At 42.6% G+C, this 55,111-nt stretch overlaps 3 protein-coding genes and 1 non-coding gene across 7 annotated transcripts; 2 read left to right on the top strand and 2 right to left on the bottom strand.

Annotated features, from left to right (window-relative positions):
* Positions 1 to 10,325: 10,325 nt before the first annotated feature.
* On the top strand, positions 10,326 to 13,681 carry ELL3 (elongation factor for RNA polymerase II 3). The gene is given in 11 exon segments (NM_001046126.2): positions 10,326 to 10,530; positions 10,764 to 10,799; positions 11,148 to 11,263; positions 11,389 to 11,590; positions 11,680 to 11,759; positions 11,891 to 11,966; positions 12,145 to 12,319; positions 12,408 to 12,450; positions 12,557 to 12,728; positions 12,949 to 12,993; positions 13,070 to 13,681. Coding segments are annotated over 11 exon segments (1,188 nt in total). The 5' UTR covers positions 10,326 to 10,398; the 3' UTR covers positions 13,181 to 13,681.
* Positions 13,682 to 14,725: 1,044 nt separating this feature from the next.
* PDIA3 (protein disulfide isomerase family A member 3) lies at positions 14,726 to 36,934 on the bottom strand. The gene is given in 13 exon segments (NM_174333.3): positions 14,726 to 15,169; positions 15,382 to 15,439; positions 15,788 to 15,867; positions 16,398 to 16,526; positions 17,052 to 17,160; positions 17,997 to 18,179; positions 18,670 to 18,795; positions 18,948 to 19,064; positions 22,049 to 22,178; positions 23,673 to 23,780; positions 28,951 to 29,068; positions 30,882 to 30,960; positions 36,680 to 36,934. Coding segments are annotated over 13 exon segments (1,518 nt in total). The 5' UTR covers positions 36,847 to 36,934; the 3' UTR covers positions 14,726 to 15,055.
* On the bottom strand, positions 30,050 to 30,156 carry LOC112443359 (U6 spliceosomal RNA). Its single transcript, XR_003031692.1, has one exon. It is a non-coding gene; the product is annotated as a U6 spliceosomal RNA (small nuclear RNA).
* CATSPER2 (cation channel sperm associated 2) lies at positions 36,396 to 54,602 on the top strand. 4 transcript variants are annotated; one of them, NM_001192477.1, is made up of 13 exons: positions 36,396 to 36,855; positions 37,842 to 37,988; positions 38,769 to 38,942; positions 39,533 to 39,601; positions 46,106 to 46,278; positions 46,814 to 46,969; positions 47,245 to 47,369; positions 48,703 to 48,881; positions 49,095 to 49,194; positions 49,518 to 49,574; positions 52,349 to 52,560; positions 52,930 to 53,097; positions 54,474 to 54,505. In NM_001192477.1, exons 2-13 carry the CDS (start codon positions 37,844 to 37,846, stop codon positions 54,503 to 54,505), a joined length of 1,590 nt encoding a protein of 529 aa, NP_001179406.1. In that variant the 5' UTR covers positions 36,396 to 36,855; positions 37,842 to 37,843. The 4 variants fall into 4 exon arrangements, with proteins under 4 accessions (NP_001179406.1, XP_015314813.1, XP_059735042.1 ...); XM_015459327.3 differs by lacking the exon at positions 36,396 to 36,855 and adding an exon at positions 37,093 to 37,164 and having other exon boundaries at positions 54,474 to 54,602; XM_059879059.1 differs by lacking the exon at positions 36,396 to 36,855 and adding an exon at positions 37,093 to 37,447 and having other exon boundaries at positions 54,474 to 54,602.
* Positions 54,603 to 55,111: the final 509 nt, after the last annotated feature.

Below are 55,111 nucleotides of genomic sequence, written 5' to 3'. Positions count from 1 at the left end.
CCCGATGGAGCCAAATGAATAAATAAAAGGAAATATTAATATATATATATATACTTGGAGATTCAGTTATAGAGGAAGATACTATTGATTCCTGGGTTCATTCATATTCTTCATGGAATTCTCCAAGCAAGAATACTGGAGTGGGTAGCCATTTCCCTTCTCCAGATCTTCCCGACTCAGGGATCAAACACAGGTCTCCTGCATTGCAGGCAGATTCTTTACCATCTGAGCTAGCAAGGTAGCTCAACACTTTAGTGGAGGAGACTTAACAATTTACAAGTAGCCAAACCAAATATGAAATTATAGCTTACTTTAAGTGTTAAAAGAGAAACAAAAGTGTAAGGACAAAGAATAATGGGAAAAACTCACTTCCGTGTTGACGGTTTTTTTGTTTATTTTTTTGGCTGTGCCACACAGCTTATGAGATCTTAGTTTCCCAACAAGGGATCAAACCTGGGGCCTCTGCAGTTAGAGCATGGAATCCTAACCACTGAACCACCAAAGAATTCCCTGTGGTCACTTTTAAACTGAGGCCTGGAGCCAGTTGTAGGGAAAGTAGAAGAGGGTTCCAGCCATGCAGCTGAATCCCTAACATTTCTAACATATCACCTTTAACAAGGAAGAGCAATAGTTTTAGGAACTTCTTACCTTCCTCCCTAAGTTCCAAGGGTGGAACTGAATCACTAAGTCAATCAAAGTAAATTCATCACTCTTAGCTTTGATTAGCTCAGGAATCCCTCCCTAAACCGTGCATGGTATTCATCTGGTGACAGTTATTGGTTCAGGAGTTAGCATGTTACCTAAATAGGTCTGATCAGAGTGAAACCTAGCAGAGCCCTCTGGGGCTCCCAAAGATGGAAGCTTTTCTGTTCCCCATTTCTTGTAGGCAAGACTCCAGCCTCCGTGTTTGGAACACTTGAGAATTGAGGGAGGAAAAGCCAAGAAACCAGCTGAGGCAAGATTAAAGGGACCGGAGAAGCTCATAAGATTGAGGGGCTTCCCTGGTGACTCAGTTGTAAAAGAATCCACATGCTGATTCAGGAGACACAGGTTCAATCCCTGATCCAGGAAGATCCCACGTGCCTCGGAGCAACTAGTTCACCACAACTATTGAGCCTGTGCTCCAGAGCCTGGGAGTTGCAACTATTGAATCCACCTGCTGAAACTAGCCCCTAGAGCCCTGCCTCACTAGAGAAAAGCCCACCCAGTAATGAAGACCCAGCACAGTCAACAATAAATAGATTTTTTTTAAAAAAGATTAGGAGATCTACCACCTGAGAGGATATTAAAGGAGTGCAAGCCCTGCTCTCACCCTAATCTTGTCAGACCCCACCTTTGACCCACTGTTTTAACAACCCTCATCAACTTCTCCGGGGTGGAGACACAGTTTTTCAAGAGAGAAGCCCAGTGCATCAATAAGGCTATCCTTTTCTGCTTCATCCAAAACTCTATGTCCTGTTAAAGGGAATTATATAGTCAAGAAATACAAGAGAAGAAAAAAAGATCTACAAAATCGACCCCAAAACTCTGTCTCCAAGATTTGTTGTTGTTGTTGTTACTGTTTTTTAAGTTGCTTAGTCATGTGTGACTCTTTTGCAACCCCTTGTAGCCTGCCAGGCTCCTCTTCCCGTAGGATTTCCCAGGCAAGATTACTGGAGTGGGTTGCCATTTCTTTCTCTAAAGGATCTTCCTGACCTAGCATCTCCTGCATTGCAGAGGAATTTTTTACCACTGAACCATGAGGGAAACCCTGTCTCAAGGATTTGATTTGCCACCAGTGTACAGAGAAGCCTAGCTTTTGGTAACAAGACCAAAGGGAGGGACTTTTTTTCCACCGTGGAGCTCTTTCTCATTAACTTGAATAAGGATTCATTCACATAGCCCTTAACTGCTTTTGGCTTCTTTGACTTTGAAGCACAATCCTTAAGTTGAAGCAAAGTGAGTGGCAGAAGGAAATTGGGTCCTTGATGATGCTCTTGGGCCACTGAATAAATCAACTGTAACATTTGTTCTCTCTCTGAGCTTCCTGCTATGAAAACCACCATATTTGTTTTTTGAGTAAAGTGTCTTGAATCAGATTTCTGTTACTTCCTCCAAATACTTTTAAAGCAATATACAAACAATAGAAATAGCATATGCCAAGGCCCTGAGATGGGGAAAAGCTTGAATAAATATATTAACTGGAGGGATCACATAATGAAATGATCCAGTAAATTTATTGTAAAGTGCAATCAGTCCTCTCCATGCATACTAAACGTCTAGTTAGATTTTAGTGCCTTGTAGAGATGAGTAGAAAGCCAAGGATCAGCAAGCACTGAAGAAAACACTCAACATAAAAATAGGTCAAAGCAAAACAGAAACAGAAAGTAAGCTCTCAGAGGATTAGAAACAATTCCAGGAACAAAAAAAAAGTTGTGGGGGAGAGGGCAGGGAGAGGGGACTATAATTAGTATACTTAGAAATGAAGAGGATATTGAACAAAAACAGGGGAGCTAGGAAAAAAATAAAACATTCAGAGAATAAACAGCTCTTGGAAATTAAAAATATGATAGAAGAGTTGGAAGATAAAAGTTGAAGAAATAGTCCAGACAATTAGGCCAAAAAACAGTTTGGTAAAGCTTAAGGATCCCTTCTAAAAAAAGGTTTAAAATACACCAGTGGGGGACTTCCATGGTGGTCCAGTGGTTAAGAATCCACCTGCCAATGGTGGGGACCTGGGTTCAATACCTGCTCCGAGAAGATTCCACATGTGTGGAGCAAATAAGCTGTGCCCCACAAGTACTGAGCACCCTAGAGCCTGTGCTCTACAGCAAGAAAAGCCATCCCAGCAGAGGCCCATGCGCCACAACTCAAGAGAAGCCCCCACTCTTCGCAGTTAGAGAAAGCCCAAGGGCAGCAATGAAGATGCAGCACAGCCACAAATAAATAAAATATTTTTTAAAGGTATCTGTACATCCATATTCATAGCAGCATTATTCACAATAGCCAAACAATAAGAAGCAACCCAGACGTCTATTGACAGATTAATGGTCATAGAAAATGTGGGATAGACATACAATGGAATCGTATTCAGCCTTAAAAAGGAAGGAAATTCTGACAGATGCTACACCATGGATGAACCTTGAAGACAGTACGCAAAGTGAGATAAGCCAGTCACAAAAAGACAAATACTATATGACTGCAGTACGAGGTATCTAGAGTAGTCACATTCAGTGAAACAGGAAGGAGAGGGGACTTTCTGTTGGTGGGAACTGGGAGGAGGGGGAAATGAAGAGTTCTTGTTTAACGAGTACAGAGTTTCAGTTTTACAAGGTGAAAAGTGTTCTGAAGATTGGTTGCACAGCAACGGCAAGCTCTGTACAACTAACACTGTGTGTGCGCTCAGTTGCTAAGTCATGTCCGACTCTTTGCGACCCCGTGGACTGTACCTTTCCAGGCTCCTCTGTCCATAGGATATTCCAGTCAAAAATACTGGAGTGGGTTGCCATTTCCTCCTCTAGGGGATCTTCCTGACCCAGGGATCAAACCTGTGTCTCCAGGGTCTCCTGTATTAACATGTAGTTTCTTTACCATTGAGCCACTTAGGAAGCCCTACTAACACTACTGTACTATTAAAACTACTGAGCTGTACATTTAAAAATGGTGACGATGGTAAATTTTGCTATGTGTATTTTGCCACAATTAAAATAAAAAATTAAGACTACATGGGATCATAAATGGTATAATTGATTATATTCATATATAGTTATCAAAATATTAAAATGCTTCTGGTATATAGTAACTGCATTTTTATCAAAGCATAATATAAAAGATCGAGGCAATAAGAATTGTAATGGTAATAACAACTGTAATTATAAAGTGGTGAAATTCCAGTACTTGGGCCACCTCACGCGAAGAGTTGACTCATTGGAAAAGACTCTGATGCTGGGAGGGATTGGCGGCAGGAGGAGAAGGGGACAACAGAGGATGAGATGTCTGGATGGCATCACTGACTTGATGGACGTGAGTCTGAGTGAACTCCAGGAGTTGGTGATGGACAGGGAGGCCTGGTGTGCTGCGATTCATGGGGTCACAAAGAGTCGGACACGACTGAGCGACTGAACTGAACTGATGAGTGCAAATTGGGTTTAGATATCGCTCCAACAAATGTGATATGAAATGAAAATACTTCTCATTTCTCTTTGTGAGAACATCATTACTGCCAGTACAAGTGGTTTGTGCCTACATTTATAACTGAAAGAAATGTTACATTTTATTAGGGTTAGTGAAAATAAAGGGTATAATTTTCCCCTTTCCAAGCTCACAGAATTCCTGAGTTCTATGGTCTGCAGACACAGTTTTAGAACCTCTGCCCCGTGACCCTGGATAAGCTTCTCTATACTTCAGTTTTCTCTTCAGTCCTTAGTATTGGGCACATTCCTAACTCACTCACCCTTCTAGGCAATAACTTCACACCATTTTTATCCGTCAACTCCTGTTGCTCCTCCGTCATCCTCATACTCTTCCTCAGTTGCTTCCTGCTTCACCGGGAAGACGGAAGCAATCAGAAGAGCACTCCCCTAGACTTTCTCCACACCTGCCAGTCTTTGTTGTTTATAACTTTATTTATTATTTCTATATTTGCCTGCACTGGGTCTTTGTTGCTTTGCACAGGCTTTCTCTAATTGCAGTGAGCGGAGGCTACTCTTCGTGGCGGTGCTTGGGCCTCTCATTGCAGTGGCTTCTCTTGTTGCAAGAGCACAGGCTCTAGGAACTTGAGCTTCAGTAGTTGTAGCACACAGGCTCAGTAGTTGCCCCATGGGACATGAAATTTTCCCAGACCAGGGATTGAACCCATGTCCCCTGCATTGGCAGGCAGATTTTTATCCACTGTGCCACCAGGGAACTCCAGACCTCTACCAATCTTTTTCACCTGCACCTACCTTCTCTGTCCATGTGGCCTTCTCCTGTAGATGAGCCATCAATACTCCTTTGGAAAGCCAGTCCTGAATAGATCCCACTGCCTCTATTCTACTCAAGAACCCCACTTCAGCAACCCTCTTCTCTTTCCTCCATCATCAAAGTTTGGGGGATATTCCCCAAATAATTCCCACCGGCATACAAATATGAACTTTCTCCCACCGTAAACCTTTCTCTTGATCCTATTTCCCCTAACAATTGACTCCCTATTTCTTTGCTCTATATTTAGCAAAGCTTAAGTTCCTTACATCCTCTGTAGATGCCTTATCTACCATTTTCTTTAAACCTTCTCCAATCAGCTTTCACCTTATCATTTCACCAGAACTGCTCTTATGAAGGTTACCAGTGAATCCACATTGCTAAACCCAGTGATTGATTCTTTTTTCCTTCTGAAATAGTTGAAATGTAATTCACATATCATACAACTAACCCGTTTGAAGTGTACGTACAATTTTATGGTTTTTAGTATAATCCATAGATGTGTGCGACCACCACTGCTGTCAGTTTTAAAATATTTTCATCACAATGGTCAGTTCTTAATCTTCATTTTACTTGGCCTGTCTGTGGCATTCTAAAAAAATGTATATCTTATTTATTTGGCCACATCCGGTCTTAGTTGTAGCACTTGGGATCTTTAGTTGTGGCATGTAGGATCTAGTTCCCTGGCCAGGGCCCCTTGCACTGGGAGTTTGGAGTCTTAGCCACTGGACCACTGTGTCGCTGTGGCATTTGACACAGTTCTCTTTTCTTTGAAACGTGGTTTTCACTTGGCTTTCAGAACATCGCACTCTCTTTTCCCTCCTTTCTCCCTGCCTTTCGATCGCCTTTACTTTTCTTCCCCCTGACTTATTTCTAGAGATTGGAGTGCCCTAGGGTGTTGTCCTTTAGTCTCGTCTCTCTCTTCTTGGATGAGTCATCCTGTCCTATGGTTTTAAATACCAGGTCGGTGGAAACGTAATTGTGGTTTTCAATTGTGAATTTTAAATCATTATACTGAGGCTCCAAACACATCTTTATTAATCAAAATAGGAACCATTACAGTCAACACATTTTTGCCAATGAGAAATAAGTTGGTTTATTCCTGTAGCATAAAGATACGTGCTTCAGGATTTGAGGAACTTTAGGAAAGCACTTTCTGCCTCCTTGCTGGTTGTGGAAACATTTTCCCTGCAAAAAAGTTGTGGTAGTTGGTTGGCAAGAGGTCAGTTGAATATGGCGGATGAGGCAAAACTTTGTACCCCAATTTGTTCAACTTTTGAAGCATGTGACACGTGTGGTCAGGCATTGTTGTGGAGGAGAATTGGGCCCTTTCTGTTGACCAATGCCAACTGTAGGTGTTGCAGTTTTTGGTGCATCTCATTGACTTGCTGAACATACTTTACAGATGTAACAGTTTCGCTGGGATTCAGAAAGCTCTAGTGGATCAGACTGGTGGCAGACCACTAAACAATGACCATGACCTTTTTTTGGTGCAGGTGGGGCTTTGGAAAGTGCTTTGGAGCTTCTTCTGGGTCCAACCACTGAGTTGGTCATTGCCAGTTGTTGTTTGTCGTATACAATCCACTTTTTGTTGCACATCACAATCTGATCAAGAAATGGTTCGTTGTTGATGACAGAATAAGACGACACTTCAAAATGATGATTTTTTAATTTTCTGTCAGCTCATGAGGCACACACTTATCGAGCTTTTTCACCTCTCCAGTTTGTTTCAAATGCCAAATGACTGTAGAATGGTCGACGTTGAGTTCTTGAGTGACTTCTCATGTAGTTGTAAGAGGATCAGCTTCAGTGAGTCTCTCAATTGGTGGTTCCAATATCAAATGGTGAAGTTCAACAATGCAAAACTGCAATTACTTTTGCACCAACCTAATACCATTTATCTGTTTAATGCTACCAAGTTTACATCTCTAGCCCAGTCATCCCTCACCATCTCCAAACTTATCTATACAACTTCATGCTCCACACCCCCATGTGGATTCTAACAGACAACTCAACATATTCAGAACTAACCCTATTCCACCAGCAGTGTTTCCTACCTCAGTTGATGACAATTTCATCCTTCTAGTTGTTCTGGCCAAAAATCCCAGTTATTCGTGATGCCATTTCTCTATCACATATCACATTCAATCCATCAGGGAATCCTGTCAGCTCTACCCTCAATATGTTCGGAACCCTATCCCTTCTCCCACGTCTGGTCCTGGTGCAAGTTGCCACCATCTCTAGCTTGCTGCTAGGTCACTTCAGTCGTGTCCGACTCTGTGTGACCCCATAGACAGCAGCCCACCAGGCTCCCATCCCTGGGATTCTCCAGGCAAGAACACTGGAGTGGGTTGCCATTTCCTTCTCCAATCTCTAGCTTGGCTTACTGCAATAGTCTCCTAACAGGTCATACTGCTTTTATCCTTGTCCCCTACAGTCTATTCTTAACAGCAACCACAGTGAGCCTTTAAAAATAGAAGTGACTTCATGTGATTCCTCTGCTCAAAACCCTACTTTGACTCCTCATTTCACTCCAAGTAAAAGCCAAAGTCCTTACAGTGGCCCACAAGGACCCACCCCTGCTTCTTACTTTCCTGACTTCATCTCTCACTACTCTCTTCCTCAGTTACCTTGTTCCTGTTACACTGGCCTTGGCTATTCCTCACACTATCCACATATACTCCTGACTTACAGAGTTTGCACTGGCTAGTTAGTTCCTGGGAGAAGGCAATGGCACCCCACTCCAGTACTGTTGCCCAGAAAATCCCATGGATGGAGGAGCCTGGTGGGCTGCAGTCCATGAGGTCGCTAAGAGTCAGACACAACTGAGCAACTTCACTTTCACTTTCCACTTTCATGCATTGGAGAATGAAATGGCAACCCACTCCAGTGTTCTTGCCTGGAGAACCCCATGGACGGAGAAGCCTGGTAGGCTGCAGTCCATGGGGTCGCTAAGAGTCAGACACGACTGAAGCAACTTAGCAGCAGCAGCACTTAGTTCCTGTGCCTAGAAAACAGTTCCTCCAACTGTGTATCTTGGCCAGTCCCCTCACTTCCCTTAAGACATTGCTCCCACTAAAAAAAAGTGCCTGTGTGTGGGGCGAATTCCTTGGTGATCCAGTGGTTAGGACTCAGTGGTTTCACTGCTGAGGGCCTGGGTTCAAAACCTGGTTGCAGAACTAAGATTCTGCAAGCCACGCAGCATGGCCATTAAAAAAAAAAAAAGACATTGCTCAAATTTCCTTTTCTCCAGAAGGCCTTCTTGGATCATCTTACTTAATATACAGTCAGCCCTCTCCACCTTCTTCTTCCTCCTCCATTTCCAAACCTTCTACCTTCTACCTTGCTCTCTCTCTCTCTCTTTTAACTATAGCTCTTATTACCTTTTAACATATACTATATTTTTTGTTTTGTTTTTACTTAAAAATTTTTAAAAAATTTTTCTTTATCTTTTTTTCTAATATTCACCTTATTTCTTATGTTTATTTCTTTGATGCATATCTAGTGTCTCCTTCAGAGAAGGCAATGGCACCCCACTCCAGTACTTTTGCCTAGAAAATCCCATGGACGGAGGAGCCTGGTAGGCTGCAGTCCATGGGGTCACTAGAGTCGGACACGACTAAGCAACTTTACTTTCACTTTTCACTTTCATGCATTGGAGAAGGAAATGGCAACCCACTCCAGTGTTCTTGCCTGGAGAATCCCAGGGACGGGGAAGCCTGGTGGGCTGCCGTCTATGGGGTCGCACAGAGTCGGACACAACTGAAGTGACTTAGCAGCAGTAGCAGCATCAGTGTCTCCTTCCCCTCTAGGATATAAGCTGTCCCCAAACAAGAATCTGTTCATTGATGTATCCCAAGGATCTAGTACAGTGTCAGGGACAGAGTAAGTGCTCAGTAAATATTTGTTGAATGAATAAATGAAAAATGTGGATAATGATACTCACTCTAAAAAGTTACTGTAGAGATTAAGTAACATACAGAGATCCTGACACACTGTTAGATACCCACCTTCCTTCTCTCTTCCTCAAATGTCTTCCCTAGTTGCCTCTTACAGCATTGCTTCTTCCCACCTCTTTGGACATTTTAACCAACTTAAAGTTTAAATCCAGGAAAATCCAACAGAAGGCCACAGATATCATCTGAGAATCAAAAGGACCCTGGGAGACCAGCTCTACCCACTGCCACAACTGTTTATCAAATTAGGAAATTGTTACCCAGAGAAGCAGACAGCCTGAGGAGAGGGCTAGGTCAATGTTTTGTTGTTGAAGTTAGATTTAAAAATCAACGTTAGGGAGTTCCCTGGTAGCCACGACTCTGAGCTTTCACTTTAAAAAAAAGAAAGAAACCAAGCAACTTTATCGAGGTATATTTACTGACATTAAAATAGATACATTTTAAGTGTACAATTTGATGAGTTTTCACAAATGTAAGGGCATTAAGGTCATCAGGGATTTAGCAGAGGTATACTGGCCAGGAAAGAGAACACCACCAGGGCTTTTGGGAAACAGGACCAAGTGGAGACATCAAGGGCCGACAGGAGATTATTGGTCCTGGGGTTTCACTGCAGCAGGATCTGAACCTCTGCGATGTCTGGCAACTTGGCGGCACCTCTTGGTCTTCACGAGGGAGTGAGCCAGCTCTCTTTCACACCAGTCTCCACCAATCTCCCGTGTACAGGCCAGGAGGGGAGACCTGGGACTGAGTTCTCTTGCCTGTCCTGCAACAGGCAAGGAACCTGGAGGAACCCCCTGCCATCAACCACTGCTCGCATCTCTGTCGATCGATGGGGGGCGCTCCAGCTTGAGAAGTCAAGCTTCTCTCCTGCCGCCACACCCACTGGGCTCGATTTCCTCTTCATTCTTAGTTAGAAGCCGGTTTCGGGTCAGCAGCGGTACTGTTGGCTGGGAAAAGCCAAAGGGCTACGCCAGATGCTGGCCTCGGGAATCGCCCCTCGGGTCTGCCCTCCTCTGGTTCCTTGGGGCTCTTGGCGTGATGAGCCGGCCCTGCCCAGCAACCAGTCGCTGTCTCCCGCCCTTCTGCACCTAAAACCCTCTAGGGGGTTGCAGGTTCAGCTTCACTTAGAGACCGCAGCTCTTGAGTTCAAGTTAGTTAGAAAAACAGGCAGGAATGGGGACTCGGGTGAGGTGTCTGAAGCTGGCCGCAGACTTTCTCTCCGGAACTGGGAGAGCCTCTTCGGAAAGCCCAAAGAGCTGCCCGCTCATCCATGAAAAAACTGCTGGGGTTGGTGCTGCTAACATCTGGGGGAGAGCGAGGTGCCACCCCCGGCTACTGGGAAATCCCTGGGGTGGCGCCGGCTGTGGGTGGGGCCGGGGTGGGGTCCCGGCGGAGGGCGGGGCCTACCTGGGCGCCAGGGTGTGCCAGCCTAGTCCCGCACAGCCGAGGTGGTAGTGGCTCGGGTCTGTGGCTCGCGCTCTACCTGCCCCTGAACCTCGCAGCCATGGAGGGACCCCAGGAGCTTCTGAGTGGGAAGCTCCGGCTCTGCTTCACCCCGGCTGCCCGGACCAGCCTCCTACTGCTCAAGCTCAACGACGCAGCGCTGCGAGCGCTGCAAGAGTGTCATCGGCAACAGGTACGGCTAGCACGGGCCCCATCCTCTCTATCCCCTGCCTCTCCGGAGGTCGGGTCTCAGCCGGCGACCTTGGCGAAGGGACCTGGGGGTGGAGAGCAGCATCCTCGGCTCTGGCCTTCCCAACTCTCCAAGTGAAGCCCGCTAGGCAAGTCCCCCCACCCTGGGCTCCCGACGCCGGATCCTGGGGACGCCTTTTCAGCTGCTCTTGGCTCAAGTCTGTGCTCTGCCCGCAGGTTCGGCCAGTGATTGCTTTCCAAGGCAACCGAGGGGTAAGCGCGGGTCTGGGGTGTGTGGAGGTGAAGTGCAGGGAGAACAGACATGGGCTTCACGAAGGGATCGTCAGGGCGGGAGGCTGAGAGCAGTCACGGTCTGATGAAGTTTCGAGAACTGAACCCAAAATGGGGGAAATCGGGGCTGCTGGAGTTGGTCCCAAGAGGCTGCAGTTGAGGAGACTGCGGAGACTTAACCTCCTGAGGAACTTAGGCCCAGCTGCACTTCGTGTGCTAACGAGCCCCATGGGACCCATCTTCAGTCTTCCGCTGGGTCAGGGAGGAACAGCATTGGTTGGGGAGGAGGAACTGACTTTCATGGGGTTTACTGTCTCCTTTCACCCACAGTACCTGAGGCTCCCAGGTCCCCACTGGTCCTGCCTCTTTTCCTTCATAGTGTCTCAGTGTGGCCAGGAGGGCCCTGGTGGTCCAGGCTTGGACCTTGTGTGCCAGTGCCCAGGCAGGTAAGGAAAATGGGTAGCAGGTAAGAATTTGTGGTAGGTCAGGGAAGGGGATGTCCACAGTTGCTTAAAAGTTCTCCACCCTCCTGTTTTATGTGTGTTTTTTTTTTTTAACCACCTTTTCCCAGGTCTGGGCCTAACCGCCTCCACTGCCTGGGTCCACTCAGGGAGCGCCTCACGATTTGGGCAGCTATGGATTCTATCCCAGCTCCATCTTCACTTCAGAGACACAACCGGACTGAAGATGCCAGGGACCGTGAGAGCTGGCAGAATGTGGGAGACTATCCTGAAGCAGACACAATTTCACAGTCACAGATGGGACTAGAAGAGGTGAGGCCAGAAAGTGCAGGGAGTTAGGATAAGGTGGGGCAAAGCCTGAAGCCTAGGGAGCCATGTGCCCCTGCCACTTTCCCTGCCAGGTGCCAGACCCACTGGCAAGCAGCCAAGGACAGTCACTCCCAGGATCCTCGAGGGAACACATGGCACAGTGGGAAGTGAGGTACTTGGGGCAGGGTGGGACTAACCCAGGACGCTCTGGTATTCTTCTCTAATCACCACTCTAAATGCTGTGATAAGAGATGGAGCCCTACTTTCTACCCTGGGCTTGATCTCTCCTATTCCCTCTCCTAGGAACCAGACCCTTCTTCCAAACAGAGATCCTGATCAGGCACTGCCTCCCTCTGCTAGCCAGAAACATGTGGACAAGGTAAGTTGTAATAGCAAGGGTTTTTCTAAGAGTTGTGTCCAATGAGGCTAACATTTTAGAACTGAGAGCTTACCATTTTCATACTCCCAGAGATCATTATATGGAAGTAATTTTTGAGAGAAGGGCAGAACAGGAGGCTTCTGGATTACTGTTTATGTTCCGGATATGTTCCCAACAGAAACGTCCAGCGCCTGCAGCTATGGTAGAATTAAAACAAAAGAGGCTCAGAACTCTAGCTCCAAGTCCCCTACAAGGACTGCCCAGTCAGGACTTACAAGAGGAAGACTGGGAGCAAGAAGATAAAGATGAAGACATGGGTCCCAGGCTGGAGCACAGTCCCTCAGTTCAAGCAGGTGAGTTAAAGAGAGGGTGAAACTGCCATAATGGGGAGGGGGAAAAAAAAAAAAGTGTTATCACCTTCATGTCTTGTTTCCTTTCTAGATTCTGAATCTCTAAGCCCTGAAGAAGTACCAGATTACCTCCTGTGAGTCCCTTGCCATTTCTAATTTTTTCAAGCCTTGTGCATTCCTGGGAGCTGGAAGCTTTGGGGGTCAATGATACTGATGGTGACAACACTCTGCTCCTGGCAGGCAATACAGGGCCATCCACAGTGCAGAACAGCAACATGCCTATGAGCAGGACTTTGAGACAGATTATGCCGAATACCGCATCCTGCATGCTCGCGTTGCGGCTGCAAGCCAGAGGTTTATAGAGCTGGCAGCTGAGATGAACAATGTTCAGCGTGGAACTCCAGAACACAAGGTAAGGACTGGATGAACCCAGGCTGGTTTTCAAGTTCTACTGGCCATAAACTCCCTGCTAATTGCCCATAAGTGTGTTTGTTCAATGACCAAAGAGACAAGCAAGTCTGTTTTGAGAGAAAAATTAGTCTGCCTAATTTATGAGAAGTTACTTTAGTCGCTAAGAAAGCTGGAGATTTTTTTCTCAAGGTTAAACTTGGTGCTAACATTTTCTGTTTCAGGCGCTGGAAGAAAAGATAGTCCAGGAATATAAAAAGTTCAGGAAGGTAAGACCGGGCCTGGGAATGGCAGCAAGAAGGCAGAAGTGACTTTTTTTTTGACATGGGCGCTTTTTCTCTGCAGCGGTACCCAGGTTACAGGGAAGAGAAGCGCCGCTGTGAGTACTTGCATCAGAAACTGTCCCACATCAAAGGTCTCATCTTGGAGTTTGAGGAAAAGAACAGGGGCAGCTGAAGCTGACACATGGCTCTTTACTCTTGTATGATATGAAAGAAAAAAGCAGCTATTAACTAAGAGGACAGTTGTCTGCTGTTCATATTGCTGAGTCCATAATGGCAAGTAGGAGAGCTGCTCTAGGTTCTTGAGGTTTGGTTTTCATTATTACCATATTTAAATTTTTAGGGCATGGGCACAGAGCCAAGACTCCACAGCTGTGCCCAGGAGTTATCCAGTAATGAAAACTAGGCAAAGTAGCAGACGCTTGGCTTCTCCACCGTTAGTTCAGCCAAGTCATTTTCAAATCCTGAGAAATGACACCGTTTCCAAGACAAGATACCTTGAGAACATTAGAATTTACCTGGTAGCCTCCCTGAAAAAACCTTTGGTAACAAAGCTAAAGGAACTTGTAATACAACAGGACATAATGGGAAAGGGCTTGGGCGTTACCCATGTATTAGAAGTGAATTCTTTTACAAACATGGCTAAAAAAATTAAAACGGATTGCTTCTGTGTCAAGTTTTGTTTTCCTTAAATCCTCCAAGGTAGCGGTTCTCACCCTTGCTTGTGTATATGAACCACTTCTGGGGCTCTCTAAAAAATTAGATCCTTAGATCCCAGCCCAGGTCTTTTTTAAAAAATATGTATTTTATTATTTTATTTGGCTGTGCCGAGTCTTGGTTGTGACATGTGAATTCTCAGTTGCAGCATGTGGGACCTAGTTCCCTGAACAGGGAGATCAAACCTGGGCCCTCTGCATTAGGAACGTTAGTATACTCTCCTTCTCCAAACATGGAGGATGAGGATCACCTGCAACTAGGGCTCCTATCTACAATTATCCAGTAACTCAAAACTATAACTGTAGATAGGATTTGGATTTACCCAAAAAAGGAAGAGGGAAATGGTTCAATTCTTTTGCCAGTCCTATCCTTTTTGTTCCTCACTGCTGCATAAGAAAGTGGATATTTCACTCACAACCAAGGACACTGCCTTTCCCGTTTCCACTGGAGAAGGAAGTTAACAAACACACCCTGGGCTTTGCGGGAGAGAGCTGTACCCGGCACTGTCAATTCCTGAAACAGCTTGAATGAACCCCAACCTGGTGCCACACCCACACAGGGCATTTCTGGGCAAGGAATAGCCCTTGGGAGGTATAAACATGCTCAGCTGCATGGCAAGGATAAATAGCAACCCAACCTTAGGGCATGGGAGGCCAGCAACAGCCCAACAAGAAAGGTCCTTCACCTGTTCTAATCATCAGGCTAGGGTCCTGTGCAATAAACACATAAGGATAGAAGGAGATGAAATTTGGAAATCATTTGCAGGTGATCAACTATGGACCCAGTGCAGACAGCTGAACGGACCATCATGGTAGTTACTCGCCCTACACATAACTATTTAATGAAAATCTAAAATATGGTTCTAGCTGCATTTCAAATGCTCAACAGCAATAGGTATTAGGCAATGAAGATTATAGAACATTTCTATCATAGCATAAAGTTCTACTGGACAGTGCTGGTCTAGAGAACCTTTGGTTTCCCACCTCATGGAGAAAAGACAGTATAAAGGGGGCGCATTTATTGTCACTGTTCCAAATGTACAAAAAAAATTAGAAAATAACCCCCCAACTCAATTCCCCCCACCCCCACAACATTCCCCTCAACACAAATAATTTTTCCCAAAACCACAAACATAAACTGGTTCTGGTATTTTCATAAACAGTGCAGCTAAGAAACAGTTTAGAGAAAATTTAACAGGACTCAGATTATAACCATTCTGCCCTCTCAGCCCTGAGAGGCAGTAATTCCATACGGGTCCCAGTCCTCCCCATTGGTTTTCCCATCTCTGGTGGAAAAGTCCTTTGACAAAGTGATATGATGTTTGGCTGCTGCTTTAGAGATCCTCCTGTGCCTTCTTCTTCTTCTTGGGTTTTTCTTCTTGAATTACAGGGGGGTTTGTAGCCTCTCGCTTTAGATAGCTAATAAAATCACTTAATTCACGGCCACCCTGAAAACAGAAAGATAACTCTGAAAATTTAACCTTTTAAAAAACTGGATTTTCTACCCCCTCAATAGGAAGCCTTTTGTATTTTAAAAAGCACATTAGCAACCACATATATTGACCATGAGAGTTGAGTTTCTACTTATATAAACTCAGTTAAAGAACTGGATCTGTATGTGTGTGTCTGTATTTGTGGGGAGCTAAGACAATGCACTTACTTCATATTTCTTTGGATTTTGCTTCTTGTTGGCTGGAGAGAAGTAGATGGTAGGAAAACTGGGAAAAGAAAGAGTTGATGAAATTTCAGAGTAACTCTAACGTACACTTCCCTAATAACTGTTTCTAGGAATAACTTTTCTTCATGATTTCTCATCTGACCAGATACTATTGTCCATCAGTGACGAGGTTACATCCTATTAGAACACAGGAATATGAGAGCTCACAGGTCTGGGGCAGTCATGAGGGCCCATGCTGCACAAACTCTAAGCCAGGAAGGCACTGGTGGTTCTGTGTTCAACTGGAATATGAGGACTCTCCAAACCATGCCCAATACACACATGGTTTACAAGCTCATTTTTTCCTATCAATTGCCTAGACACTTTTACTAGCTTTTAATCTACTTACCCTCTGACTTCATATGGAGAAGGCACATCGTTGGCTGTAGCATCCATCTTGGCTATGACAATATTTGGATCTTTTCTGAGCTGTTAATAAAAAGGTTAGGTCTTTAAGTTTCAAGTTTTCAGTGACAGAGGGACACAGTCAATTTAGGACTTAAAACCATTAACAGCTGGATAGGTTTTGCTGCTGAGATGGAAAGAGTAGCGATACTTTCACAAGTATCAAACTTCCCATAAACTTCCCTTTTCGCTCTTGGTTCCTACATATTGAGACTATATACAGACACCTGCAAAATTACCTGGCCTAAGGAAGACATCAGCTAAGACAAGTGATTCAAGATGGAGGAATATAACGAATTCATATAAGCCATTACCAAATTCAGAAGCCAAAGTACTTTTAATCATAATCTAGATTGAGTCTGAGGAGTGGAAAGTTAAAGCAGGTATCTAAGGCACTGAGTAGGCTCAGAGCGCAGTCAGGAGACAGCACATAGGAGACAGCTGAAAGAAAATCCACCAGTGCCTAAGTTCTGAACTAATTAGGGTGACTATTAATCAACAGCCAATGCTAACTTCCAACTCAAATTCAACTGTATAATATACTTCACACTTACCTTCTCTCCCAGTTCTTTATACTTAGGCTCCAGATTCTTACAGTGACCACACCAAGGAGCATAAAACTCAATCAGCACATCTTTATTTTCATTATTCACTATTTCATCAAAATTCTCTGCTACCACTACCTGGAAAACACAGAAGATTCTCTAGTTGGTAAGGCCAGTTGAATACATTCATGAGCTGTATTTGTTTCTGGACTCAATCCCTCTCAAATTGGTTGTGTTGCCACTGAAAGTACATTATTGAAACCCAACTTGCACTTACAGGCTTTATTAAGATATTACCATTTCCCCAGAAAGCAACTCACTCCCATGTCTGTCACCTATCAGACTAAGTTCAAGAAATCACAGGGAACAAGTGCTACCCAACTCTTCCTTAAAATAATCTTACAGCAACAATGTTAAAACTACTCTCAGGGGTTAGCTTGTTCTGTCCCAAAGAGTCACCGAGCCCTAATACAAATATCATAAAATTCCCCTATTAAGCATTATGAGCTCTGCCAATGCTTAATTTATGATGAGAGACGTAAGGACAAACCAAAACAGAAACTCAACAGCCAACCTCATCTTCACTTAGACCCAGCATTTTGGGAATAAAAAAGTGAGGAGAGGCAGCTGTGTAGGGGTTTGAGGACCCTGTGAGCCCCTCACCTTTACAGGCCCATCATTGCTCTCAGGGATAGGCTCAGACTTCAGGTATCTCTTCAGGTTGCCGTCAAAGTAATCCTCCAGGAATCTCTCAAGAGCCTTGCCATCACGCCTGGTATTAGAAAGGCAAGGATGAGCTTGTGAACATACTCCTACCAATGAGAGAACTAAAGGCAGTTTTTTAGAATAGTTTCCACTTTAGCTTAATTGTTTCTGTTTTAGCTTAAGTTTCAACCCTAGGAAGTAACTGGAAGTTAAAAAAAAAAAAAGAGGGAGCCCTCATTTTTCAATATGCAGAACTACAGACTGAATAAGAAACCACCACCTTCTTGTATTTCTAGTGTGTTCTTTGTGGATTAGAAAGGTCAGAGAAAGAAGAACACATCGGTCCTTCTGGAAATTCAATTCTGCAAAAGAACCAGGTCTTACTTTGTTGCTCTGGAGAACAGTGCCTATTTATGGTATCTTGTTTTACTGGCTTCACTCACAGGAAAATTTTCTCTTGTTTTAATCTCCCGAAGTCTCAGAAGGTGATGGTCAAAACTGTCTGGTTTTGTCTTAAGATGTCTCCAATTTCCTGAGTTTACTTTAGGCCAATGTGGTATTCCAAGAACAAAGACATTCTGTAGGGATGGGAGGGGACTGGTTTGGTCTGAAATTACATCAGTCTCAAAGAGGCTATCTAGTGTTCTCTATTTACTATATATAATGGCAGGGTGGAAATAGTCATGTAAGAATTCCAAGCTGCCATCTTTTTTGCTTTTCAAAATTTATTAAGAATCATGATCCTTAAAATATATCTATAACTAATTGAGAAAAATGACAGTCATGGGTCTTCACCTAGCTTCACATTCCAATGTTCTTCTTTATACATCCTCAGTAGTGTCTAAGGCTTTAACGGTGTCTTTGCAGAATCAAATCCCAAACCCACGCTAACTTGTAACTCACGAGAACTCCTCCTGCATGACAAACTTCTCTCCTTTTGCGGTTCTGACAGCAACAACAGGAATCTCTCCAGTAGTGCTTTCCAAGCCAAAATCTGAAAGTTCATGGCTAAAGGTTTTACGGCTAGCTACAGCAAAATGGAGTTTCTTCCCAGCATCCAGGAATTTCTTTGCCACCATCATTACTCTGTGGGAAACAAGGGAGATTTATGCGAAGAGTACACCAGGATGGTAAATCACTTCTGAAACCAAGAAGCAAGAAAGTAGAAAGCAACATTTAAGAGTCCCTGCAGCCCTCTGGAATCAGTGTGAACTTGTATTCTTGTGCACTGACACAGGATTATGGTGCACTGATGTCCTACTGAACTTCACTGCCAAACTAGTGGTATTCAAGCAAACAGTCCATTCCCACTGAATGCTGCCATATTATATAATATAAAATACTGCAGGCATTAATAACTAATCCAGAATGAAAATCTCTAAGGATCAAGTGCACTGAGGGTCTCAATGGGCAACAAGGCACAATGTGTTAAAGGACATTATGCCCGATAGTTTTTGGAAATAGTTTATTTGTCCTTATAGCTTCAAATGATCACACATGGTAAAAGGATAGTTAGAAGAAACTGTTTATGTACTGTGTAAATTTGTCTACAAAGGGGAAAAATTATTCTTATTACCTGTTTCTCCAGTAGTTGGAACCTTTAGCATTCTTTTCATAGTCCACATCATAGTAAGCGATGAGTAAATCCTTGCCCTGTAGTAAATCTTTATTGTCTTCTGTCATGTGAGGGCAGATACCAAAACTGAAATGACAGAATCCATCATCAAATTTGGCAGGTTTTTATCTATATTATGAAATTAACATTAAGTAACTGATAGTATGCTTAATAACCAAGATTAAAAAAAACTAAAATGAAGCCAAGAAAGGCCAAAAAAAGTATAAAGATGTACTCACATGTTTTCCTGAATAAATCTTTTAATCTTCCCACTGGTCATTTTCTGTTCTGTATATGCCACAGTCTTGTCTTCAAACTTGTTCGTCAGATGGGAAGGACGAAACAAGGTGATACCCCTTAAAAAAAAAATTTAGTAGGTAGACAGCAGAAGAACTATCTCCCATCTTTTATTATTTCAAGCTCAAACTATCTACAACATGATCCTCTCATCAACGCTAAGGAGCTTACCGCTTTAATCTCAAGTGCAAAAATTGGTTTTAATAAACCTAGGTTGGAAAGTTAGGAGACCTTAGTTCTAATTCTTGTTCTACCAACTAACTTCAAAGATTTTGGGCCAGCTATCAGTTTAATTCTTCAGCGCTTCAGCTTTTACATCAGTACAAAAGGGGGTTAGAGTAGACAATTTCCAAACCTTTAAAAACAACAGAAAAAAGTACCCAACTTACCCCAAAGCCCTAATATGTACAAATATGAGAAAGTAGAACTTGCTCTTATTGGAAGGTACCTTGCCCTGACACTCTCCTTGAAAATTCAACTCTCCCATACAGTAAGAAAATTACTTCAATAGAGAAAATATAGATAAGATCCCTTCCAGTTATAGAAATTCTATAGGTATAATTCTATATGATTATAGATAATGTTAAGGTTGAATTCATTAGAAATTTTTTGGTTCTAGATTTTTCTATCCCAGTAAATCCAGTTTACATAATTTTCCCTTGCTGGTAATACTTTGCCTGTCTCCCTAAGCCAAGTTTTCCTCATTCCACTGAACATTTGAAGGAAATTCCTTTTTACTTTCTAGCCTTTTATTCAGATAACACTGAACCCCAATTTGGTTCTGAGTCACAGATTTGTATCTAATACAAACATTCCCAGAAAATATCACTGCTCTAACTATTAATATCTTGCCTCTTGCTTTTGCTTCTCCTTCAATTCATTCCTCCTCTCCATACCACACACCCATATATAGTTATATCACTTGTTTTGGGCTAGGTGTCAGCACCTTTAAGTCCTTATAGCCCCCTCTCAACTCTTCCAACATTAACTATGAACTTTATGTCAATTTTAAAACACAGGTATTTTCATAGCATACAGGGAAACTACATAGTGAAAAAGGACCTAATACAAACATGCTGGCAAGAATCTAAATCTAAATCTAAGACTTTTACTTTTTAAAGCAGTGTTGGCCTCTTGATGAAAGTGAAAGAGGAGAGTGAAAAAGTTGGCTTAAAGCTCAACATTCAGAAAACTAAGATCATGGCATCTGGTCCCATCACTTCATGGGAAATAGATGGGGAAACAGTGGAAACAGTGGAAGACTATTTTTCTGGGCTCCAACATCACTGCAGATGGTGATTGCAGCCATGAAATCAAAAGACACTTACTCCTTGGAAGGAAAGTTGTGACCAAACTAAACAGCATATTCAAAAGCAGAGACATTACTTTGCCAACAAAGGTCCGTCTAGTCAAGACTATGATTTTTCCAGTGGTCATGTATGGATATGAGAGTTGGACTGTGAAGAAAGCTGAGCGCCGAAGAATTGATGCTTTTGAACTGTGGTGTTGGAGAAGACGCTTGAGAGTCCCTTGGACTGCAAGGAGATCCAACCAGTCCATTCTAAAGGAGATCAGTCCTGGGTGTTCATTGAAAGGACAGATGCTAAAGCTGAAGCCCCAATACTTTGGCCACCTCATGCGAAGAGTTGACTCATTGGAAAAGACTCTGATGCTGGGAGGGATTGGGGGTAGGAGGAGAAGGGGACGACAGAGGATGAGATGGCTGGATGGCATCACCGACTCGATGGACATGAGTTTGGGTGAACTCCGCGAATTGGTGATAGACAGGGAGGCCTGGCGTGCTGCAATTCACGGGGTTGCAAAGAGTCGGACACGACTGAGCGACTGAACTGACTGACTGACCAAGTTTCAGAGCAGCTGCTGTCAAAAAATTGAAATCAGTTCCAGATATGATCTTTAATGATGATATGGCATTGGGATACACATGAAGGCCTTAGGACACCCTTCTCATAAGGTCTTCTAAATAAGACTTCTGATCAGAGGCTGATTGCCACCTTTAATGGCAAGTGTGAGAGGCGGACACAGTGAACAAATCTAAGGTTAACAAGCTGATATGTGGTGTGCTTAATGAGCATAGAGCCTCATGGCAAAGCCCAACAACTTTGCAGCCAGATCGTCTAGCAGCAAAGGTTCTACCCTGGTTCCGCCACGTATAGCGTGTAAAGCTTAACCTCCTTGTGTGCCACCCTTAGACTCTCTTGACTGCTTTGCCATCCCTCCCCTTTCAAACGTCCACTATATGAGTGCCAGGGACTTTTCCTCTCAAACACAAAATTCATCACATTACTCTCTAGCTCAAAGTCTTTCAATGGCTCTCAAGTGTCTCAAAGATAAAATCTACATTTTTCTGTATGGCACTTAGGTCTTCTCTAATTTGGTCTCTGCTGACCTCTCCAACCTTACCTTTCACGATGACCTCATCTATGAACAATACTTCAGCAGTAATACAGGTTCCAACACACCTAGGTTATTTCACATCTCGAGGCCTTCCCTCCTGCTGCTCTACATGGAATAATCTTTATCCCCCACCATAACCTGCCAGAAAAATTTATCTTTCAAGATACACCTCAAGAGTGAGTTTCTCTATGATTTTTTTCCCCCTGATACTACTCCTGATCCCTCCTATGTACTTCTGGTACTCTGCCTAATTTCTATCACAATACCTGTAATGCTCACTCACACTTGTATTTTTAAATATATTTACTATCTCCTGCTACTAGATGCCCCTCAAGGGCAGCAACAGTTTCCAGAACTTAGCTTACTGCCTAATATGTGCTCAATAAAGCTTTTGGAAAAACTAGGCTTAAAAACCACCAGTTCAGTCCAGTCCAGTGGTTAGGATTCCACCTTCCAATGCAGGGGGCTGGATTTGATCCCTGATTGGGAAACTAAGATCCCATATGCCATGAAGCATGGCCAAAAGATTAAAAAATAATCTTAAAAAAATAAAAACAACACCAGTTCACACAATAGTACTTGGTCAAGGTGTATATCTACAAGGGCATTCAACTCAGTTACTTACTCTCCATCGTCATCGTATTTGTTCACCAGAGATTCAACATTGGTGTGTGCAAACCGGTAGTTATCCCTCAAGTTGCTGGCTGCTTTTAGAAACTCAGAGTGAGCTTCACTGAATAAATCCTTGAAAAAACCTATACAGAAAACGTCAAACACAAGGAAGAAACAGTAAGTGCTGAGACATATTCAAAACTTTAAAACTCCTCTATTCTTCAAAGCCTTTATTATGGATAAGCAAAGCAAGATAGGAAGGATCAGTTCTGCTTTGCCATGACTACTGAGGATATTCAACAAAATATTTAGGAGAACTATTCTTTCTCTACCCTTAAAAAAAAAACGTTCTTGAGGAAGCTGAGGGAGATAATTTGTCAGGGTTCAAGTCTTAATTCTAGATTTTCACAGTTGAAAATTTTGAGCATACTGCTTAACTCCTTAGCGCTTCGGGGACTATTTTAGGTGTCAGAGGAGTCAATAAGGCAGTATGTCAAAATACAATGTAAATTAATTCACCATATTTTTTCTATGTCTTATATCTTTAGAACTTCAAATCTAGTAAAGTGTTTATTAAATGTCAACTTATGGTTTAACTCCTTGTAAAAAATACAGACTCAGGGCTTCCCAGGTGGCAAAGAGGTAAAGAATCCACATACAATGCAGGGGACATGGGTTCGATCCTTAGGCTAGGAAGCTCCACGTGCCGCAGAGCAGCTAGGCCTGCGCACCACAATTACTGAGCCTGGATTTTGGAGCCCGAGAACTGTAACTACTAAAGCTCGAGTGCCCTAGACCCCATGCTCTGCAGCAAGAGAAGACACTGCAATGAGAAGTCCTTGCGCCGTAACCAGAGAGTAGCCCCTGCAACTAGAGGAAAAACTAGAGAAAAGTCTGCATAGCAACAAAGACGGAGAACAGCCTAAAAAAATAAAACACATACACAGAATGAATAAAACTGGATAAGAAGTGACTTTTGGTCAAACTTAAATGATAAACCATCCTCTACTGCCAGAAAATCAGTTTTATTACAATAACGAGGAGATTAAGAGAAGCACAAGACTGTATGTTTAAATTTAAGTCAAATGTATTATACAACACATTTAAAACAAAACAAAGAACACTCAAGATGTAGAATGTGTTTAACTGGTTCAAGTTATTTTAAAAATAATAAGATATGATAACATCTGAAAAAGCAAAGACTGCTGTAAAAATACACACAAAGCCACACAAAGCCAGCAATTCAATCTTAAATTGTAAATTCTTCTACAACTGTGAAGTAGCAGCTACAGAGGTTTATCATTTATCTATACCCTCACCCTTTAAAACCCCATTTTCAGTCTTATATTATTATTTGAGTTAAATCTCAGGAGTTAAAGAAGTAACAGGAAAAACTAAAGCTATTCCTCTTTTAGTTCTTTGACTAAATCCTTACATCTGTAAGAATACCAAGCCACTCAAATAAAACCACTTTCCCCCCATATTACATTAATAGTAATGCTGACCTAGTTTTGCCAGTTGTCTTTTAACTGCCCACAAGGCTTCCTAAACAGTTTTAACTTGATTGTTTACTCAGACTTAGAGGACTTTTGAAACCATGTTGACGATTTTGTGGCACAATCAAACTTGCTACTTACCCACCACAGAAGCATCTTTATCGCTAATGAACTTTTCAAATTCTTCCTCAGACTTGAGAGGAACTGAAGCTGGTCCAGCCTGTTTCTTCAGGTGGCTGACAATTCCATCTTAAAAGACAAAAGATGATAGCAACACAAATTTATAATTTTTGAAAAGTAACCAACCATTCACATGATTTAAAGTTCGAAAAGTTACAAAACATACACAATTACATTTTCTTCCGTCCCTAGTTACCCAGTCTCCTCCCCACAGGATAAAACATCAGTTTCTTATATATCCCTCCAGACATGCTTTCTTTGCTCCTCTAAAGGCAGCATACATGTACACTGTTCTGTATTTTGTTTTTGCCATTTAACACAATTTAGAGATAATTACGTCAATAAACATAAAGAGTTATCTCAATCTTCTTTATTGCCACATAGTATTTCACTGTATGGATGTAACATAATTTATTTAACCAGCCACAGTTGATGAACATTTGTTTCCAATTTCTTGCTGCTATGATACTGCCATAAACAACCATGTACTAATGTCCTTCTACACATGATTGAGTGTATCTATAGGGTAACTTCCTAAAAGTGGATTCACTGGGTCAAAAAGAGGACATGCATTTATAACTGTTTAACTGGCTCCCAAATAGACAGTACTTATTTATATCCCTACCAGTCATGTAGTGAAGTGTTTACAACATAAACGATGCCCTTGTGCACGCTGCTCTCTGCCTCAGTCTTTCAGATAACCACCTGGCTTCCTTCCTCACTTCCTCCTCCTTTAGGTCTTCACTCAAAATGTCATCTTCTGGTGGTAGAGTAGGTGAGAATCCACCTGCCAATGCAGGGGACAAGGGTTTGGTTCCTTGTCGGGGAAGATCCCATATGCTGAGGAGCAACTAAGCCCATGCACCACAACTACTAAAGCCTGCATGCTTGAGGGCCAAGAGCCGCAGCTACTGAGCCCCTGTGCGTAGGGCCCCGCGCTCACGCGCCGAGAAGCCCGTGCGCCACAGCTAGAGAGGCACCCCAGCACTAGGTAGAAAAAGCCTGTGTGCAGCAACCAGAAGGCAAAGGAATACATTCTAAAAATAGGTACAATGAATCAGGTAACAATTCTCGGGCCTGCAAAGGGACAGTAATTACCATCAGATCAGATCAGATCAGTCGCTCAGTAGTGTCCGACTCTTTGCGACCCCATGAATCACAGCACGCCAGGCTTCCCTGTCCATCACCAACTCCTGGAGTTCACTCAGACTCACGTCCATCGAGTCAGTGATGCCATCCAGCCATCTCATCCTCTGTCGTCCCCTTCTCCTCCTGCCCCCAATCCCTCCCAGCATCAGAGTCTTTTCCAATGAGTCAACTCTTCGCATGAGGTGGCCAAAGTACTGGAGTTTCAGCTTTAGCATCATTCCTTCCAAAGAAATCCCAGGACTGATCTCCTTCAGGATGGACTGGTTGGATCTCTGTGCAGTCCAAGGGACTCTCAAGAGTCTTCTCCAACACCACAGTTCAAAAGCATCAATTCTTTGGCGCTCAGCCTTCTTCACAGTCCAACTCTCACATCCACACATGACCACAGGAAAAACCATAGCCTTGACCAGACGAACCTTTGTTGGCAAAGTAATGTCTCTGCTTTTGAATATGCTATCTAGGTTGGTCATAACTTTCCTTCCAAGGAGTAAGCGTCTTTTAATTTCATGGCTACAGTCACCATCTGTAGTGATTTTGGAGCCAGAAAAATAAAGTCTGACACTGTTTCCACTGTTTCCCCATCTATTTCCCATGACATGATGGGACCAGATGCCATGATCTTCGTTTTCTGAATGTTGAGCTTTAAGCCAACTTTTTCACTCTCCACTTTCACTTTCATCAAGAGGCTTTTGAGTTCCTCTTCACTTTCTGCCATAAGGGTGGTGTCATCTGTATATCTGAGGTTATTGATATTTCTCCCGGCAATCTTGATTCCAGCTTGTGCTTCTTCCAGCCCAGCATTTCTCATGATGTACTCTGCATATAAGTTAAATAAGCAGGGTGACAATATACAGCCTTGACGAACTCCTTTTCCTATTTGGAACCAGTCTGTTGTTCCATGTCCAGTTCTAACTGTTGCTTCCTGACCTGCATACAGATTTCTCAAGAGGCACGTCAGGTGGTCTGGTATTCCCATCTCTTTCACAATTTCCACAGTTTATTGTGATCCACACAGTCAAAGGCTTTGGCATAGTCAATAAAGCAGAAATAGATGTTTTTCTGGAACTCTCTTGCTTTTTCCATGATCCAGCAGATGTTGGCAATTTGATCTCTGGTTCCTTTGCCTTTTCTAAAACCAGCTTGAACATCAGGAAGTTCACGGTTCACATATTGCTGAAGCCTGGCTTGGAGAATTTTGAGCATTACTTTACTAGCGTGTGAGATGAGTGCAATTGTGCGGTAGTTTGAGCATTCTTTGGCATTGCCTTTATTTGGGATTGGAATGAAAACTGACCTTTTCCAGTCCTGTGGCCACTGCCGAGCTTTCCAAATTTGCTGGCATATCGAGAGCAGCACTTTCACAACATCATCTTTCAGGATTTGAAATAGCTCAACTGGAATTCCATCACCTCCACTAGCTTTGTTCCTAGTGATGCTTTCTAAGGCCCACTTGACTTCACATTCCAGGATGTCTGGCTCTAGGTGAGTGATCACACCATCGTGATTATCTGGGTCGTGAAGATCTTTTTTGTACAGTTCTTCTGTGTATTCTTGCCATCTCTTCTTAATATCTTCTGCTTCTGTTAGGTCCATACCATTTCTGTCCTTTATTGAGCTCATCTTTGCATGAAATGTTCCTTTGGTATCTCTGATTTTCTTGAAGAGACCCCTAGTCTTTCCCATTCTGTTGTTTTCCATTTCTTTGCATTGATCACTGAAGAAGGCTTTCTTATCTCTTCTTGCTATTCTTTGGAACTCTGCATTCAGATGTTTATATCTTTCCTTTTCTCCTTTGCTTTTGGCTTCTCTTCTTTTCACAGCTATTTGTAAGGCCTCCCCAGACAAAGAACTTTACCTCAGGGATATGATGAAAAGTGTTACTTTTTTCCCTGAGTATTTACAATTCTCTGAGAGGTATAATGGGAGTGCTGAGCAACCACTTTATTACTGATCTCCTGGAGCTTACAATATAAGTAAATATCCAACTAAATCCCCAAATAAGCAAGCAATTTAAAATATCAGATAGTGGGACTTTCCTGGTAGCTCAGTGGGTAAGACTCCGGCTCCCAATGCAGGGAGTTTGATCCCTGGTTGGAGAACCAGATCCCGCATGCATCCTGCAACTCAAAAGTCCACGAGTTGCAACTAAGATCCAGCACAGCTAACAAATTAAACAAAGAATATTAAAATATATATATCAGATAGTAACCAGTGCTATGCAGAGAATGAAGAGGCTGCTAAGTATATGACTGGCTGGCTACCTTAGATTTGATAGTCTGGTAGAAAGAGAATTTGGTGGGGCATGGCATACTACCCAGTTTGTGGAATCTTAGTTCCCTGACCAGGGATTAAACCCAGGTCCCAGCAGCGAAAGCACCAGTGTACCACCAGGCAATTCCCTGGGAAGTGAAATTTACGCCAGGATCTGAATGACAAAGAGAGTCAAGCCATGCAAACATGGGGGAAGATCATCTCAGACTGTGAACACAACCAGGACAAAGGCCCTAAAGTCAAACAGTCTTGAGGTGACATTCGAGTTAGGCAGGGGCCATGTTATGTAGAGCTTTGTGTACAAGTAACAATCATACATGCTGAAAAAATTCCACGTCACCTAAAATGCCCGAACTGAGCGAACCTTCCTCTTAGCTGTTAAAATATGCCCAGTTAATTGTTAAGACTCAAGATCAAACTGTCCAAAATATATTTTCTCATCCATTATGGGCCCTACCAACAGGGCCAGACTATTTACCTCCCAAACCTCTCCTGTCATCCTTGCTAATTATACTCCAGCCACAAGGTCCTCCTGTCCTTTGAACACATCAAGCTCAGTGATGTCTTAGGGTCTTTTTGCACCTGTTTTCCCTCTGCCTGGAAAGCTCTGGTCCACATATTCTCATGGCTAGCTCCTTCCGAGCATTCACCTCAAAGGTTACGTCCCTAATCACCGTTATAATAATGTGGTACTCCCACCCCCAATCACTATCACATCATATAGTTTTATTTTTCTCCTTTTTAATGCTCTTATAACTGACTGAATTTATCTTATCCATATAGATTATTGATGTGTATAACAACATAGCATACACACTTTTAAAATTGTGGTAAAATATACATAGTATAAAATCTGCCATTTTAACCATTTTAAAGTATATAGTTCTGTGGCATCAAGTACATTCACACCACTGTTCAACTAATCTCCAGACTGCAGAAATCAATTGCTTTCATCTTGCAAAACTGAAACTCTATTCATTATAAACAACTCCCCACCACTCTTGTGAAGCACATTCTACTCTGTCTCTAGGAAACTGACCACTCAAGGAATTTCGTACAAGTGGAATGACACAGTATGTGTCTTTTTGTGACTGGCGTATCTCACTTAGCATGTTTTCAAGGTTCACCCATGTCACAGCACATCAGAACTAACTTTTAAGACTGAATAATATTCCATTGTATTATATACAATTTTTATATAATTCTTCCAGACTCTGCTTTTAATTCTTTTAAGTATATACTCAGAAGTGGAACCGGTGGATCACACAGTAATTGTATTTTTATTTTTTTCAGAACCGCTGTGCTGTTTTCCATAGTGGCTGCATGCACTATTTTATGTCAAGTTCACACCAACATTGCACAAGAGTTCCAATTTCGCCACATCCTTGCCAACACTTGTTCTTTTCTTTTTTAGTAGTAGTTATCCTGATGGATGTGATGTGGTTATCTATGTATGTATATTTTTAAACTTGTGTGCTGCCTTCATTGCCCAGAATGTAAGCATCATAAGAGTGAGAACCATGGCTGCTTTATTCATCAATAAACTCTGGGCACCATACTATAGTATCTGGCACAGAGTCAGTACTCAATAAATATTTGTCAAATAAAAAAATGCCTGGTAAATCTTATAAATCAACCTCAAGTATTTTCTATATTACTTACGTAATCTGTTTAGTTAGAGAAGTCTTTTGTCAAGTGTCCAAATTGACCTCTTAGATGAGGAATTTTTAAGTATGTTGTATAGAAAATGTCATTTCCACTACAAAGAACAGAGGACCCAAAGAGTTCCAGTTTCCAAAATGTAATTCAGGTTCCTTACCGGCAGTCCTAGGCCCATCATAGGCACCTGATTCTTCACCATCTCTAAATATCTTCAGGGTTGGATATCCACTCACTCCATACTTATTACAGGTGTTCGTGTTGGCAGTACAATCCACCTAAAGATGAAAATACATGAACCATTTGTTATCCAAAAGTCTGCTGCAGGCTTTTCCCACATTCCCAAAACATGAAGAGTGGTCAAATCAAAATATCAAGCAATTCATGACACACATCCCACAGACACTAGATTTTAAAGGCAGACTGGTGTTGGTCTAGCTACATCAGAACCACCTAACAGGAACTCTAAAATTTAGATTCCTGGGTCTCATATAAAATGCACAAATGACTATTGAAATTCTATTCTGGGAGTCTCTACTGTCTAAAGCAATTATTCCACCCTTTCCCCGTCCCTCAGAATATGTGAGAGATAAATCACTTAAATTAGTAATAATGGCTTACTTTGATAATGATTATCATCAATGGGATGTATGGATTGATATATCACCATCAGGTGGGGTATAATTTGATTTAGCAAGTCACAAATGGTTATTAGCAAAGGTACTGATATTTAAACAAGCTCCCTGAGCTAGTCTGAATCTGGGCTAAACTAAAACATGACAGACAGATCTAGTGAGACCTACCAGGAAGACGAAAAACAATTTTCCATCTATTTAGCCATTTCTTCCAAGCAAGGTAATGCAGCCAGCACTTTGCATGTATTTCCTCAGTTAATCTACACAAGATTCTGAGGAATGATCCCAATGCCTTAACATAAACTGAAGTTCAGAAAAGTAATGTATCTCCAGTAACGTAGGCTACAGCTACATGAGGCAGGAACAAAGTCATGACAGAAACTCTTTTTCTTTTTAAAATTAATTTATTTTTTATTGAAAGATAATTGCTTTATAGAATTTTGCTGTTTTCTGTCAAACCTCAACATGAATCAGCCAGAGGTATACATGTATCCCCTCCTTTTTGAAACTCCCTCCCATCTCCCTCCCCATCCCACCCCTCTAGATTGATACAGAGCCTATTTGAGTTTCCTGAGCCATACAGCAAATTCCTGTTGGTTATCCATTTTACATATGGTATTGTAAAAGAATATGGAATGCTTCATGAATCTGGGCGTCATCCTTACACAGGGGCCATGCTAATCTTCTCTGTATCGTTCCAATTTTAATATATGTACTGCCGAAGCAAGCACTGAACTCTTTTTCTATGGCAAGTTGCCATAGAACATCAGGATTAAAAGTGGCTTTCAGGAATTCCCCGATCGTCCAGCGGCTAAGCGTCCATGCTCCCAATACTGGGGGCCTGGGTTCGATCCCTTGTCAGGGAACTAGATCCCACTTGCTGCAACTAAAACCCAGCGCAGCCAAAGTAATAAATTAAAAAAAAAAAAAATCAGTTTTCAAAAACAGCCCTATACAGGTATGAATTATTTACTAGAGACTGGTAAGATATGAACTCTTAGACTGGAGCAACTAGGAGTTTGCGACACAACAATGACAAAATTCTGGAAGCATTACTTTGACTGTAAAAGCAAATACTAAGTTTACAGTTGACCAGTTACTCACTTAACATCCTCTTGTCATCTTCCTATTCCCATCACTGTGACTAGCGTATGGTAATTTAGGGAACTCATTTACTCAATGATAATTTTCCTCTAACCTTGTCTACTGTAATTTTACTTTCCACATTTGCCCCTTCTTATTTACCATATATCTTACTTTTTTATTACACCAGTCTTTCCGAGTTTCACCACTTTTAATCTTTCAAAGCCATAATTAATAGTCAGTTGTGTATTTGCCCAGAACCTCCTTTTCTCTCTTCTTAGCAATTATGAACAAAGAAAATCAATGTTAATTGTTAACCAATTACTATTTAAAATCCTTTGTTTCCTTTAATGAAGAATTTGCCTATACTCACCTTTGCTAACGGGACTATTCCTTTTAATCTGGTAGCTGCAGCTTCATACTCTGGGGCAAGCTTTTTGCAGTGTCCACACCTATGTAAATATATCAAAGAAAAAGCTTATATATCCTATAAGTTTGTTAATTTTGTTTCTCTAGGAAGGACTTCGAATTATACTACTACTTTTGACTAATAGCTGCTTCCAAAAGAAAACACATCATCTGAACAACATCCAGTACTGATAAGGTTAATCAGATCCCTCAGAAGTAAAGGTACTATTATCTCAAGCCTGTGATCTACTCTATAGGACTGGCTCAGTCCAGAACAGCATCTATCTTCAATTAAAAGTGCAATGGGGGTGGGGGGATAAACTGGGAATCTGGAATTAACATACACACAATACTATATGGTAAACAAGGGCTTAACCGTATAGCACAGGGAACTATATTCAGTATCTTGTAATAACCTATAATGGGAAAGAATCTAAAAGATGTAGCTAAGAAGCAAGCCTGATTTTTATGGCTACACAGTTCACCTGACTATAACAGCTCATGAGGATAAAGCATTATGTCAATTAGAGTATTTTCCCAGAGGACCATTATAACACCTGCTCCTCTGCCCAGAAGCCCTACCAATCCCTTAGGCACACTGTACATGCAATGTGGGGAGCAGTATATCAGCACAGATCTAGCACCACTATATATCATCTCTTCAAAAACCAACAGGTTGCAGAGGGATCCCTTAGAGAAGGTGTGTAGTTCTTTGACCTCCCCACAGACAGCAAAAAGAGAATCAGAAAACATAAGGAAGGAAACAAGGAAGAAATTTGAGCTGACATATTTCATAGTCAAAAGTCACACATTTAGTAATGGATGAATAAGTAACTCTGAAACACTTTGCCCCCCAAAACTTGTTTAAAACAAAATAAAGAATTTATATTCTTCAAGGTCCGTAGAAGTGCTACTCAAAAATAATCACTAGAAAGCTGACACAGAAAGAGAGTAATATTAAAAAAAACTATAACATGTTGCTTAGGGTCGCTGACAGAAAAGGCAATGGCACCCCACTCCAGTACTCTTGCCTGGAGAATCCCATGGAGGGAGGAGCCTGGAGGGCTGTAGTCCGTGGGGTTGCTAAGAGTCGGACATGACTGGGCGACTTCGCTTTCACTTTTCACTTTCATGCATTGGAGAAGGAAATGGCAACCCATTCCAGTGTTCCTGCCTGGAGAATCCCAGGGACAGGGAGAGCCTGGTGGGCTGCCATCTATGGGGTCGAACAGAGTCGGACACGACTGAAGTGACTTAGCAGCAGGGTCGCTGAATAATTGATGCTTTTGAACTGTGGTGTTGGAGAAGACTCTTGGAGAGTCCCTTTGACTGCAAGGAGATCAAACTAGTCAATTCTAAAGGACATCAACCCTGAATATTCATTGGAATGACTGAAGCTGAAGCTCCAATACTTTGACCACCTGATGAGAAGAACTGACTCACTGGAAAAGATCCTGATGCTGGGAAAGACTGAAGGCAGGAGAAGGGGACGACAGAGGATGAGATGGTTGGATGGCATCACCAAATCGATGGACATGAGTTTGAGGAAGCTCCGGGAATTGGTGAAGGACAGGGAAGCCTGGCGTACTGCAGTCCATGGGGTTGCAAGGAATCAGACATGACTGAGTGACTGAACAGAACTAGGGTCACAGACATATTTACTAAAAGTATAGAAGAACCAAATGATAAAAACCAAATTCAGGACAAGGAAGTGTGTAACCTGGGGAAAGGGTACACAGGAAACTTCAACTGTCCTCGCTTTATTTTTCAGACTGGGCAGGTGGTGAATTAATGGTATTCCTTATACTGTATTTCACAGATGCACATTTTACTGCATTAGAACATCAGAAACTGGGATATGTCTTGCAATCACATCATGGTTTCAGTGGTAGCATTTCTCACTTTGTGAGACATAAAATATGGTATTATTATATCCTCTGTATTCCACAATATATTAAAAAAATTCATGCACATGCATTGTAACAAAAATACACAAATCCCAAATGATTTAATAAAATAACCAAATTAGCTGAGAAATCTAGGCTTCTGGGAACATAATACAGGGGTGCAAAGGTTAAAAATGAATGTGTGTTAAGGAACTGATCTGGGTCTTAAAGATTTAAGGCTTCATACAGGACAGGATAGGGTATTTTACAGAAGGGAATAGTAGAGCAAAAGTAAAATTACTAGTAAGAATGATTCATTCAAGAGAACTACGAAGGGCTTTTTTTTTTTTTTTTTTTTTTATAAGAGACAATGTGTTATACGTATTAAAAGATTTCTGTTGAATACATATGTAGTAATTGTCCAAAAAGAATGAGGCAACAGATTTATGAATAGTTTCACTTCAGCTACCTTTAAACATCTGAAGAGAATAGTATAAAATAATTAGGCCAGACAAGTGGGTCTCATGGAGAAAGCAATGGCACCCCACTCCAGTACTCTTGCCTGGAAAATCCATGGATGGAGGAGCCTGGAAGGCTGCAGTCCATGGGGTCACTAAAAGTCAGACACGACTAAGCGACTTCACTTTCACTTTTTACTTTCATGCATTGGAGAAGGAAATGGCAACCCATACCAGTGTTCTTGCCTGGAGAATCCCAGGGATGGGGAAGCCCGGTGGGCTGCCGTCTATGGGGTCCCACAGAGTCAGACAAGACGGAAGCGACTTAGCAGCAGCAGTAGTAGCAGTGGGTCCCAACACAGATGCACATACAAAGTATCAATTAAGCATTAAAAAAAAAACAAACCCAAAACCCTGTGCTGAGGCACCACCCTGGGACTTACTGAATGATTCCTCTGGGAATCCAGGAGATAATCAGAGGGTCTGGGCTGGGACTGAAAACCGCTGCCTTAAGCACTGCTGCTATCCACAATATCATCAAATACCCAAAGGAAGGACCTGTCTGACAAGTTCCAGTGGAGGAGACTGCCTCTTTAAAATTCATCAGGAATAGAATTTAGGTAGATTTTGAAGGTGATCATCAAGTTTTACCACTACTTCTTTCACCTACTACTGGATAATACTAAAACACAAATAATCCCATTCACCTTCAGGGATGCTACCTAGCAACTAATCCAGGTAGTTTAAATTAGGAATCCCAACATATATTCACCCAACAACCATTACTTCATGACTGCACTGTGCCATATGCTATTTTAGCTTTTGACAGAAGAAAAACTGATATAGTCCTCACCCTGTAGAAACATCAGTCTGGCAGGGGTGATAGTATTATTAGATCCTAATAGAGGGAGCAACCAGTTAGTGGTCCAGAGAAGTAAGACATTAACTACTGAGCTAAATCCTACTGAAAAGACCAAATTGGGGAGGGAGAGGAGGAGGGAATTCCAAGGAAAGAAATCAGTATGTGTAAGAAAAATATTAACTATTCCACTTTATACTATCCACATAGTCTTTTTCTATATCTATAAAAACAGTATCAAGTATCATTAATTAATACTACTGCCCCAGAGGACAGGGCACAAACCTACAACACACGCAGATGCTGAAGACTTAAAACTTCACACTGACCAGTAATTTTCAAAAATTATCACATTTAAATAGTTCTATTTATTCCCACAGAAATTCAGATACTCCCATTCTTCCAAATTACATAGATGATGACTCCATAATGGAAATATTAGGCTACAGAATCAGCTGCAAAGATATCTGTCACTTTCACTTGTAAAACGAAAGTGGAAACAATACCCTAAGACAAATGAGAAAAACAACTTGCTCAAAACAGGTCCATTTTACTCTTAACAAGGATTCTTTAACTGTTCCTATCTCACATGTAACAAGAGTACAAAGGAATAATAGCAGCTGGAAAATATTTTCAGCTAAAATATTAATAAATAGCTGAATGTGAAGAAATAAGGACATCATCAACAGGTAACTTCCTTGATTCCAAATTACTCATTCAGCAAACTGATCCTTCCTGCAGGCATTACAGAGGATGACTCTTTACCTTCCAGACCAGTTAAAAGGTGACACCACAGCAGAGGTCCACCCAACTTTAGGGACAGTTAGCGTACAATGGGCTGTGCAGTTCTTAGGGAAGCACGTGCAACAATTTAAAGCAGCATGTGCATGCATGCTGAGGCTCTTCAGTCATGTCCCACTCTGTGCAACCCCATGGACTACAGTCTGCCAGGCTCCTCTGTCCAAGGGATTCTCCAGGCAAGAATACTGGAGTGGGTTGCCATGCCCTCTTCCAGGGAATCTTCCTGACCCAAGGACTGAACCAGAGTCTCTTGTATCTCCTGCATTGGCAGGCCGGTTCTTTACCACTAGCGCCCCCAGGGAAGCCCTTAAAGTAGCAGAGAACACCTCAATTGTAAAAATAAAAATCTTCTTTAAACTAACAGTCTGATAGCCCACAATTCTCCAGCAATTCACTTCATATTGACCCCTCTAGTCACACAGGCACCTCCCAGTTTTGATACAGCTCCATACAGCCATTCTAATTACAGGAACACCCCCTCAAAGTCATTGTTATGTGATTGAGACCAGTTGTTTCTGAGAGAATGTGAGTTCTATAGATGTATAAGGACCACCTGTGATGTATAATCAGTACTGCCAGTTAGTGGAGGGAACACCCTAGATGCAAAGTCTATCAGAAGTTGAAAATGTGTTGCTAAGCACACCCTTCTGTGGTCTTCATTACAGGATTTCTAGTGTACCCTCAAGTCGGCTGAGCCCCTGTAGAGTGAAGACCAGAGTTACTGACAGAAGTAAATGCAAGTTATCCACTAACTTTCTTTTACTTAGACTTCTGAATACAAATAGTTTTTAATTAAGGGTCACTGTAGCAGGAGAAAAATTAAGTACTGTAATTAGCATGGTTATACTGAGCCATCACCAGCGTTAAGATAATCATTGTTTGCTATGATAAATATCTTGGGGTTAAAAAAAAAAAAGCCAACATTCAAGTTTCCTGAGCCACAAATTCTATTTGCTCTCTCCCCACCCCCACCCCCAGTCAGCTGTATCCTAAGGAACTTACATCCTAGTTAAGTCACCCTTAAGTGGAGTATTTCTCCAACACTGCTTACTTTCTCATTGGGGTCTTCTTTGGCATTTTCCAGAAATCCTAATTGAAACTGACCATTTAGACAGCTTCTTGTGGAATTACTCTGTCCATCTACTCTTTCTAACTGAATTCTGCTGGTGCTGAGAAGCATCAGTTGAACGAAGAAAGTGTGCACCAGGCGAAGGACAAAATAACTGCCTGCCTTAAGAAAGCACAAATGACCATTCTGCAGCCACTTGAGTGACCTTGGCTAGAAACCAACGGCTGCCTGGGGCAAGAAGAAAGGAAGTACCCTGGGGGCGCAGGGCCTCTGCATTTGGTGAAACGTTAGGTTCCAATATAAGGCCTCGCGAAGCCTAGTCTGTAGAACGGAAAACAGTAGCACTGACTCACGCAGAAACTCTAAAGACACCATCGAAGCTGCGGGGGAGGGGGTGGTCAAACCCTCTGCAAATAGGAAGTGCCGCAGGAGCACCGAGGTAAGGATGTGGCCCTGCGCGAGAGGGGCCTTCGCTTTCTCCTTCTCGGCTCTCGCTGCCAGGAGGCTCAGCACCGACTTCTCCGCTCTCGGCGAGCCAGCTCGGGTCTCCGTGGGCGGAAAACCTGCCGGCCGCAGCCGGGCTCTCCGGAATGATGGAGGGCGCCGACGCTGCGTAGGCCCAACCGTTCCCGCGCCTTCGCCCCCTGCCCACCCGGCCGCCCCTCTCCCGCCCCGGCTGAGTGGCCTCACCAGGGGGCGAAGAACTCGACAAGCATGAGGCCAGAAGAGCCCGTGTCGGTGATGCGACTCTCGAAGTTGTCGTCCGTGAGTTCCAGCACATCGGAGGCAGCAGCGAGGCGGGCCGCGGCGAGGAGCAGCGCCAGGCCTGGGAACAGCGCTAGGCGGCGGAGGCGCATGGCGACGAGGTAAGGCGAGGGGGCGGCCAGGAGGGTCGGGGCTCGGTGGGGACTGCGGAGACCGGGCCGGCAACCACGTACCCTCAGCCTGCGATCGCGCGTCTGGCCCAGGCGGACCTGCAGCCGGAGGTCCCAACCCCCCAGCCCGGCTCGGGCCGCAGTGTGGCAGCCGCCGATTGGCTGTGCGGCGCCCGCGTCGGGCGGGCGGGACCAGCTGGTAACCGCCGAGTGGCCGGAGCGTGGGGCGGGGCCGAGGCGGCGAGCGCCGGGGCGACCGGGGCCGCGAAGGGGGGCCCGGGTCGCTGGTTGCTCCTGGGGGTGGGTCCGGGGACCAGCCGGAACCCGGGACCGGGCGGGACCGGGCGGGAGCCGGACGTGTGGCGCTGCGGAGCTGGGAGCCGACCCTGAATTCGTCCCGCCTGCGGACAGCCGAGCTCAGGGGGCGCCAGAACCGGAGGCGGAGGAGTTGAAGTCAGGGCTGAGTGGGCGGAAGAGAGCCTGGGCTGAGAAGAGGCCCAGGAGCGGGAATTGAGAGAAGGAGCTGGCACCCGAGGGAGCGCGTTGGAGTGGTCACGCTTGGGATCGGACACATTTTCAAAATGTCAGGCTGTTGCCTTTTATCCAGTTCCTCATGGAACTGGGTTTTTCTTTTCGGAGCCAGTTCTTGAGCCCTCCCTCTGTCCCATCTCATTGCATTACCTGACTCCCTCAGGTCCAGGTAGTGCTTGAATTCCTCTTTGTCCAACCCGGGACTCCTACCTTTTGTGGCTGCTGCATTTAACGAGAACTGCTGTCACACGGGTGAAGGCGCCTGGCCGCTTAGTCAACTACGCAGATTCTTTAATGAATCCCGTCTCCTTTTGTTTCAAAAGGCCTTGAGTCTGAGTACAATGTATTTGTCCTCTTAAGGGCGAAGACCTTGGGAGAAAGGGAAGAGAATCTCTAAGCCTTGGTGCAACTCCAAAAATGAAATGACACTTTTATTTTCTTAACAGACATGGCCACTTATCACCCATCAGGACACATGCAACTACCCCGGGCTGATGCCATTCGTTCCCGGCTCATTGATACTTTCTCTCTCATCGAGCATCTGCAAGGCTTGAGCCAAGCTGTGCCACGGCACACAATCCGAGAGATACTTGGTCAGCAGCCTGTTTCTTCACTAAGATGCATTTAAGGCTCCCATCCACACCCTTCCCAGGTGGCACAGTGGTAAAGAATCCACCTGCCAATGCAGGAGATGCGGGTTTCATCCCTGGATGGGGAAGATCTCCTGGAGGAGGAAATGGCAACCCTCTCCAGTATTCTTGCTTGGAAAATCCCATGGACAGAGCAGCCCGGGGCTGGGGCGGGGGGGGGGGGGGGGGGGGCGGTGGGCGGGGAGGGGGGGTGGGCGGCTACAGTCCGTGGGGTCGCAGAGTGGGACACAGCTGAGTGACTGAATACACACACACATGTAACCACACCCTCCGAAGAGTAGGAAGCAGAGAAAATTTTAAAGGTGGAAAATTCAGGGGAGATTGGTTTGGTTGCAGCTTTTAAAAAGTTACACCAAACTTGATAAAGACTTAGTAAGTAAAGCTCTGAATCCAGGAGATAGAACTATGTCACTCGTTTTTAGGCCTAGGATACCTAGTAGCCCTGGTTGGCCTGGATGTTTCCACCAAAGACACTGAGAACTTTGAGGGTTGAACCTGTAACTTATCTTGGGCATGAACAGTGTTGGTCATAAGCAATAGGTTAGCTCTTACTTCAAACTAGTATTAGTTGCTATGTGAAGGAACAGCAAGGTAAGCCCTCGGGGGTATGGGAGGGGTCCATTACTTAACAAGTGTTCCCGCCGCTCAACCCTACCTGCTCTTGATACTCCCAAAGATTTCTTTTTATGTTTATCCACTGTCCCTTTTTTATTTTTGATGTAGATTCTTCCCGTCAGAAGAAGCTTATGTTGGGAGATCAACACCAGCTTGTACGATTCTCCATAAAACCTCGTCATGTAGAACGGATTACACATGCCCAGAGGCTAATGAGCACCCTTCGAGTGCGATGCAGCGAGAGGCCACCTCTTTCCTTATGGGCTGGATGGGTCCTTGAGCGTATCCTTTCATGCCACTTATTTTTTTTTAACTTTTATTTTTTATTGGAGTATGGCCAGTTGACAGTGTTGTGATAGCAGACAGCAAAGGGACTCAGCCATGCATAAACATATATCCATTCTCTCCCAAGCTCTCCCATCCAGGCTGCCACAAAACATTGAGCAGAGTTCCCTGTGCTATGCGGTAGGTCCCTGTTGGTTGTCCATTTTAAATATAACAGTGTGTACATGTCGATCCCAAACTCCCTAACTATCCCTTCCTCCCAAACTCCCCACCCCCCACAAGAGTTGTGTTGTTTTTTGTTTTTGGTTATGCCCCATGGCATGTGGGACCTTAGTTCTCGGACCAGGGATTGAACCCACACCTGCTGCGTTAGAAGGCAGAGTCTTAACCACTGGACCACCAGGGAGGTTCCTCTTGCCACTCATTTTTATCCCATTTTACTCACTCTTGCCTCATCATCTGCCTAAGGACTTATTTTTTCCTTCCCAAACTCCATTTTCTTCTCATTAGGGTTCTATTGCCCTAATTATGTCGCCTGCATAAATTAGAAAGAACTTCATTCTGTATGTTTTCTTAAGAGAAGACAGGTCCTATCTTCAGAAACTTTATCATCTTCCTCATCTTCTTGAATACAGTTGTACTGATGGTTGAAATAGGTGAGAACTCACATTGAATGAAAGGATGGGGGTCATTGTTCCTTCAAGTTGATCACTTTACACTTTTGAATGTTATTTGAATTGTGATAGTGACAATTAATAATATTAAGTCCCCTGGATTTGTGCAACTGCTAAGACCTAGAAACATTGGGAGGGCTCTCAAAAGTAGTCTAAGGTAGTCCAGACACTTAGAGGTAGGGGTAGCAGGCTCCTAAGAAATTGGAGATGGGAAAACCACCTGTATTTCTTGTGTTAGTTAGTTTAGTCTAATACAGTAAGTCCCCTACATATGAACGAGTCATTCCGAGAGTGTATTCATAAGTCCAACAAAGTTAGTCAAGGTACCCAACACCATCTGCTATATAGTGCTAACATACTGTAATAGGTTTATGATACTTTTCACACAAATAATATGTAAAGAAAAAACAAATAAGGGCTTCCCTGATGGCGCAGTGGTAAAGAATCCGTCTGCCAGCGCATGAGACACAGGTTCGATCCCTGGTCCAAGAGGCTACCACATGCCATGGAGCAACAATCCTGTGTGCCACAATTGTTGAGCCTGTGCTCTGGAGCCTGTGTACCCTAGAGCCTGTGCTTTGCAACAAGAGAAGCCACCACAGCGAGAAGCCTGTACACTCGACTAGAAAGTGTCCCTGTTCATCACAGTTAGAGGAAGCCCATGCAACAACAAAGACCCAGCACAGCCAAAAATAAATTTTAAAAATTTAAAAACTGAAAAAAAATAAAACATTTTAAATCTCACAGTACAGTACCCTGAAAGGTATACTACAAGATTTGGCACACAGCAGTTGGCGTCGAGTGAACAAGCAAGAAGAGGTACTGACTGGAGGAGGGAGAGGAGGTGGGAGATGGTAGAGCTGAAGCATCATTAACCATAGGAGATGGAGGGCAAGCTGCAATTTCATTCATGCCTGATGTTGATGGTTCCTTGCTGAATTCAATTCTATCTATGCTCATGAAAGAAACAATCCAGTGATGTCTGGGTCGTAGCTCTTTTTTTTTTTTTTTCTTGTTTTCGATGACACGGGGGCACTGGATTGTGTTCTGAACGGCTGCTGCAACCTTTGTGTACTGTTCTATGTTCAGGTTCTGTGCCTCAAAAGCTAAAAGTATCTCAAATAAAGAAAATCCCCTCGCCATTTCCTGCGTTGTGACTCTCTCTGGTTCTTCAGTTACTTCTTTCTCTTGTCTCTCTTCGTTCCTTTCTCTGGACCTCCAATTTCTGGTGCCTCTTAGCAGTACCAGCTACATGACCACTGTTTTTACACTTGCTTCTGGACATCCTGGTCTTGAAGTAAAGATACTGTACTCTATGTGGTACTGTACAGTAAAGTACACAAAAGCACAACCACTTGCAAAGGATGCACACACATGACCGTGTACACCAGACACATGAGCTAACTTATGTGATTGGATGTGTGAACACACATTGGCATCTTTGAAAGTTTGCAACTTGAAGGTTCGTGTGTAGGGGACATACTGGTGTTTTTTGGTTTTTGGTTTTTGGTTTTAATATAATGGATCTCCTAATAGAGATACTGAGTGCCTATCAGCAGGTGATCCAACATTTACATTTTTACAAATAGATTTAGAAAGATTAAGTACAAATAAGAAAGCTCACAATGTATGTGAAGGTACAACTAAGATGTTAGATGAGCCAGCAGAGTGACTTAAAAAGTAAATGACTCTAAAACCAATCATAAATTTTATGAAACATATTAAAAGCAAAAGAATGTTTGGAAAATCAATGAACTCATTTGATTACATCTCAAACAAACCACTCAGAAAGGAGAGTAGAAGAACTCACTTCCTCGTTTCATCACTATTTGGGGGACGTTTCCCACCTTAACAGTAGTGTTTTAATGCAGTCAGGTCAGAAGTATTTTAAGACCCAACAGTAATTGGTGTCATTGGCCAACTCCAGTATACTATATGCTTTGAACTCTTTTATTTCCTCCCCACAGTGGTGAGGATTTTACCCACATTTCCTATTTCTTGTTAATCATGATAATTGGCAAGTGTTTACCTTGTAGGATTAGGGATATAGACTTAAGCCTTAGAATATAAAGTAAATATATGAGATTCCCTGGATCTAATGGGCAGTAATTATATGGAATTCCTTGGATCTAATGGGCAAATCAAAATAGAACAACACTAACCATTCTTTTTGGTAAAATAGCTGAATATGAAATATGATTATTGTGTCAAAGGAACGGTGGACTGCCTATGTGGCAACCACCTGGCAAGATCATTAAATACTTTCTCATGGAAAGAACCTGCCTGCCAATGCAGGAGACATAAGAGGTGGGGGTTTAGTCCCTGGGTTTGGAAGATCCCCTGGAGGAGGGCATGGCAACCCACTTCAATATTCTTGCCTGGAGAATCTCATGGACAGAGGAGCCTGGCAGGCTATAGTCCATAGGGTTGCAAAGAGTTGGACAGGACTGAAGCAACTTAGCATGCACGCATGATAGAAAGGCAGGAGGGAGTTGGCAGAGGGAAATAATTTGTGACTAACAGTTTTTTTGAATAGACTAATTTGTGTGATAAACATTAAGACTTTGTTTAGATTTTTAAAAGCAGTTTTCCAGATCATAAATATTACTGTTAGAGATAGGGAGAAAAATACTAATGTAAGTAACAGTTCTCTAGATCAAAGCTCCCCAATCTTTGTTGTCCTATGACTTTGTTTCCCAGGAAAACATATATAACTTTGAAAACCTCCTTAGTAATTATAATCATTTTATTTTATCATGTTTTTTTCTGTGATATGGAGAAGTAAATTGAAGTAAAAATATTTTAAAGTAACATGTTACTATTTTATTTTAGTGTTATAATTTTAATAATAAAATGTGAGTAAATTTATACTTTTTCCATTTTATAAGTGATCATGCTTTTTTAAAAGAAAGTATATTATTTGTCTAGAAATTAATTTTTATGTGGCATTATATATTGACTCAACAAAGCTAGTGGAGGTGATGGAATTCCAATTAAGCTATTTAAGATCCTAAAAGATGATGGTGTTAAAGTGATGCACTCAATTTGTCTGTAAATTTGGAAAACTCAGCAGTGGCCTCAGAGCTGGAAAAGGTCAATTTTTATTCAAATCCCAAAGAAGGGCAATGCCAAAGAATGTTAAACTACAGTGCAGTTGCACTCATTTCACACGCTAGGAAGGTTATACTCAAAATCCTTCAAGCTAGGTTTCAGTAGTACATGAACCAAGAACTTCCAGATGAACAAGCTGGGTTTAGAAAAGGCAGAGGAATCAGAGATCAAATTGCCAACATTTGTTGGATCATAGAGAAAGCAAAGGAATTACAGAAAAACATCTGCTTCATTGACTACGCTAAAATCTTTGACTGTGTGTATCACAACAAACAGGTAACTTCCTTACCTCTCTCTGTAGAAATCTGTATGCCAGCCAAGAAGCAACAGTTAGAACCCAACCACTGACTGGTTCCAAATTGGGAAAGGAATACAGGGCTGTATATTGTCACTCTGATTATAAATCTGTATGCAGAATACATCATACAAAATGCTGAGCTGGATGAATCACAAACTGGAATCAAGACTGCTGGGAGAAATATCAACAACCTCAGATTTGTAGATGATATCACTCTAGTGGGAGAAAGTGAACAAGAACTAGAGCCTCTTAAAAAAAAAAAAAAAGAACTAGAGCCTCTTGATGAGGGTGAAAGAGAAGAGTGAAAAAGCTGGCTTAAAACTCAACATTCAAAAAACTAAGATCACTACAAAGTACAAAATTAACAACAACAACAACAACAAAAAACTAAGATCATGGCATCTGGTCCCATCACTTAATGGCAAATAGAAGGGAAAAAAGTAGAAGCAGTGACTGAGTTTGTTTTCTTGGGCTCCAGAATCACTGCAGACAGTGACTGTAGCCATGAAATTAAGAGACACTTGCTCCTATACTTCCCTCATAGCTCGGTTGGTAAAGAATCCACCTGCAATGCAGGAGACCCTGGTTTGATTCCTGGATCGGGAAGATCTGCTGGAGAAGGGAAAGGCTACCCACTCCAGTATTCTGGCCTGGAGAATTCTATGGACTATACAGTCCATGGGGTTCCAAAGAGTCTGAGCGACTTTCACTGCTCCTTGGAAGGAAGGCTATGACAAACCTAGACAGTGTATTAAAAACCAAAGGCATCACTTTGCCAACAAAGGTCCATATAATCAAAGCTATGGTTTTTCCAGTGGTCATGTACGGATGTGACAGTTGGATCATAAAGAAGCTGAGCACCAAAGAATTGATGCTCTTGAACTGTGGTGTTGGAGAAGACTCTTGAGAGTCCCTTGGACAGCAAGGAGATCAAAGCAGTCAATCCTAAAGGATGTCAACCCTGAATATTCATTGGAAGGACTGATGCTGAAGCTGAAGCTCCAATACTTTGGCCTTCTGATGTGAAGAGATGACTCATTGGAAAAGACGCTGATGCTGGGAAAGATTGAAGGCAAAAAGAGAAGGAGGAGGCAGAGGATGAGATGGTTGGATGGCATCACCAACTCAATGGACATGAGTTTGAGCAAACTTCGAGAGATAGTAAAGGACAGGGGAGCCTGGCGTTCTGCAGTCCATGGGGTCACAAAGAATCAGACATGACTTAGCAACTGAAGAACAACAACATATGTTAAGTTTGGTTTGGGTAGCAAATATATTTACTTTATTGGTTTTTTTTTTTTTTTGGCTGTGTTGGATGGCTAACAGGATCTTTGTTCTCTGATCAGGGATCAAACCCTGGCCCGTGGCAGTAAAAGTGCCTCCTAACCACTGGACCCTGGGTCACCAAGGAATTCCCTATGTATTATATTTTTATAGTTTTTGTTTCTTTCAAAAAAATTAGATATGTACTAGTTTTAGGTTTACAACATTATGTATTATATGTTAAATACATGTTATGTATGTTAAAGTGTAGGTGAAAATTTAATTATGTGTTCGGGCATAAAAAAATAGGAACTAATCTTCTTTTAGAATGATATTGGTAATTCTTTGCACTTCAGACACCAATTGGCTTATTTTTATACTTTTCATATTTTGCTTCTAAATGGTGAGAGTGAGAAAAGAAAGAAGATTTGGCTTATTTGCAAGCCCTTCTCTGAAAATAACACATCATGAGTGTGAATAGTCCTTATTTCCAACAAAAAAAAAAAACCTGAGTATAACACAATTTTAACACTGATTTTTGAGGTTCTAGAGATATCTTTATGTGCTAAATAAAATTTTCTATCAGATGAATGCAATTTATAGAATCTGATGAAGACTGTCTTGAAATAAACTTGCAGGATTATTCTTTTGCTCTCCATGAAGTTGTATTTGAATATCAGTGTTCCTTACTTCATAATAGATGTAATTAGCCAAAACATTGCTAAAAACAATAACAATTTATAACTGAGTATGTATCAAAATTACACAGCAGTTTGTGTTGTTCAAGGTGATTGATTATTCTCTTGTTGTCTCTATTAACCGCCAGGCATATCAGTCATAGTGCCTTTGGAGGTTCTCAGATTATTCTGTTTCAAAGAGAAACAAATTATTATTTAGCTTTTAAACCTATTTTGATCTTAATGCTTTTTTCTACAGCATGATATACATCTATTAAATGTATAGAAGAAGTGAAGAGGGTTGAAAGATGAGTTAAGAAATCAAAGTTAGCAAATAGGTTCTACAAAGGGTTCAATTTGGATTCAGTCTGCAGAATAAAATCAATTTTAGGCAAAATAGAAAGGGAAAGTTTTAAAACTAACAAAAGGACTTTCCTGGTGGTCCAGTGGTTAAGGATCTGCCTTCCAATACAGGGGACATAGGTTCAGTCCCTGGTCTGAGCCTAAGATCCCACATCCTGAGCGGCAGGTAAACTCACCTGCATGACTAAGCCCACCCACGCGCCGCAACTAGAGAGAGGCCCCTGCGCTGGGAAGCCTGTGTGCTGCCCACATGCCCCGGTGAAGACTCAAGCACAGCCAAATAAATAAAAATAACAACCAGGTAATTTCTTGTGATAGCCTAATACATCCCATGAATTTGGTTTCTTGTTCCTAGATATGTTATAAAACACTTTCCATACCATGGCCCTACATTTGCATTCTTTTCTGAAGGCCCATTGCTGCTTTGTGAAGTTTGGTGTTCCGGTAACACCAAACAACAGACAGCAGACAGCATTGGTGGTCGTTAAGCAATTCCTTGGTGACTTTCTGACCCCAGAGTGAGAAGGCAGTAACTTGTAGCTGTTAACACGTACCAGAACCAACAGTAGATGACTTGAAGCTATTTTTCATGTTCAGTTCTGTTTCATAGGTTGAACCAACAACAGTATTAAGGAGAGAAACTCCTTAATTTTCCAAAAGAAAAATGGCATAGCAGTGGGCACAACTGTGGCTTTTTAGCAGTTGCTAATCATTCTCTATCATTCAACTTCCCCCTTCTTTAAGCTCTACTCATCCTTTGCTCTATTCTCACAGAATTGCTTGAATCTGCAAATACCCAATTGGAGCCACTGAAGCTGACTCTGGAGGTGGCAGCTTGGTTCATCTTGCTTATTTTCATCTTGGAGATCCTTCTTATGTGGCTATCCAGCTTTTTTCTCTTTTGGAAGAATGCCTGGAACGTTTTTGACTTTGTGGTCACAGTATTGGTAAGGATAGATAGATATCCTGAAGGTTAATTTACTGGACGGAGAAATGTGCCTAGGTGAATCAAAGACAAGAAAAGATGGTTACAGTATAGGAAGAAACAAATAGAAATGTACCTAACTTCCTTATTTTGGTTGTTTTTTCTCTAAAACTAAAAGTCAGGCATTGCAGGAGTTGTTATTAGAAGCAAGGAAGAATCTAATCACATTAACCTCAGCAATAACTTCTACCAGTTACTAGGCACTAATTAAATGTCAGGAACTATCCTGTTTTACTTGCTTTTTTTTTTTTTTTTCATTTGAGCTCCACAGTAATCTAATGAGATAAGCACTGAGATAATCCCCTTTTTACATCTGAGCAAGTTGAAATGCAGAGTTTAAGTAATTTTTTATAGGAAGACTGAATAGGAAACAGTCCCCAGAAAATGCTATTCAAAGGATAATGACCAAAGAACTATGAAAAGAAGAGATAAAAAAAGGGCAGCTGTACTGGGTGCTTTGAGGGGTGTATTTTACTCACAATCTGTGTTTCCTACAGTCTCTGATTCCTGAGATTGTGGTGCTGGCAGGGGTAACAAGCAAACCTGTATGGCTCCAGTTGCTGAGGATCTGCCGGGTACTAAGGTCTCTCAAACTCTTTGCACGATTCCATCAAGTTCGAGTCATCATTTTGGCCCTGGTCAGGGCCCTCAAGGTAATTTGACTATTGCAGCTCTATCAGGTGGGCAAAGTGGAAAAACATGGGGATATAACATGAAACAGTCTGGGTGGGTGAAAGAAGGCAATAAGAGACCCTGTGAAATGTTGTCCATGAGAAAGGGCTGGGGACAAGCCACTGTGTTCTAGAGATGACTGGGCTCAGGCTAGAAGTGAGGGTCTGGTGGGGGATTTCCAGGGTGGGCCTGACTGGGCTGTAGGTGGAAATCAGCCTAGTCTGGCCCAGCTCTGACTCAAGGTCATGACCTTTAGAGCATGACCTTCCTCTTGATGTTGCTGCTCATCTTCTTCTACATTTTTGCTGTGGCTGGTGTCTACTTCTTCGAGAATTACACCCGTTCAACTCGCCAGGACCTGGAGTATCATGAGTTCTTCTCGTAGGCAGGACCAGGGGGAGCCTCGGGGGTGGGGGAGAGAATCTGGACATGAGACTGGGAAGCGAATCCAAAGTGCAGTAATACAAGTATAGTCTATTATAAGAAATGGGAATAGAACACAGTAGGGAGAAGGAAAGAGAAAGCAAAGAATAGTGAGTGGTATTAGCTCCAATTTTGAGAATAGGGCAGCTAGTTCCTGGTTTGCTCTGCGTTTTGCGAATTCAAACTTACCCTTATCAACTATCTTTAAAAAGCAGTATACTCCCGTGGTTAAGCCCTGGTTTCTATGCTTCAGTTACCTCTTTTGAAAAATGGGATTAAAAGCAGCATAAGTTCATGAGTATAGGGATAAATGATGTAATTTATTTAAGCACTTACACAGCATTTCACACATTTCACACACATCAATAAATGTTACCATGACTCTCAAGCATGGTCACTGGTTTTACTGCAATCTCTCAGTGTAGAAATTACACATGAACACACTTACATTCTTTCAAAAGTAAAACCTCCTAGTAATCTCTGTCTAGAGAACTCTGATTACTAGTAGAAAGTCTATTTGGATTTAGAGGATACAAAGTTATTTATAAATTGGAATCCAATCTTGTCAGCACTTCTCAGCTCTCTATCTTAGACTAACAGGTGGTTTTGTAAGAGTATTGATTTAGGGAAGTCATAGAATTCATTCTATTCAGGCTCTGATGTTTTCAATAATTTGTATATGGAGGGATAAGAGGGAAAATTTAGATATCTTCTGAGATCTTTTGTGATATACTTATCATTATTCATTATTTGGAATCACATGTTTATGCTACACATCCATCCACTTACTTGGCTATCAATTCATGCAGCAAACAAAGTAGGCATGATGTTTGCTAACTTTGTGACTCTACCAGGTGAAGTCCATAGAACAGTGTAGAATGAACTTGCAAAAATAATGTGTAATTGGTGATTCAATTTTTTAAAATTTATTTATTTTAATTGGAGGCTAATTACAATATTGTGGTGGGTTTTGCCATACATTCACATGAATCAGCATGAATCACATGCTGAATTTTTAAACATTCAGTTAATATCTATGTATTGAGTACCTACTGTGCCTCAGGCACTGATGGAATACTTAGAGATATTCATAGATTATTCATAACAAAGGAAAAGCAAGTAAAGCAATTTCAAACTGAAGATTAGGTTAAAAAAAAAACCAGTATGGTAGAAAAGGAGCCAAAGTCAGAGCAAACTGCAAAGAAGTGCTCATATGTTGCTGTGAGAGTACAAATGGTAGTGTTTCGTAGAGAATTAGCTCCCTCTGTACTCACATCTCCTTTTTCTTTAGGGACCTACTGAATTCCATAGTAACCGTGTTCATTCTCTTCACCCTGGACCACTGGTATGCACTGCTTCAGGACACCTGGAAGGTGCCTGAGGTCAGCCGCACCTTCAGCAGCATCTATGTCATCCTCTGGTTGTTACTTGGTTCCATTATCTTTCGAAATATCATAGTAGCCATGATGGGTAAGCATAGAAGAGGTGAAACTTGGTGGGCAGCGGGGCTGGGAAGAAGTTAGAGTGAAAGCGAGGTTTGCTGGATTACAGAGGGAGAGAATCTGATGTAATAGGAAAGCGTGGGCCCTGGAATGGATGTTTCACTTGGTTTCTCCCCACCCAAGCGGTCTCCCCAGGTCTAGTCACCGCCGCCTTCCGACTCCTAATGGCCCTCTGGGGCAGTTACTAACTTCCAGAATATCAGGAATGAGCTGAACGAGGAGATGACACACCTGGAGGTCCAGCACAAAGCCGACATATTCAAGCGGCAGATTATCCAGAGGTCTGCTGCCATATCTTCATACACACCTTCAGTTCTCGAGGGTTTCCCGATCCCACCCTCTATTTCTACTCCTTGGCCTTCATCCCGTTTCCCGCCGTGGGACAGATTTGCCTCAGAGTTAGAATTCCCCAGCTCTAAAATATTGCCCGATTCTTTATCCACTTCAGGGCTTTCCTACTCTTTTTCACTCCTTTACTGCAACTTGTTCTCACCCACTTTTCTTCACTTAATGATCAGAATTCTTTTATTTTTTCCTTACTACCCTCCTGCTTCGGTGTAACTCTCTTCACTGTTTTGCTTTTTTTTTTTTTTTTTCTTTGCAGGAGACAAAACCTAATCCCTGAGGCACAGAGGTCAAGCATTAGCAAACTGGATGCCAGGTTAGGAGTGTATATGTGAAGTGGGATGCACACTCGTGAAAGAGGTAGAAAGCCAAAGGTGAAGATTGGCTCTGAGAGAGGATTCTATTCCTTCAATAACCACTTATCATATCGGGTTGAACAGTGGCCTCCGAGAAGATAGGTCCATGTCCTAACCCCCGGAACCTGTGAACATGACCTTATTTGGAAAAAAGGGTCTCTGCAGATGCAAATAAATTAAGGATCTTGAGATGTGATCACCCTGGATTATCCAGGTGGGCCATAAGTCCAGTGACTAGGAGCCTCATAAGATATGGGAGAGAAGACATGGACACAGAATAGGAGAAGCTGTCAAGACAGAGACAGAGATTGGAGTGATGCAACCACAAGCCAAAGGAAGCCAGTGGATGCCAGGCTTCTTCTACCAGAAGCTAGAAGAAGCAAGGAACCTTCTGTCTTTGAGCTTCCAAAGGGAGCATGGCCCTGTTGACATGTCAATTTCAGATTTCCAGCTTCCAGAATTGTGAGAGAATAAATTTCTGTTGTTTTAGGCTACCAAGTTTGTGGTAATTTGTTATCACAACCATAGGAAACTAGTAACAGTACCTTCCATGAAACAGATGATATTCAAAGCCATGAATGTGTAGCAGTAGACAAGAGAGCAGAAAGAAAAAGAAGAAATGCATCAACTAATAATTATTGAATACTTATTAGTTGCTTGGAACATATCAGTGAACAAAAAAGACAATAATGCCTGTTTTCATAGAATTTATGTGAAGTAGGAGGAGGAAAGAGACAATAAGCAATGAACATATTAAAAAGAAAATTAACATGTTAAAATATGATAAGCATTTAATATAAAAAGTGTATATGTGCATAACTGAGTCACTGCTGTTCAGCAGAAATTAACCCAACATTGCAAATCAACTATACTTCAATTAAAAAATTTAAAAATATGATAAGCATTATGAAAAAGTAAAATGTATAACAGGTTAAGGGGGATTGGAGTATAGGGTGGGGATTCATTATGGGTTTTAATTTTAAACAGAGTGGCCTTATTGAGAAGGTAACATTTGAGCAAAGACTTGGAGGACGTGAGGGCATTACTACATGGATATCTATGGGAGGAGTGTTATTGGCAGAGGGAACAGCTAGTGCAAAGGTCCTAAACAAGAAGCATGCCTGGTGGTGTTTGAGAAATGGCAAGGACACTATTGTGACTGAAATAGAGTGAACAGGGGGGAGAGTGATAGGAGATGAGGTCAGAAAGACAACGGGGACCTGATCCTGTAGGGCTGGGGGGACCACTGTAAGGACTTAGGCTTTGATTTTGGGTGAAAAGGGGAACATAGCAGAGTAACAACATGTAATGACTTACGTTTAAGAAGGATTAGTCTGGGGACTTCCCTGGTGGTCCAGTGGTTAGAAATATACCTTGCAATGCGGAAATGGCACCCCACTCCAGTGTTCTTGCCTGGAGAATCCCAGGGACGGGGGAGCCTGGTGGGCTGCCGTCTATGGGGTCACACAGAGTCGGACATGACTGACGCAACTTAGCAACAGCAGCAGCAGCAGCAGAGAACGCAGGTTTGATACCTGCTCTGGGAAGTAAGATCCCACATGTGTTGGGGCAACTAAGCCCACACACTGCAACTCAGACCCAGTGCAGCCAAATAAATAAATATTTTTCAAAAGAGAAAAGGATTGGTCTGGTTGCTGTGTTGAAGATAGACTATAAGAAGAACAAAAAGAGAAGCGTAGAGATGAGTTAGGCTATGCTGCTGTCCAAATAAGAGATGTTGATGGTTCAGGCCAGAGTAGTACCAATACTAATGAGAAAAGATATATTTTGAAGGTAGAGTCAACAGGATTTCTTGGTGGGTTGGATGTAGGTTATGAGAGAAGATTTAAGGATGAGAGTCTGACCTGAGCAGAAAGGGTCAGTTACCTGAGATGGGGAAGACTGTGAATGGAAGATTGGTGGGAAAAGAATTTAGTTTTGATCGGATTTAAGATGTCCATTAGAAATTCAAGCTTTCTACATTAGTAAACGTTATATATACAAGTTTGGTTTAAGGAGTGAGATCTGGACAAGGGGCTTAAATTTGCATCTGAAGTGAAAGTGTTAGTCACTCAGTCGTGTCTGATGTGACCCCATGGACTGTAGCCTGCCAGGCTCCTCTGTCTATATATCCTCAGGTGAGGATACTGGAGTGGGTAGCCATTCCCTTCTCCAGGGGATCTTTCTGACCCAGGGATCAAACACACGTCTCCCGCATTGCATGTCGATTCTTTGTCATCTGAGCCACCAGAGATCTAGGAGGCATTTAAACTCAGGAGATGAGATCCCCAAAGGAGCAACCATAAATGGAGAAGACATAAAGACCTGAGGCCACTGTCCCTCTAATAATGAGATGGAATCGAGGGCTCAGGGGGCATAGTTGTGGTGCAATAGACATAGGCCCAAGGGCTGTGGGTGGGGCTAAGACTCTGCAAAATAAGGTGGAGTGTGGAATGTGAAAGCCTGGATAAGAGTGAGCACAGAAGTTATGCAGTGAAGGGCACTAATAGGAGAGCATCCCATTGGTTAATTTAGGTTGGATATGCTTAAACTTAGATCTTGGCAGCAGTTTTTTAGGTGTGAGGTAGAAATTCAGAGGCTGAGATGCCACAACAGAGATGCCTCATCGCTTTAAGTTCTACTTTTAGGCCAGGGCCAGGACTAGAATAGGGATAGAACTAGTCATATCGTGTAGATGTATTTGAAGCAATGAAATTTCCCTTTTCACTTCCAGAGATGCCAGTCAACAAGGGAGACCTTCAGACTTAACAGAATCTTCTCAACAAGAGTCTAAGCAGAGTGCCACTAGAAAGGGTTCAAAAGTATCTAAGTCAAGAACAAAGTCCTTGTCCAAAAGGAGAAAGTCTACATCTTCCTTCTCTTCTTCCTCCTCTTCGTTTTCCTCCTGCTCGTCGGTTTCTAGCTCCAGATATTGTGACCTTATCGGTAAGCAGAAGGTTTCTTCCAGTTGAATTCAGACCCCTCTTTTCCATGAGACAGCCCAAAATCTTAATAGGAGTTCTCCCACTGTGTGTATTTCCCCATTTTCTCCACCAGTCCGATGTTCTGGCCTTGACTACTTTCTTCACACCTCTTCATTTCTTCTGTGATTCTGCTGCAGTTTTTAAAAGTACGGTTGTGGCTTTCTTTGTTTACTGTAAAAGTGGTTTCTTGGTGCTACACATTTTTTCCTTCTCTCCTTCCCGCATCCTCTTTCATCCCTGCTTTCTCCACCTCTACCCCCATAGAATTTATCAGCTTTTATCCAACTTCCATGAATCTCAATATATTTTTAAGAAGCATTCCTCCTTCCAGGTCAGCTGGACTGGGAGACTCACGTGCACCAGAATCTGCCTGGGCTAATGGACATGGATCAGGATGAACGTGTTGTCTGGCCTAGAGATTCACTCTTCCGGTATTTTGAGTTGCTAGAGAAGCTTCAGTATAACCTGGAGGAGCGTAAGCAGTTACAAGAGTTTGCAGGTATGCCATGGATGCTAGGAGTTAAGTTCATCAGAGCAGCATATATATACCTGGGAAGAGAGAGTATGTTCACTGTTGTGGCATCTCAGCCTCTGAATTTCTACCTCACACCTAAAAAAGGCAAATTCAGCATTTGGCATATCACTTTCTGGGCATATGTCCTGATTTCTTCTAACCTAGTGAGGACCTGGCAACTCTGCTTCTCTGGTTGTTATTGTTTAGTCACTAGGTTGTATCTGACTCTTTGTGACCCCATGGACCATGGGATTCCCCAGGCAAGAATACTGGAGTGGATTGCCATCTCCTTCTCCAGGATCTTCCCGACCCAAGGGTCGAACCTGTGTCTCTTGTGCTCCTGCATTGGCAGGCAGGTTCTTTTCCACTGTGCTACGTGGGAATCTCCCTGGTAGGGGACAGAAATCTTGTGATGTCCGAGAGCTGATTTCCCAAGAGAAAACTACCCAGTTCCAGCTGTTGAGAATTAGGATAGTAAGGTGGGCTTTTGCTCTGTTTGGGCAGCCCACCCGCTTTTGAAATGCGAGTTTCCTCTCTTTGAAGGTCACCTTTCAGGCCCAGGCAGTAAGGGCCTCAGGCTCAAGTTTGGTAGCTGTGAGGACTGGATAGTTGGCAGAAAGCTCTCAAGAGCCCACTGTCCTCAAGAGATTTATGAATTCTCTTCCTTTCAGTCCTTTCTAGAGTCGGCCGATGCAGAGACAATATGTGATTGAAATAGCAGAGTTTGATTTAAGCTGAGAACTACCTACTCAAAATTATTTTTCCTAATTTTCTCACTTGAGATTTAGCTACCTGGAGATTAATTTGGATCAATGAGTTTTTCCTCTAAAAATAAAAAAACTAGAAGAGTTAGGGGCATTTTTATTAGTGTTATCCTCCTAATACCTCCTAATACCTATCCTCCTTTTATTAGCATGTTATTAGTGTTCTCCGCCTAATACCTGGCTAAAATCAACCCAAAGTGAAAATATCAATGAGGGAAGAGGAATGTGACCCCCAGAGGTGGGCACAGGAGAGCAATAAGAGAAATTTGTAACAATGAAACATGGAATTGAGAGCAGGATGTCAGACAGGTTTTGCCTGCTTCAAAATGGTGCATTTTTCCAGTGGTCCTGGCCCTGCCTCCCAGTGTGTTCTGGGGAGAACAAGGTGAAGGGGAGGTAAAGGTAGCAAGGTGGTTTCTTTAAATACGGATTAATTCATCTGTGGCAAAGAGGACAGACTCATACAGCTTAATTTAGAGTAAAGATTAGTAAAGATGTGAGTAGGAACCTGGAACCCAGAGAAGCAGGATCTTCACCAAACGTTTGTATGTTCCGAATATTCTTAGGTCTCCAGCCTCACAGTCTGTTTCTTTACAGTGCAGGCACTGATGAACTTTGAAGACAAGTAGAGCTGACAGTGGATGGCTTCACTATTTTTGGCCAACATAAATGAAGGAAATAGCTGGAAATGTAGAATTCAAAGTCTAATAAATCCTGTTAATAATTGTGCAGTGATCTGTCTCGGAGACAGAGGGGATACTGAAAGACAACCAGATCAGGTGAAAAGTTGGTTCAGATGCTGCTGGGGGCCCCGGTCCTTGGCTTTCTACTCTTGCCACAGCTCCTGAGTCTCACTCTGCCCTTGGCATTGTCACTACAGCCCATCGTTTCTGAAGCGTCTACTTCCTACTAGAGTCCTAATTTACCTCACTAGTGAGTACAAGTCCCTGGGGGTTGGGGGTGAGGAGACCCCAGAAGCTGTGAGTGTGACTAATTGAGAACTCTTGTTGCCATTACTTTGGCCACCTGATTCGAAGAGCCAACTCACTGGAAAAAGACTCTGATGCTGGGAAAGACTGAAGGCAAAAGAAGGGGGTGACAGAGGATGAGATGGTTAGATAGCATCACTGACTCAAAGGACATGAATTTGAGCAAACGGGGAGATAGTGGACAGGGAAGCCTGGTGTGCTGCAGTCCATGGGGTCGAAAAGAGTTGGACATAGCGACTGAACAGC

The sequence above is a fragment of the Bos taurus genome, chromosome 21 (genome assembly GCF_002263795.3).
Source record: "Bos taurus isolate L1 Dominette 01449 registration number 42190680 breed Hereford chromosome 21, ARS-UCD2.0, whole genome shotgun sequence".
NCBI lineage: Eukaryota > Metazoa > Chordata > Mammalia > Artiodactyla > Bovidae > Bos > Bos taurus.
This window is presented reverse-complemented; position numbering and strand designations above follow the sequence as displayed.

Excerpts from the sequence above, each read along its gene's own strand:
- CATSPER2 (XM_015459327.3), top strand. The coding sequence starts at position 37,844 with ATGGCCACTTATCACCCATCAGGACACATGCAACTACCCCGGGCTGAT. Across the intron at positions 48,882-49,094 it reads TATCATAGTAGCCATGATGG|TTACTAACTTCCAGAATATC; the intron begins GTAAGCATAGAA and ends CCTCTGGGGCAG. Across the intron at positions 52,561-52,929 it reads CAGATATTGTGACCTTATCG|GTCAGCTGGACTGGGAGACT; the intron begins GTAAGCAGAAGG and ends TCCTCCTTCCAG.